The 72,089-nt window shown below is 37.1% G+C and overlaps 2 protein-coding genes and 1 pseudogene across 3 annotated transcripts; 1 reads left to right on the plus strand and 2 right to left on the minus strand.

Annotated features, from left to right (window-relative positions):
• Nucleotides 1-23,129: 23,129 nt before the first annotated feature.
• Nucleotides 23,130-25,725, plus strand: LOC143625943 (putative pectate lyase 18). The gene is made up of 5 exons (XM_077096154.1): nucleotides 23,130-23,342; nucleotides 23,701-24,430; nucleotides 24,524-24,712; nucleotides 24,792-25,000; nucleotides 25,096-25,725. Exons 1-5 carry the CDS (start codon nucleotides 23,209-23,211, stop codon nucleotides 25,613-25,615), a joined length of 1,782 nt encoding a protein of 593 aa, XP_076952269.1. The 5' UTR covers nucleotides 23,130-23,208; the 3' UTR covers nucleotides 25,616-25,725.
• Nucleotides 25,726-30,442: 4,717 nt separating this feature from the next.
• LOC143625954 (uncharacterized) lies at nucleotides 30,443-33,060 on the minus strand. Its single transcript, XM_077096164.1, has 9 exons — nucleotides 32,963-33,060; nucleotides 31,821-31,987; nucleotides 31,631-31,668; nucleotides 31,446-31,554; nucleotides 31,339-31,362; nucleotides 31,168-31,236; nucleotides 31,043-31,084; nucleotides 30,857-30,956; nucleotides 30,443-30,771 (listed from the first exon to the last, which is right to left on the minus strand). The coding sequence occupies exons 1-9, from the start codon at nucleotides 33,021-33,023 to the stop codon at nucleotides 30,443-30,445; spliced, it is 939 nt and encodes a 312-aa protein (XP_076952279.1). The 5' UTR covers nucleotides 33,024-33,060.
• A 31,796-nt stretch (nucleotides 33,061-64,856) lies between these two features.
• On the minus strand, nucleotides 64,857-67,177 carry LOC143625964 (protein NUCLEAR FUSION DEFECTIVE 4-like; annotated as a pseudogene). Its single transcript, XR_013152348.1, has 2 exons — nucleotides 66,732-67,177; nucleotides 64,857-66,320 (listed from the first exon to the last, which is right to left on the minus strand). The product of XR_013152348.1 is annotated as a protein NUCLEAR FUSION DEFECTIVE 4-like (transcript).
• Between the last annotated feature and the right edge of the window lie 4,912 nt (nucleotides 67,178-72,089).

Below are 72,089 nucleotides of genomic sequence, written 5' to 3' on the forward strand. Positions count from 1 at the left end.
ATGGTGCGTAAAAGTAGAAGTGATACAAACTAAATCTACTTGATTTTACGTGGAAACTCCTTACGAGTTTTGCATGTCTTCATATATATCTTTCCGAATGATAGGCAGAAAAGCGATTACCCAGTCATACACGAGCCCGTAAGTGTTCTGATTCCCTTGAAGATAGCGTTTCAAGAAACTGCAGTGATCCAGATTCGGGACTTGCAGTTGTTTACTACTCTGAAGTCTATGTAAATGTTTATCATAAAAAAAAAAAAAAAAAAAAAAAAAAAAAAAAACTTATGAGTTATTGAAACATTCTAGAGTTCAACATATCAAGACTTCTTAATCATGGAGTAAGAAAGAGAACGGGAAGCAGATGAAGAGTAATTACAAACTTAATCAGACACTAAGGGTCGAAGTCAATTCGGGGTGACTTGGGGAAAGCCAAATACGCTTTGAGAATAGATAGGAGGCATCATAATCTCTGAGTTGTTGCCCACTTAATTTTTGAGATTAATTGAACCTAACTCGTATCACAAGAAACGATGAAAACCATCTTAAGTTATTTACCTGCTTACAACCTGTTTCTTTATGTCATAATACAGCTAAACACAGATCTATGTGACAGTCACGTAATTAGTATGATTCCTGTTCGGATCTTCTCTACAACATAGTAGTCCCTATCGAGACTGAAATTTGATCCCTTATACTTTAATTTTTTAAAAAAGTTTCTTGTACTTAGTTAGTTTTATAATTTTGTATCTGGTTACTTGGACTTGATCGTGTCATTTAATTCTTAAAGGGAAGTTTTAGAACTTAATTGCAAAATTTTTGAATTATAAGGGTTGATCTTGTAAATATAGACGATGTTGTTAAACAGGCGAACTTGTGAATAACTTCGCCTAGGCGAAGTTAACCGTAACTTCGCCTGTATAACTCCGCCCCTATATAAAGAATACTTAAGGTCAACAGTTTCATTATTTTCAAACTCAGCGAACTTATCCTCCGTATTTATAGGCGAACTTATCCAGTTTTCCGGCGAACTTGTTGTTTATTCCGATTCTGTGTTCTTTTTTTCCAGATTCCGTTTCGATTTCAAGGTTCGTGGTGTCGGTACATCGTGTTGTCAATGCTTATCAAAGGTCGTTTTGACCTGTTTCGATACCTCGGACCGACGGATTTTTGAACCGGATTTTAAACCTTGTTTTTACGTGTTCATGAACAACCTAATCGTCTATATATCCTTAATATCTTGTGTTTGGGAGTTCTTAATCGTCAAAATTGACCGAAACACCAAATTTTCGATGTTGAATCGACCTTACTGTCGCCGTTTCAGATTCAGGCGAACTTAAGGTTTGGGCGAAGTTATCCGTAACTTCGCCTGAGTCTAAACTTCGCCTGAGGCGATGTTGTGGTGAGGAGAAGTTATCATTAACTTCGCCTGGACCTTTTAATTTTTTTTAATTAATTATTAGACGAACTTAAAGATGAAGCAAAGTTGTTCCCAGCTTCGCCCCAACTTTAACTTCGCCTATACAGATTTTATCACAACTTCGCACATGGTAACAAGCGAACTTGTGGTACGCCTTAACGTTTATCTAACTTGGTTCGTTTGTTGCAGATATGGCTGCAGTAGCAGGTGCTGGAGGTGCTGGAGGTGACGATGGAGATAATCAGAGGCAATTCTTCCCAGGTCACAACATGTTCATCACCTTAGACCCGGAAGCGAGTGGTGTGGAGGATTACCGCGAGATAATCACATTCCTCCTTCGCTCGAGGATATTCCACGCAATCACTACGACTCTGCCGATTTCCTTACCCAATATCGAGGATTTATGGCAGACCGTGGAATACGATTGCCGCGTTGAGCCCCCGGTTATGCGAGCAACCGTCAACAATCAAGAGGTTCAGTTTTCATCTGAACAAATACGGGTGGCTTTACGGTTCGGTGAGGAGACTAGGGATGACCCTACAGAGTTTGTGGCTCCGTTCCGTGATGGAGCGTTTCTCCGAATGGGCTATTCTGGTCCATTAGGTGATACTCAGAGGAGGAAGGGTTTCCTACTCGATCAGTGGCGCTTCCTCATGCACGTAATGATTGTCTGCATGTCAGGGAGGAAGGCGGGCACTGACGGGATGGGTGCGACCATGCAGTCCGCAATGACTGCTCTGACTTGTAACAAACGTTATAGCTTCAGTCAGATGGTCTTTTATGAGATCGATAGACAGAGGAGAGCGATGGCTCGTGAGAGGTTCATCATGTATCCAAGATTCATTTAGATGATCTTGAATCATGTTGCTCCCACGTTGCCTCAACGACGCCCAATACGATACGTGGAGAATGTGAGCAAACGTATCTTCGCTCAATGCCGCACATCCAGTGCGAGGAGCAAGCCTGAACTGCGTCCAAGGCATACTCCTCTCTTTGGGTACTTAATAAACCCGGGGTATGTGCCAGCTCGTGGGGATGAGTTCAGAGACCCTCAACCACGACAGGTAGGAGCACCTCGAGATGTACCTGCTGTGCCTGTTGTGTCGGCTGAGGAGGATGTAGACCTTGATGCTGCATTTGGCGGCCAAGGATTCTTCGACATGGACCGGTTTGATCTGCAAGAAGAGGTGCAGGTCTCTGCTGCACAGGTTCGGGAAGTGAATGTTACTAGAGCAGCTACGACGGTGGCTGACTCAGATCTTGATTATGTTATGGATGAGGCGAGAAGGATGTTGGTGAGACGAGAAAAGACGTTAGGGAAGAGGAAGAGGACAGTTGATGATACTGAGTCAAAAGAAGAAGAAGAGGATATTCACAAGTTGATTAGACGTTCAAGACGGGAAAGGACAGGTGCAGGTATGGGAGCTGGAGAGACTTCAAGAGTTGTACGTTTTGCTCCTTCCGCACTGTCAGGTATGTCGATTGTTCCTACGTCTGTACAGGTTACAGGTTTAAGCGCCGCGGAAGTTCCCGTGGTGGCTACATCAGCTGTCGGCATCCCATCAATCACTACTATCCAGCTGACGACTCCGGAGATTGTGTCTTTACCACCTCCAACGCTTACTCCTTCAGAGGTGGTGGCACAATTTGTAGAGTCGACAGTCGTTGCAACTGCAGGGTTGTCGGTCACGATACCACCTGCGGTTACGTCCACAACTGCTTCTGATGTCCCGGTTACATTCGAGATCCCTGCTGAGTATACTCAAGACACATCTAACATGAGGTTTGATTTCGATGCAACCCTCTCAGACTCGGAGAGAATAGCTGCACTTGAACGGGTCGTGGCAGAGCAATCGAGGATAAACTTTATCCAGACCCAGGCTATTCAGCGCCTTGTAGCAGAGAATCAACTACAGTCGTCCCTCCTGGTTGAACATGGGAGAATTATAGTTGCTATGAAGGAGTTCTTGGCATCTCAGGGGGAGACAGGCTGTAGAGGCGACGAGTTGAGGACAAAGAAGAGAAATGATAGAGACGATGATCCCAATGCATCGAAAGGTGCAGGTGGTGAGTTGCCAAGAACTACTCAAGCTCTTGGGACTTCCACAGCTCAGGGGGAGTCTGCAGGTGCAGTTGGTGGTGATGAGGTGGTGATGGTTGATGATGAAGATGATGTGATTGATGCTTTGAAAGAATTAGATGATGATATGCTAGATGATGATGTGATGTTTGATGATGATGTGCTGCCTACTGAGGAGATTGAGAAGATTGAGCTCAAATTGTGATTGAAGAAGATGTTGAAGAAGGTGAAATAGTAGAAGAGAATGTAGAGCATGACATTCCAGGTGTGGAGAAAGCAGATATGGGTAATGAGACGGTAATCGATGAGACTGAATGGGAAGAGCAGCCTAGGTGGAAGGAAGGCTATGCTCAGTGGTTCGTCAAAACGAAGAAACCAGCGGTCCCTACAATGTTTAAGAAGAGTTACAATATTAAAGGCTATGCTGAAGCGAAGAAAGGGATTATTTGCTGGATCTATGATGAGCAGTTGAAGCTCTTTGTGATTAAACGGTATGACGGCGTTCAGTACTTTAAAAGAATGTTAAGGTCGTTGAATACACTGCCGGAATGTGAAGTGAAAGACTTAGCCAGATTGGGGTTAATCAATCGAAATGACGATAATATGGCTAGAGTCATTGAGAAAATTGTATGGAGAGAGAGTATAAAAGAGAAGAAGTTTGAGCTGTTGAAACCACAGAAGGGAAAACTTGTTGAAGACAAGGATAGAGGGTTGAGAGCTGATGGAAAACCTTGGATGGTCATGAAGTATAAACCGATCCAGTGCCTTAAAGAAGTACCGATGAAGCTAATGCCCAAGGATGTGCTTAAAGACCTAAAGTGGTGGTATGTGGATTGTGAGACAGCAGAGGCGGTGATGGAAGACGAGGATGAACAGGAGCTCCTAAGAGTTTACGATCTGATGCATTTGGTAAACTTATCGCAAGCTGATCTGAAGGTGCTTAATGAGAAGAAAATCTTTTATATTCCTGCTTGGAAGGACGAAGCGAGGAAGTATCAAAGAGTTGTGTCAGTTTGTGTTAGAGAATGAGTGCATGCGTGAAGAGACAAGATTGAAAATTACGAGACAAGTGCTTAAAGATCAAGATATGAAGCTACTGCCAAGGGGGAGTCTGTTGGTGCATAGTGTCAGTAGTTCATAATCTAGTGTCTGTAATCGAGTCTGTAATGTTTAATTATGTTTTGTATGTTTAAGCGAAGTTACTGACAAGTTCGCTTAACAGGCGAACTTGTTAGTCAAGCGAAGTTATGGACAACTTCGCCTGAACATGCCAGGCGAAGTTGTCGTGTATTTATATACCAGCTTAAGGCTTGGTTTAGAATTAGTCGTTTAAGTTCGTGTCTGTGGTTCGAGTTCATTGTAACGTGAGGACGAGAGTCCGTAACAGTGATATTACGTCACGTGTTTGAGTTATAATATATAACGTGTGTTCGGTTATTCGTGTGTTTATTTGGTTTGTGTTCTATACTCGTAACGATCTACGCAGGGATTCCGCACCTGAGTAGACCGATATATCTCGTGCGATCCGTCCAGGGAACCTACACTCTAATATGTTCCTTCTAGGTTAGAGACTCGTTATCAGTCACCATACATTTAAGTAATTTTTCATTACAAATTTGGGACTGAGATTCAGTCGTCAATAAATTTTCACAACAACCTTATATTTCATAAACACATTTGGGACTGAAATTTAGTCTTAGATAAGGTGTCATAGTATTAGCTACTGATTATCAGCCACCAACATTAGGCACATAAAACTCAATCCCTAATATTATTAGTGACTGATAAATCAGTCCTAGATACTATGTATTCGAGACTGATATATTAGTCCCTTATAATTTAGTCTCTAATAATCACTTTTCTTGTAGTGATCTATCCTCATCTAGTATGAACATACATTTACCCAAGTACGTTGATTTCGTATCAATAAGAACGGGTCCACATCTATTTAGTTGTTTACATTTTCATAAGAATTGCAATACTCATCATTTACATATGAATTGTGATTTATCTCTATATATATATAAAACTAAAACTTAAGTATTCTCACCAACATTCGTGTTGACAAACTCTATTTTTATACATGCTACAGGTACAAGTAATTTATATTGATCAAGATTGAAGATATTAGTTTTTACCTTAGAATAAACAATAAATATGATGTAATTGTTTTGATTATTATAATTGTGTACTTGTTTTGATATTAATGAATTATATAATTATTGCCACTTTAATTAGTGTCTTTTGAGCTACTATCCAATCAATACGTTACGCCCCGGCATGTTCCGCCTTTGGTCGGGGTGTGACATTATACTCACATAGTTTGAACTTGATTATTTTTTAAACGTTTAAGGTTCGGAGATTCTTAGATTGAATGATACGAATAGATAATGAACATAAACGAACTTTAAGTTTTTGAATATGATATAAATTGATAACTTTCAAAAACAAGTACATTAAAATGACAAAACGGGAAGGTTCAATAAAAACAAATACAAATACGAATACGAAAATTTGACAAATGTCACAGGTGGTAAGGCACAAAATGACAGGATGGTAAAGGAAGCTCCTATAGGCTAAAATTTTTAATACTTTAAAGAGAGTATAGGACGTTGCGACCCGCGCAAGTGTAGGAAAGTTAAAAGTAAAAGCGGTGGAGGTATGTTTGTAACATCCCAAAATTTCTATGAATAAGTAATTAATATATTGTTTATTTAAGATGAAAAAGTTTACTTGAGTTAATAGAAAATTAGTAAAATAATAAAGATGGAAGGATAAGTAGACAAAGTAGATGTAATTAATTATGGACCAAAAAGGAAAGATGAGTCTAAGGTCCATGGGGTAAAGGGAGTATAAATACCCCTTAAAACCCAAATCCTTTCCATTTTCATACATCTCTACACCATAGCCTACATCATTAAAACACACACTTAACCCAATTCCCGTTTTTGAGAAAACCACCCACAAACACACAAAGATTCCCGGAGATCTGATCGTCGGATCGGTCTAAAATTGTAACTGAGTGTTCATGGTATATAAATGAAGATTTCCACCAAATAGATATTCGATCAGTGGTCGGGATGTTCGGTTTTTATCAGCAAAACCATAGCAGCTCAAAAGTGAAGATTCCGGTGAATGTTCAGCTGTTCCGGCAACTGTAGCGGCGGATTCCGGCAAAGGCAAGCTGATGAATTTGTAGATCGGGACGAGACGGTCCCGTGGCCTCTTGAATCACTCAAATCGGAGTTCATTTGATATGGTTTTGAGCCTCTCGAGTGATTTCAAACAAAAACTTCAAAGATACATTTTTGTTAAAAAGCATACATTTCGTGCACGGATTTGCATGAAACTTGGTAGGATGATAGATCGGGTCATGATTATTGATAAAGTAATAAACTTGATAGTAAACGGATTATTTGGTTCGTTCGGGTAAAACGAATAGCGTTCGGTTTGAGAAAAGAACGGGTAAACCAAGTCGGTTTTGCATGAAACTTAGTAGGGTAGTCAATCGAACCTTATTATGTAATAAAAATGCAAACTTGATGTTAAAATGAACTTAACGAACCTATGGTTATGAACGGTTCGTTTAAAGAAAACCCTAGATCTAGTTTTGAACGTCTAAGCTTAAAGGTTCAAACTTTATGACCTTACGAGTCAAACCTTGGCCAAAAGCGGTTATGTAAACGTTCATGGGGTAACACGGAACCTTAGTAAAGTATTAAAAGTCGCGAAATACGATAAGAATGGTGATAAATGGACCAGAGCTTTAGCTCGTTTGGTTATACTGTTTCCGTTCGGTTACAATCTAAATCGCATACAATCTATAAGTCGATCACATTATATGTTCGATTACTTTGAGAAATCGATCACTTTACGCTTGGCTACATGAGTTTCGATTACAATAAGGGGTCGATTACATGGATTAAAGTCGCATACAATATGATTTTCAATTACATTTCATAACTCGAATACATTCCTATGACTCGCTTACAACTGAGTTTGATTACAATCTGGATACTCGATCACATGGTGTATTTGAATACAATGGAATGCTCGATTACAATATATGTATTCGATTACATGCCCTTATCTGATTACAATGATCAAGTTCGATTACAATGGGTTAGTTCGCTTACATTGGAACTAGTCACATACATGGTCTAAGTTCGATTACAATGGGCTAGTTCGCTTACATTGGAACTAGTCGCATACATGGTCTAAGCTCGATTACAATGGACTAAGTTCGGATACATATGCAAATCGCATACGTCATAAGGACCCGATTATATTGTAAATTGGAATACGAGCTAAATTTTAAGTAAATGAATACAGGAAAAGAAAGGAAAGAATACATTACATCATAAAATAATCTAAGTATAAAGTAATCTATTACCATACCATAAGATTAGACCAGACTTAGCCAATTTTGGCTGAGATACAAATAGGACAAGTATTGATACGTGTAACTTATATACAGTTAGCAGAGCTCAATTAAAGAAGGGAATAACGATTAACGGAGAAAGAAACAGGATCAAGGTGAGTTTCTAGCCCCATTTCTTGTTATGTTTTCGGGGCTGTGTGCATACTCGATGTGTGTAACATTCGTTACTTTTCAAACCCATCCCATTTTAAATTTTTGGTTTTTATATGTATTAATGTAAATAAAGTTTGTTGTATATATTTATACGTTCGTCAACCGATTCATTTTGACGTTTCGATGTATTCGTATAATTCTTTTATATTATATATAATTATTGTTTATTTACTTAATAATATATACGACGCGTTATAGTTGTTATTCGTTGTTTATCTAATTCGTGTTATTCATTAACGAAACTCCAAGTTCAAATATGCATACTTAAACGAGCCCCGAACTATATGAGTATAATATGAAAATTAACCAAATATATAACTTTTATTAAGTATATATAACATTCTAAAGTCCAAGGTTCATGTTGTAAATTATATTTTAACTTCTATTTAAATATAACTTAAAAGATCAGGGGTTAAAGTGTAAATAAATCAAACTATATAATAATAATAATAATAATAATAATAATAATAATAATAATAAATATGTAGCAGCAGCTTGTCACCCTCGTTTTTCCGGCGACCGAAATCATTTTCCGGCGAAGCACCAAATCATTTAACATACGTTTTGATCCGTTAATCACATCAAATGTCATCTCCACTAATACTAAACATTACTATGTGATTTAATTCGTCATTTAACAACCTATTAAATCGTATTAATCTCTAAACCGCCGGAGATAATTAACACACATTAACGATCAATTAATCGATAAACACTCAAATTACTAGTATAAATAGGACACTAGGCATTAACTAAACTTGCACCAATGATCTTCTTAACCTCAAACACTCTCTATAATCTGTAATCTGTTCGTTTTATTTCGACTCCGGCCAACCATGGTTCTCCGTCAAATCGTAACTCTAGAAAAGGTAATTTTTATATCAAATGTTATAGTTTTTAGCCGATTAATAAAACCCCTAACGCATCTGGAGCAAACATGGATTCAATTTGATGAATGAGATCTAGGTTTACATGAGGAAGAAGATGAATAAGAATGTTGATATATTTAGTTCAAATTATATTTTCTTATCAAATTAATCAACTAGTCCAGTGGTTGAACCATCCTTGTGTGGTCCAAAGGACCCATGTTCGAACCTGGGTCATGGCAGTTTTTGGTTCTATTGTTTTTTTAGCTTTATTATATATAATGATTAAAAATTGTTAAAAATTAAATAAAAATCTTTTAAGTTAAATAATCATTGTTTCACTTAGTTTTTAACATTTGCATCCAACAAAAAAAACAAACTTTTACAAACTCGACATCGTTCGTTAAAACCCGTAACCTTCAATATAAATATATATATATATACTCTTGACGTACACCAATATAAATCCTAAACATGAACGTTATGCTAAAATAAAACATACTGTTAACGCTAAAAATCCCGCTATATTAAAATATTCAAACTTGATGGTAATATCGTAATTTAAATAATATTAAATTAATAAATCGTTAATAAAACATACGTTAAACACTTCAAATTCCCGACAAACCGATTTATTTACTTTTATAAGTTGTTAGTTAATATTCTATTTTTGTACTTTTAATTCTAGTTCGTGAGGTTCAATTGCATCGGTTTCATTTGCGTGCTTTTGGTTTGATTTCAAGTTTGTCTTCAACTTCAAGGTGAGTTTCTCACACCCCTTTTTACGCTTTTACTTTTGGGGGTAGCATATATATCCTATCCAAATTACAATTTCGTTTATTCATTATTTACAAACTACAATTCGTTGCATGGACTTGTGTGTTTATTTGCTTACTTGCTCAAAGATTACGTGCTCATGGTTTCCTCATTAAGTATGATCATATGCCCCCCTATGCACTCAGGACCTCGATGTTATGAGTGGAATAGGGACCCCTGATCCGAGTACGTTGGCTATTACCAACGGAGAAGACACTTACTTGCGCTATTATCCGAGTACGTTGGTGCACAATCCCAACTGGAAAGGACCTTACTTGCTCATTTACGCTTGTTCATGGAATTGTAGATTTTTATGTATTTATATCAAAACTTGTGTGAACTCACCAACTATTCATTTACTTGACATTATTTTATATATATGCTACAGGTACCTTATTTAGAGAACGCTGAAATGACGAAGACATTAGTACTTAGGTTATATTAATAAATGGACAAATTGTTAATTTTTCTTGTGTTTTCCTTGTATTTATTTGTGTACATGATGTTTAAATAAATTAATGATAATATTGTCACTTAATAGTGTCACATGTGTTTTGAGCAATCTGTACGTCGCACTCGGGCGTATTCCGCTTTAGCCGGGGTGTTACAATGTGTTTGTTAATACATTTATCCTAAGTGACAAATGTATATCCTATGTGATTATGTGAAAGGTATGAAAGATTGCTTGTCAATACATGAACGATCTTCGGATATTGCACGTACTATCAAGTTATAATGTTATGTTTGATGATGATATAATATGTATGATATATGAGGGACCGAGCCCTAATAATACTCGAGGAAGGAGGGACCGAGCCCTAATAATACTCGAGGAAGGAGGAACCGAGCCCTAATAATACTTGAGGAAAGAGGGACCGAACCCTAATAATACTCGAGGAAAGTAGGGCGTAATGCTCTTTATAATGTAAGAAATGAAGGTAAGTAAGAATGAGATAAAAGTATGAAAGTAAGAATGAAAGAATGTATGTATGTATTGTATGTTATGGGATAAACTAGAACTTACTCAGCGTAGCTGACTTTTAGTATGCACGCAGGCAAGTAGAATGAGACAGCTAGCTTGAGGGGAACACATGGCAAGCCAATAAGAGAATGGCATCGGAAGACTCAAGACATTTATCGTTTTATGTTTAATTACTTAGTTTTGAAAGACAAGGATGTTTGTTAAGTTATGTAATGTTTTAAGAAATTTTTTATATGCCGCGAATGTTTTTATTAACTCTGATGATTAGAACAATGTTAATGAGTAAATCCAACGTCCAAATGTGAGGTACCGGTAATGGGGCCTTACAATGTTCTTATATGTATTTATGAACAAAATGGTTTCGAGGACAAAACCTATTTAAGGGAGGAAGATTTGTAACGCCCCAAAAACCCCTATCTGTTTGAATGAAATTGTAACATCCCGAACATTTCAATCCAAAAATGACAAGTTAGTAAAACTAAAGGGGTTTAAAAATAAAAATCCTGATTTATTGACCCATCGCGATACGCAATGGGCATAGCCAAAGAGGCCATCGCGATACGCGATGGTCCTTGATGACACATCAACACGTGTCACCCGGAGGTGACACGTGGCAGAAGGTGTCTTAGATAATGGCACGTTTCCGCCACGTTTCAACACGTGGCAGAGGGTATTTAAGAAAGTGACACGTGTCTGCCACGTGGCAACACGTGGCACTCTCTGAGTAACACATGTCATCGCGATACGCGATGACCAAAATAAAGGTTCCATCGCGTATCGCGATGGGACCAATTTTCAGCTATAAATAGGAGGGATCATGACTCATTTTTTTCACACCACCTAACTCACTCTCTAGAAAATACTTTCTCTCTCTACCTCGGTTTTCGTGCCACCCACCCGACAATCATCACCTCGTAATCCGTATCATATACCGACGACACCTCGAAGTTCGTGCTGACAATCCCAACGCCGGCGCACCTCGTTTTGCGTGCCGACCTCGTAAACCGTGCCGACCCCTAGACGACCCGACGTCCTGCCTCGAAGTGCGTACCGATGAGTTTTGAAGACCGGCGTGCCTCGATTTGCATGCCGAAGGAGTTGTTGATCAATATTTTCAATATACGTGAAAACGTCGAAGTGCTGCCCGAGAGTCTAGAAAATAATAAGCCAAGAAAGGTAGGCATAATGCCCGAATAAAATATTAATAAAATAATAAAGGCTTAGTTAGGGGTATAGCCTAGATCTTGATAAAATTTAAAATAGTACAATTAAATAAGATTTATTTATTATTAAGAAATACAAAATTATATAAAAAAAGGTTATAGCCAAAAATATAGTTTCTTTAAGAAACCTAAGATTTTACTTACAAATTGATATAGTTGAAATATTATGAAAAGTAAAAGTTTACATATAAAGGTTATAGTCAAAATAGTATTTCTTTATGATTAAGAAACATAAGATTTTGTATACAAAGGTTATAGACAAATGACGTTTCTTTTTAAAGAAGAAACACATCATAGACATTTCTTCTTGAAGAAGAAACATAGTACATGATTGACAAATAAAGAGAAAGAATTCATGTCCAAATGTTTTATTCAAACAAACAATCAATCAAGGTTTAAGCTATCAAAACCAGACTAAAGGTATGTAGCCGGATTAAAAGACGATCCGGGTATTTATATAAATCTATTTACTATAGGTCAATCATTCAATCAATCATTCATTCATTCACAAAGGTTTTCAAATGAGATCACCACATTATTCAGAACAGACAGTCACAGGTGAACACGTTAAACCTTTAGTCAGTCAAGATAAACGGGCTGTTTATCTTAAGATAAACGGGTTGTTTATTTTAACAAAGACAGTCAAACAAAGATTTATGGGATTACTTGATCCCTATTAAAATACAAGATAGAAAATAAAAACAACTCAGACCGAGTACACATGTGTCTGGATCCAAACATAATCAATCTAATCTATCAGTCAAGGCTACGTGGCCGTAGACTAGAGGTCATAATAAAAGTTCTCCAATGGGCATCAGTTCCCAATGGGCATCAGGTCCCAATGGGCGTCAGTTCCCGGAAAACCGTAATTGTGTGTGTATGGGAAATGGTACAAATCCCAGAAATAATAGACATTTCTGCTGAGATTGTTTCATGAAAACTATCTTGTCAGTCAAAGAAAGATTTATAAAAATGTTTTTAGAGTCAACGATTCACCAGCATATCGCTAACGCATCCCCCCCCCCCCCCAATGTCACAGGAAATAAATTTAGCACGGGTAGCAAGAATTATAGCCATCCAAGAAGATAGATGCTCGCAAGGTAGAGATAACTCAGTTTTTAAATATTAAAATATTGTAAAAAATATTTAAACAAGTTTTATAAATCAAACAATGATTATAAATTAAACCCTCGAATTTTTTTATTATTCGAGAAGCTTTCTACTAAATCAAATATTTTATTATATTTTACAAATGAACTAATGTTTCAAAATATAAATTAATATTTTATAAACTAAAGACTTCCACTAAAACTCTGATATATTTTCAAAACATGTACCAACTATTGGTCACACGTCTAGGCCCTAAGTCGGGGTGTGACAGAAATGAATAATCCTATTTACTTGATGTTATGTTTTATCTCAACCTTTTTGGTCCTTATAACCTATATTAGCTCAAGTAAAAGTGTGATTTAGCAATCGGACCAAGATGAGGGATGTATTGTGTAAATGAAGGTTTTAATTGATAAATAGTCAAGAAGAAGAAGAAGAAGAAGAAGAAGAAGAAGAAGAAGAAGAAGAAGAAGAAGAAGAAGAAGAAGAAGGTGGCTTTGTTGTGATGTGCAACGCAGAGGAGAAAAGAGGGAGAAGAGAGAAGAAAATTTTTGGAGCAATTCAAAGAGAAATCAAGTTTATCATCTTCTTATACATTCACAATCTTGCTTCTATTCGGTTTACTTCAAATTGTGATCGAGCCATCAAGGACGAGCTGTGTCAAACATATTCTTTATTTTCTTCAAAAGGTACGCTCTTGCGAAGTTCAGTATAATGTTAGTTATTGTATTAATCTTGTACAACCGCGGGTAATTAGAAAGGAGTAATGTCAGGTATTGCAAACGTGGTGATGAAATACCAGTTGGTTGTTGAATCGCGTAATTTGTTTATTAATTATTTATGCCAGGTGAGTATGTGTTTCGGAAATTTAAGTTACGGACGCTGACTGCAAATTCTTATTTTTGTTTTATAAATCGCCTTTTTATCGATTAAGTGCCAAACATACATATTTGTTTGACTATTATAATGTAATGTTTTGCTAATATATTTGAGGTGTTTTTGGCACTAGGTAAGCTCAACAAAGTGGTGATCTAGGGTCGAGGTCTCGGGAAGTTAAACCTTTGTCTCAGAAGAAAAGAACCTTTTTGCATAACCATCATCGAAGTCTAATCGAAATGTTTAAAAACTCATTACTTAGATGACATTTTGTATTTGTTTAGTTAAATACGGATAACCAACCTACCTAGTTTGATTTGGTTACTCGTTGTCAAACGTTGTTGTAAACGTTTAATTTAAATTGTTAAGAGTTTTAATACAAAGCTTATGTGCATTTTAATGAAACCTTTAATTGGGAACAATTTTCCGTCGTGTTTTAAACTTAAGTTTTTTTAAAAGGATCTGGGTGTTTCAAGTTGGTATCGCGAAAGGATTAAAAATCCAAAGTTCTAATTTCAGTACCTAAACTTTATAATTTGGCATTTTTGGGCTTAATTCTATGATGAAAATTTACGTAATATTACACCTGAAACCCTTGTATACTTCATTTTCATCGCTGCAACAACAAGCAGTTGTCGCTCCTTCCCCATATTTGGGGCTAGTAGAAACAAGCTACTAGTGCCACCCTAAACGTTGCCCCCCACCACCAAACTACAGCAGCTTATTTTTTTGGCGAAGGTTATGCATCTCGTGAAAGCTATGGTGCTTTCGGGTCTTTTTGCGAGGGTTGCAACAATCCGATCCAAGAAACAAAGATCTCACATACGTAGTAAAGATATTAGAGGCATATGGTGGCAGCGGTACATAGTAGTCACACAAGAACTCGCAAATATAACTAGGATTTTGACGTCCTTGCATATGTGTATACCCCACACAATTGAGTTCTCAAAATTATACTGATACTCGCAAACCCCATTTACATTTTAGGGCCAAACATGTCTCTATGCCTTACTGATTCACACGAGCTTGCCTCAAGAGATTTTACATAGGCATGGACTACCATATCTAGTTTAGTATTATTCATCCTTTTTACATCTACAAACTTAGGGGCGATAGTCTTTTAATGGTAATTAAGAGGCTACCTCTGAATGATCCATCGAACAGCCCCTTAATCTCTCATGTGCTTAGTTTGCGGAGGAGTATTAGACCAATAGTGATAGTATATGGACTAGATATGTAACATGGTGTTCTATATAAATACCTACGATGTAACCCTATTCTACACAACAATCTAATACAAATCATATTTACAAGTAATTTTTTTATTCCAATGCCAATTAACAATGTTATCCATATACTCGTTGGCTCATCTTTTTATTACTGTGCGTCTATAGATGAAAACTTACTATCTAGGTTTTCCAAATATCAAGCAATTGTTAGTTGCTCTACTGCTAAAGCAATAATGTCACGGTGGATCTAAGATATCAAGGTGTAAATACAATAATGTTTGTAGTTAATAACAAACAAATATGTAGATTTGAAAGTAGGATAAGTGTTGGTTAGTATTTTATAAAAAAGGCATTATTACCCTTAAAACTATATTATATTTTCGTTAATCGAGATTGTATAGAAAATAAAGCGAAATAAAGGACGATATATATCATTTCTTTTCTTCTAATGTCAAAAGTGAGTCCCCTTGAAAGAGCCATAAATCAGGGGGAAATGTTTGTCAAAAAGATGGTATCAACTTTAATTTCGTGCTAGTGCTAGTATAAACCGCTTTAATTCTCTCATTTTAACTAATGATTTAATTAAATTCTCTATGAATAAAAAAAGTATATAAAAATACAATAAATAATAAAAAGAATATTTGAAATAAGAAACATACTTCTGTTCACTCAAAGAATCTTTAATCCGTAGCCGCCATAATCCACAAATTAGGAACCAGGAAAAAAATCCAAGGAGGATCCCTTCTTCACGTTCACATTTACATTTAAATATTCTTCTCATGAGTTTTAAAACCAAAAGTAATTAATATACGAATGTGGTTAGATTTTACATAATAAACTAGTAAATGATCTCATGTGTTGTAACGGAAGCGTCGATACACATTAAACCGTCTGTCGTAATAACGATGTTGATAAATATAAAGATTAGAGTTTGTTCACACATTACAGTGACTTGTTTTTAATAACTTTTTTACATCAAAACATATGTATGAAAAATGTTGATTTTCTAAAAAAAACTAAGTTGTGAAGAAAACAAGTATATATTATATTTGGCATACATGTTATGTCGTGCATTGCATAAGTTCGGTATTGAATCAAATTTATATTGAAGAATAAGTAGAAGCATATATTTTCGTTTGTATTCAAATTTAGAGTAACAATAAGTTGTAGAGAAAAGTTAAAAATATATAATATTTGACTTACGCCGATTTTAAACGAAACTTATGTTGAGACATAAATAACAATAAGTGTTCGGAATGCTATATATATTTGGAATCGAAACTTGTTTATTTTTTTATTAACCATATAATATATACATAGTATATTAGAATATGCATGAGAAAAATAAAAATATATTTATAGAAATTAAAAAAGAAAGCGACGTGTGAAGAAGTAAGTGGTTAATATATGTAATATTTCATGAATAGTTACCTAATGTGAGATAACTATCATATGCCTTTTAATATATATATATATATATATATATATATATATATATATTCAAATAAAAACAATTGTTTTATTAGAAGTGTGAGAATGCTTTAACATAAAGTACATCAGCTAAATAGGAAACTATATCATGTAAATAGAAAACTATACAACTTTTAAAAACTACCAATCTCAACCACTAGATCCTGGATCCAAGGGTCTACATCTATTCTTATGCTTATATATTTGTTAGGGAGAGAACTAGATAACTCTTAAGTAAAGGGTTATTTTTGTAAATTGCTCCAATATAGAACCTGCCCTGCGTCTTCTTTGTTTGACCCAAATTCCCCTGTACAACAATCACAATAGAAACCCTAGTTCAACATAAATTAGCACCTGCAAATCACAAATCACGACAACTCGGTTATCCTAATCCCTAATCAACGATTATTTCAATAGTTTAACATGTCAATTGCAGGTTTTGTAATCTGATTGTTTCACTACTAAATCGATTAGGTGTTGCTTCTCCTGAGTGTTCTACAAGCAAAATTGACGTTGTAATTCCAGAAATATGCGAATCTAGGTTAAAATCAATTGCTACTCGATGAAGGAATCTAATTTTGTTTGATATGAGTGTTCATCCAGTTTCATCTGTTGATATTGATTCATTATCTGTATATTCTCTTGCAATCTGGTGGATTTGATCAACAAGGTAACATTTTGTAATATGCTACATATATGTAATATAACGTTAAGTAGTACATATATGTAATATAATGTATTCAAGTAATATATATTACCTTCATACAGATGCAAACCCTTGGAATATATTATTGAACAAGTTTGCGATGAGACGTCACTTTGTGCTTATAAATTGTCTTCGTTCGTCTGATATTATGACTGTCAGTCACAACTTTGTTTCAGGTAAAGTAGTTTGATTTGTTTTTTCTTTCTGTCTTCCGTGAGTTCTTTATTTGTTGTAGTTGCAGAGGCATGTAATTAAATGGTTTAGAAGTTGTATTTTTCCTTTTGTGTATAGTTGTTTGTTGTTGTTGATGGTGGTTTACATATTGCATACCAGGTGTTCGAATAAATGTCCTTTTGGTTTTTTGTTATTGAAGCGTGAGTTTTGGAGTTGTTTTAATTGTCGTTGCCATTTTTTTAATGATTTTGCCAAAGCATGTTACAGATGCATGTATTTCATTGGCTTAGAAAATGTGTTTTTTCGTTTATGTATCGTTGTTTGTAATCGATGACGGTGGTTTACGAACTTCACACCAAGTGTGCGACTAAATGTATGGTATTTTTTTTGTTATTGAAGCGTGCGCTTTGGAGGTATTTTTGACTGCACGTACCCTTTTTAACTTATTTTGCAGATGCATGTTGCAAATGCAAAACTTTTTAATGCATTACAACCCGTGTTTTATACATATAACATCATAGATAGTGAGTTAGTTTATGGATTGCATACAAGATGTTAGCCAAGTCGTTTTTTTTTGTTATTTAAGCGTGTGTTTTGGAGTTTTTTTACTGGTCATACCTTTTTTTATTATTCGCAGATCCATGTTGCAAAAGCATGTATAACATCGTATATAATGAGTTGTTCTTTGTTGTTGTAGACCCTTGCTTTTACGATTATTTTTTTTACATTTTCACGGACCAGGTGTTCGAGTTGCAGCATTTTACAAGTCTTGGCTACGCAATAATCAGCATAGAAAACGAGAACATGTGCAGCGATGCGTGGGTAAAAACACTAGTTAATAGTTTATTACTTGAAGTGAATACCATGTTTAGTTTGATCGGAATGCCCCATTAAACTCCTATGTTGATGTTGCTTCAAGTTTCTATAAATTCAACCTGTAATCTCTTGCATTTTTTTTAGGCTGAACAAGGTAGCATCTTATATCTATTGAAATTAGCTAATGTTGAAGAACAATCCAACAAGCAAATCGTGTACTACACACGTGTAATACTGAGACTTTTGTACATCTATTGTCGTATGATTATTACAAAAATGTAATATTACTTTTATGTTTATTTCATAAATGTTGCATTTTGTTATATTAACTTTTTAGCCCAATTGATTTCATCTGTTTATATTACTAAAATAATTAACAATTCTAATGGTATCTTTGTTGCAAATTGATGGTGTCGATCAACAATGTAAAATCTTATTTTGTAAACTACATATGTGCAATATAATTTTACACATACTTAGTATATATGAAATTAACATGTATTTTGGTTAGAACAATTATTACTCCAGAAAAATACCATATTTTGATTGAACAGAATGACCAACGAGTCCAACATACATTACGCATATGCAATATAACTACGGTTGCCTTGTCGGGACGTATGTGTATGTCAACTTTGATGTGCCGACAAATACATGAATAAAAATGCGAGATTTTCAATATTTAATGGTGTAATCATGCCTGAATCATGATTATTAATCAAATCACAACCTACATTCAACCTTATATGTTTGTATTACACATACGTAGTGTATGCTTTAAATAGTCCATGTGCATTTTGACATTGTATATCAACACCTAGTTATAAGTTAAAGCAAACTAATAATTTTAATATGTGATACAGCAGTTATACGTGTATACAATAGTAATACATATGCGTAATTAGTGCTACATATATGTAATACACCATGACTATATATAATTAATACATTATTACTACATATATGCAATAGAATTATATAATCATATTTAATTGTTTAAAATAATATGCATAACGAAAGTACTGCATGTATGCGATCACAATACGACATACATGTAATGTAATCATAACTTATTTAAACCATACATTCAAATGTATTATATTACATGTATGTAGTATGCCAAAACAAATGTTGCATTAATATTATCATCAAAATAATTAACACCGCTATATGAAAGTACCATAATATTCTTATTGTCATAACACGTCCGATTCTAAATCCTAACCCTTTAACAACATCTAATGGTTTATTTGACATCACATTAACACCGTCATGCAGCTGACATAGAGGTGGAATAGTTCATATTTCAAATTAAGCATATATTTTTTCACGCCTTTGGTTTTTTAGACTCCAATTATTTTCTAACATCGGTTTCTTTTTATTGATGTCTCATTTGCTTTGTGTTCTCCATCACCTGTTTATAAATTAAAATCTATAAGTTAACATTAGTACAATAGGGTCGATTCGAAATTAACCAAAGAATTAACAACTTTACCTGCCTTATAGTGTACATGTTATTTGTCGGTCTTCAGTGCTAGGTAGTTCGGTCTCGAGCTTAATTCAGGTATCAACCCATGAAAATACACAAATAAAAACACATGCGCCTTCACTATCACAGTATTTGGTCTGAGAAAGATGACGTGGTTTAACATTATGAAGCAAAATTAACATGACAGGGTATTATGATTCAAGAACCAACAACACGAGTTCATTTAGGCATTTAATCAAACAGTTTGAGGGCATACCAAATCAAAAGATTAATTAAGCCTATAGTGCTAGGTTAAGCACCAAATTGAACAATCATAATGCAAGATAACTTAAATTAACGAGTTCATTTATAACAGACTCTATATTTAACTAATAGATTAGTGTTGCATATACGTAATAGATAACTATGTAATAGATCATACATGTGCTGCATATATGTGATATAATAGACCACATATTCATTTAATAAACAAGCATTGTATATATATGTAATACATCATACTACATATATGTGTATAATATACAACTGCTGCATATCTGTAATTTAAATGGCTGCATATGTTGATTAATAGATAGGTGATGCATAGGTTATGCACTGACTATGTGTAATACTTAACAAATCAAGTAAAATACACAAATTAACTGATATCAATACGTATATCATTCATAGCTTAATCAGTGTACAAATTAATGTTCGTCGACACCCTATTACTACATTCAACACAACATATATACAATATAACTAAATATATATAGTATTAGATTAAACATGTAAGACACCAAAATTGATATCAATATTTGATAATTCATATATGCTCGTTCATAACTTTTAGAAAAAAAAAACAGAGCATCCACACTATATGCATGTAATGCACCTATTTGACACTTATAACATGTGAATCTAACTACTACGAGCATGTGCCTTTTAGAATTCTTCAATTTTCTGCTTGATTTCGTGATTGATTGGACGAATTAGATGATCGAACGACCAACACCTAACTGATACTCATAATGTTTGAATTCAACGACAATATGAACTATGTATATGTAATGCATATATGCAGTACATCATAATTACATGTATGCACTGCATCAGCACTGCATATACGTGTAGTACATCAGTAATACATATATGTAATACTTGAAAAATCTTGTACAAATATATTAACCAGTCAATATGTGTATCGTTCTACAAGTTAATGTTCAACTATGCTATATTATTATTCTATTAAACAAAAAAGCAAAAACAGAGCCTACTAGATTGGTGTACAATAAAAACAATCAACACTTAAATTGGGAAATCGATGGTTGTGATCGTTTACCTGATTGTTTTCTTCAGATTCATGCCTGATTTTGCAGCCACTTTGGATGAACCAGACGATCAGTTGACGAAAATTTGAAACCCTAGATCTGGGAATAAGTTAATCGACGTGAGTGAGTTAGAAGAGGGAAAAAAGAAACACTTGTAATTTCTTAATACCAATATTACCCTCCCTCATTAAAAAAGACCCAACAGTTTGTATTTTTCCCTTTCCTTTTTTTAAGCCTTTGGTATAATAAAATCAATGGTGTTAAGAGAGTTCTCTAGTTCTCTCTAGATCTCACCCCTATATATATATATATATATATATATATATATATATATATATATATATATATAAGAGTTCAAATAAAAAACACGTGTTTTGTGAAAAGTGTGACAAGAGCTTTAAAATAAAACAAACCACCTAAATATGACACTATACAATGTAAATATGAAACAATACAAGTATATAGAAACTATCAATTTCAACCACTGGATCATAGATCCAAAGGCCTAGATCTATTTTTATTATTCTCACAAAAATATTGTTTTTTACATTAACCCTACCATATATATATATACACACATAATGTGAATCTATTTGGTTTTTACTTAAGTAGAAATTCAAGGTGAACAAAATGAACGACTAAATATGTAAACTAAAACAAGACCATTAAACACCTCAAATGTTAATAGAAGTCGTACGCTCTTTGCAATAGATGGATGAACCATCGTAGATCCTTTGGTGAAAGCGGGTCCCAACAACAACTCTAAGGTACGTCGAAAAACATAGAGTGGGTAAAGATTTTACAGACGTTTTTTGCATTAGGGTTTTACCGAGATATTACATGAAGAATTTCAACATTTATTATTATTATTTTGTTTATAATGGAATTCGTCAATGCTGTTTTGTGGACAACACTACTTTCTAGTAGTGTAAAAGTAAAAATCTTCGAGACACAAAAACTAAAGATGATCGGAGATTGGGATTTAATATGTAGAATATATGGGCATATATGGGTACCCTAATGGCTTAAAAGACTTTATGTACTGTGTTTGTATGTGTATACGCATACGTATAAGAATAATATATTTCAAGGATAAGCTAAAACTTCTATTGGGAAATGTGTATTTTCTGATGCTAAAGCCGTATTGACATTATTTAATTCCCCAAACAAACCATAAAATTAAAAATGATCATGGAAGATCTGAAGAGTGTTAAACCTTTATCACTTTATGTATCAGTATATGCATGCCTTAAAACAACTTTTATTTATTTTTAGTGAAAAAAGAAAAAGAAAAAGAAAAAGAAAAAAAGTAATACATATAGCACAATAAAGGATTGCTTTTTAAAAATGTTTTTTGCTTTTTGGATAAACAAAATGTCCAAAATGTTCATTCAAAAGCACCTAAAAGCACCAATTTGATGCTTTTAGAGGGGTATTTTAGACATTTTACCTCTCTAAAAAACAAAAAACATTTTTAAAAAGCAATCCCAAACACCCCTTAAATGTATTTAAGTTCCTTTTATTTCACTACCGCAAGTTCTAATAAAAAGAAAAAAAACTTGGTTCCACTACTGAAAACAACAAATTGTTGTGATTTAATCTTTTTGTTTTTTTTTGTTCAAAGGGTCAGTAGATCTATGACCAGGAAAACAATGCTTATCAAAACATTACTATTCTTCTAGCTAAGAAACTTGTTTTAGTCAATTCAAATATGCTTTATTTCTTTTCCTTACCATTATTGTTTTATTTCCTCTAAATAAGGATAACTAATTAGCAAGATAAGAATGTTACTAATTATGAACAAAAATTGCATGCGGCAATAATATTTATCTCTTAATTAACTTTTCATGCCAAATTAAATCTTTACTTTACTTGCAATTCAATTAATCAATAACTTCATGCGTAAATATAAACCCTAATATATATGAACCCCATATATGTTTCACTATCTCCCCAAAAAATAAAATATACTTTCACTTTTCTTTTTCATTTATATAAATACGTGTTCTTATCAAATGCAAATTTATCCATCCCACAAAACATTGGTCAAGAGATGTCTCCAAGTACATGCATTTGTCTCTTGACATTCATGCTTTATGTAACTTGTTGCATATCCAACACTTTTATTAGAACCACCCTCCCTCATCAACACCCTGACCCTGAAGCCATTGTTCTACAACTACAAAGGTATGTATGTCTCACCTTAAGCTTATAACACCCCCTCACACACACATATCCACCCATTTTTTATTCACATTCATATATAGTTTATCAAGAAAACCATCTGGGGTTCTTTTATTTTCTCAAGATTTTCAAAAAACCTTAAAAAAAATAAAATAAAATAAAAATAAAAACCCTCTATTTCTACCCAAAAAAAACCTAAATAATTAGATTGTTAGCAAGTTCCCATCTTGGTAATGCTTATTAGGAGATTATATAAAATCTAGGTTTCTTTCTTTTCTATGAATGTTACAAAAACTTTATACATATATGTTTTTTTTTCTAACTTTGCTTTGATAACTTCTCATATTTTCCCAAATGTCAGGAAAGTAAATACTTCAATAGCCTCAAGAAGGCGAATACTTGAAACGAACCCGTTATACTTTCAATCAAAAGATCAAACTCCTTGCCAGACCGGTAACCCAGTCGACGATTGTTGGCGGTGTGACCCAAACTGGGCCAATGACCGCCAACGTCTCGCTGACTGCGCTATCGGTTTTGGTCAGGGTGCAATGGGAGGCAAAGGAGGCCAAATATATGTGGTCTCCGATCCGTCTGATAATGACCCCGAAAACCCTCCACCAGGGACACTAAGACACGCGGTCATACAACCCGAGCCATTATGGATCATATTTGCCAATGACATGCACATAAATCTAAAAACCGAGCTTGTGGTCAGCAGCTCGAAAACCATTGACGGGCGTGGGGCTATCGTACATGTAACCGGGAAAGGGTGCATTGTGATTGAAAATGTGGGAAACATAATCATTCATGGGCTTTACATACATGATTGTGAGCCATCAGGGAAGAGTAAGATAAGGGTGAGTCCAACTGATATTGTGAACAGAGGGAAATCGGACGGTGATGGATTAACAATCAAGGGGGTACGGAATATGTGGATTGACCATTGTTCTTTTGCTAGGTGTACCGATGGCTTGGTTGATATCACACATGGATCCACCGCGGTCACAGTGACCAATTCTTATTTTACCGATCATGATAAGGTCATGTTATTAGGTCATTCTGATGATTTTTTGGCCGATGCCGGTATGCAGGTAGCCTATAATAATTAGAGTTAAAAATATAACTAACATAATACGCGCTATGAATATAATAATACATTAAACTGATAGCGAGTGCTTGTATAGGTGACGGTCGCTTTCAATCACTTTGGAGAAGGGCTCGTGGAGAGAATGCCAAGATGCAGACACGGGTATTTCCATGTTGTAAATAATGACTACACTGAATGGAAACTGTATGCCATTGGTGGGAGTGCGGCTCCCACCATTAACAGTCAGGGCAACAGATTTGTTGCCCTGCCTGATTCACATAAAGAGGTACATAAGTACATAACTATATTATATAGTGTTTAGTATTATTATATGCATTTAGTTGCAAATGTATATATATGCATAGGTGACGAAGCGAATGGAAGCGAAGGACGATGAATGGAAGGGGTGGAATTGGAGGTCGGAAGGGGACTTGATGGTTAATGGTGCATTCTTTGTGCCCTCAGGTGCGGAGATCAGTATTCAATACGACAGGGCATCCAGTGTCCCGCCAATGTCGGCTTACCTTATAAACCAACTTACTATGCACGCGGGTGTCCTCGTTGGTGTCCCAAGGTGATTTAGTGGTTAACTTTTTTGGTCTTGTTTTTTAACTTTTAACAATTTAATGTTCAAATTCCTAAGTTATTTGATATGTTATTGTTATGCAGCAATGTAGGTGGCAATCCACCACCTGGCGGTGATGGTGGTCCTCCTATTATTAATCCACCGGTTGATGGTCAACCAAGTGGTGGCAACCCTCCAGGCACAATACCAATACCGCCTGATGGTGGTGATTATGGCTACCCTCCAGGCACAATACCACCAGGTGGCAACCGCTATGGGACCACACCACCAGGTTGCTACGCAACTGGACAAACACAAGACAGTTGTGTTCCTGGGAACATACTAGGTGGCGGTAATCCTGTGATGGTCTCTGGTGGTGGGTACAGCCCTGTACCAGGATCACCACCAGGATCGCCACCATTTGGGGTGCTACAAGGTTGTGGGCCCGGGATAATACCCTACTGTGGTGGTCCAGGCGGCAGAAGGGTTTCAGGTGCATCTAGCAGCATTCACGCAATGGCATGCTCGTCAATACCGACTACCATACTATTGTCTTCACTAGTTGTAGTATCACTATTGACTGCGCATGCCCATGACTACGGTGTGCTATTCGCGTTATTGTAACTACTAAGATGGAAAATGGCATTCTGTGTATATAATGATTCATATGCCTATGATGAGTATGATGTTAATATAGTGACCATTTTCATAGAAAGTACTATAAACATTTAAAAGGAAAAAAAAAAGATAACATGTATGTCTAAAACCACTGTGAAAACTAGCAAATAACTTCTTAGAACAAATATTTTCAACATGAACATCCAATTGCTACAAGCCTAAAAAAGCTTAACAACTGAACTGAAATACATAAGATCCACAAAGCCGCAGATGTTATAAAGTAACGAACTCTCAAAATATAAATGTCTACTAACACAAAAAAAAAATCTAAAAAAAGTATTATACAACACATCAAAACTTACCGCTCTGAGCCTCTCATGTATGGAGAATCACATGATCCGGTTGATTGTACATCTCATCAATCACTTCATGATAAGTTTTGAAATTACGGTAAAATAATTCGTTGAAAGGATTTTCTTGCAATGAACCCTCTCCAAGAGTTGATCAATCTGACTTCAAAATCCATTTAAGATTATAGTCCATCATAAGTATCGATCGCCTATTTTAGAGATTTGGGGATACGCTTGTTAACAAACCGAATGGACACAAACAAACCATGTTCTTGTTTGTTCATTTAACTTAAACCACAAATCTGATCGAACACAAACACTTAAACGTAGGTTTTCTTGTTCGTGTTCGTTCGCTAAGAAAATAAAAATGTTTGTGTTCGTTTATGTTTGTTCATTAACAGTAAAACGAACATAACCAAACATATATAACTGAGCTAAAACCACTTATAAATGATGCGAAGAAAAATGTGTTAGGCCTAAAAAGTTCGTAAAATAAAGAACATTAATGAATGTAAACGAACAAGCATATATAAATGAACGAACATGAATGAAAGAACGAGACATGTGCTCATGTCCGTTCATTTAACTAAATGAACAAAAATTTTTGTAATTGTTCATTCATTTATTAAATATATAAACATAAACAAACTTCATGCTGAACGATTCACGAACTGTTCACTTAACATACGGTTTATATACAAGCCCAGAGATGTGTGACAAAACTAAAAAAACAATCATCTAAGATTTTGAACACTATTAAACCATAGCCGAATTAGAAGCCTAATGAATCAAAATAGATCATAACTATGATACCTGATGACGGAATTCGAACCGAAGATCGAACAACTTGTGGAATTAACGGCAAAAAGATTGGAGAATTGCAGTTAGACCCTTGCACTATGGTTTTTGTTTTGCAAGACCCACTACATTTAACTCCATTAAATATTTAGTAGAATAGGCTTTGCGATCCAAAAGGGGATAGCGGCGCAGCTTGTTGCTCGCTTACCCGTTATTCAAATATAGTTTGGGTTGTGTTAAATGTTAATAAAAAATTAATCACTCCATTAAATCTTATCTTGTACTTTGATGAAGATATCTTCTACTTTTTATCATTTGAAGTAGAAATAAAAACAAATAAAAAATAAAATTAGGCACATCAAGAAGTAATTAAGTTTAACATATTGGGGTGAACAACTTTTTGAATCTTGGTGACCCGAAGAAACTCATAGCCAACTACTAAATCGTGTTTTTTTGACACATATTATTACATTTACAGTTAATCTTGATGAAGGTATATTGGACGAGTGGTGGTTGATGATAGTGGTGGTATGCAAGTAGTCGTAGGAATCTTGATTGCATTACGTTTTGGTGGTGCATTTTGCCATCAAAGAGAAGGTTTTGGAGTAGAGCACCTGCATCCATCACTGCTTGCAAAAACTTCCCTTTCTCTGGCAATCTTTTAGTTAGTAGAGCGTTATCAAGTTTTATGATGAATTTGTCTTCTATATAACTAGTCTGAGTGGTTCTCACAATGGAAGCGCCGTCTTCAATTTTTTTAGTTTCATGTTGACGGATGAGGTCTTTTGAAAGTACACGACATTTGAATTGAAAATTATCTCTGTCATTGATGGTTTTTGTTAAGAGATGTTTGTAATGCAACATTTCATCACTCTTTCTAGCAGTCTCTTTGTAAACAAATGCAATTCTTGTTTCCAATTCCAAAATCGAGTGGAATTGAGCAAGCTTCCATTGATCCTAATAGTGATCAAAATGAATATAATATAATTTATAACCCAACTGCCAACATTAAAGAAAAAATAAGTTATGAGGATAGAACTAATTAAAATGTCATTTTTCATAGGCATTTTAAGCCACGTGTTCCTAACTCGGATAAGAGAAATCACAATAAACTATCATGTATAAGAGAATCCGAAAACAACTTAAACCTAGAAGCTAACTTCATAAACTAAAATGAGATCACCAATATGCATATACCTACCTCTTCTTGGTAGTCCCACTCCCAATTTAATTGTTTATATGCCTCCTCCATATGTTACCAAACAAAAGAGAGAGATATGGTGTGGTGAATATTAAGAGGGTTTTGAGTGTAAATAAAATGCTTTACTTATATATAGCATTTTAGCTTTCTTTCAAATTATTGTCAAAAGGGACAGAGGTTGGGATATCCAAAGCTAGCCAAAAGTCAAAAGCAAGTAAAATAGATAAATAAAGATAAAAGTGTTTATAATAGGCCATTAGGGTATCATTTTTAACATATCTTAAGTCATTATAGCTACCATATCGTTTGAAGATAAAATTCTATTTATTTTCGAAAAAGAATGAAACTTTATTCACTAAAAGAACCGTCAAAGATTAATCGACACTGATACATCAGTCCACAATACATGATATTCGAGACTAACTAACCAATTACTAATAATATTGGAGACCGATTTTCATGTGGTTGAAGTTAGTGACCAACAATCAATCCCTAATATTATGGCGTCTTATTTGAGTCTAATTTTAGTCTCATTAAGTCGTTATTTTATCATTTTTTTTCGGTTTTATGTGTGCTTGACTAGGGCACTCCTTTTCGTTTACATATGAACTTCTTTTAAGGTTCGATAGATATGTTTTTGGTAAACATAAAACCACGAAGAAAGGAAAGCAAGAGATGTCAAATTGCCATATGAAATAGCTGATTTATACTTGCTTGCATGATGATCATGATCACATTAGTGTTGTACACAATGAATAGACTGGTCCAGTTTGGTCAAATCTTATCCATCACACGCAAATAGAAACCAAGAAAAAAATCTCTGTTAACAAAACATCGCACATCCGATGAATCTTTGACCACAAATCCCACATACGAATAAGACTTCCGGTTCAGTGATGTAGTATTTTATAAGTTTGTCAAAGCCATCCGAAGATGTTTTGTTTTTTGTTTTGTCATAAAACTAATCATCATTAATAATGATACTAGTGTAGTTTAAACTTAATTGCAATATATTCATAATAGTTTTAACGCAACTAAATAAAATAAAGCAATGATAATATAAAAATGCCTATATCTTAGTATCTTAGGTTATTATTTCATCAACTTTTTGTTTAGCATGTACTTGAACAGTGCATTCCTTTTCATATGCACGTTTTTAAGGTTTAGTAGAACCACAAACAAATCCAAGCAAAACATGGAAAGCAACAAATAGTCAAATGTAATGGCTACTTTAGTGTGTAAATAATAATTAGTTGATATATGTTTGCATAGTGATCATGTAACACCTTTATGCTTCATATCGAGATATCAACATCCTATAACCTTTTTTACTTTGTGGGTTATCAATGTGAAAAGCATGAACAATGTCATCCTCGTCTATTATGTAAGTTAATAACATAAAAAATCAACATAAGTAATATTTAAAATATAAAAAATCTCATATATCAAGTCTCTAAAGCTCTTTAATATACTAATCAAAGTTAGTTAATGAAGTAACTTTCAAGTGTGCAAAGATGTGTTACAATTTTTTTTATATAAAACAGTTAAAAGAACCGATGAAATAGACTTTCACGTCAACAAAAGAATCTATATGATATCCGCGTGAACAAAAGAATCTACATGACATCCACATCAACAAGAAAAAACACCTACATAGCCTATATATGCGTAATGATTATGCGAGTAACCAATGTTAACCGATGATTTCATATGTACGTGTATTTTTGATACAAGGAATATATCAACTTGGGTTAAAGGAGTTTTTTTAATCTGTATATTATATAGAGCTAGAATAAATTTTATTTACTTTTAAAGCACATTAATTTCTTTCTTATGTGATTATTACATTTTTTATGTTACTAGTACCTTATTTAGTTGCTCAACTTATCTTAGTTAAAATTCTTGTAAATTATAAGAATCTTCCTTTCAATATATTGAACCTTATGAAGTGGGATGACTACAACGAAGACTACAAGGACGATTGCGCAAAAACATAGTCGATTGCCCAAAGACGACGATCACTGGATGCTATTCTTTGTTGGTTATTTTCCTCTAGATGTGATAAAAAAAATCTTTTAGTGTTTTAAAGTAGGGAAATTAATTGCCCACAGTGATACAAGTTTAACTAGTCAATTTCGTCCTTTATATGTGGAGCACAAGCCTACAAGGTAGTGATTGAAAATATCATTATTCTTGAGTAAGTTTTTATTCCAAAACCAAACTGCATAAACCTGAAACTGATTGAAATAGCTGATTAGGTGCAGACAGTTCGATCGGTTGCTAACAGTTTATAAACATCTTAATTTCCTACTTATAACCAAATACAGCAAATGCAGTCAGACAAAGATTTAGCTATATCATATATTTTGTACCACCCATCTTTATGATATAAAAGGGGCTCTAAATTGTTGGAGGTCAAAGTCAAACTGATGAACCACATGAATGTACAAAGAACTGTCACATATCAAAAAGTTTGAAATAGACTCACTCTCTTCTCATCTTCGCATTAACATTAATTTCTTTGTAAGACTGAACTTTCTTGGCTGATACACGTACCGGCCTCGAAAGAGATGTTTTTCTTGATTCTTGAGAAGAATCACCTTTATCTTCCGTTTTAGATGACAATGAAGTCCCTGAATCATAATCATTCACTTTCATTTTACCATCATCATGATCATGACCATCAACAGGTAATGAACATGGTGTAACATCATCGATATCGGTCATCTTCAGTGAGTCTTCAACGTTAAACTTTGCAGATTGCCTTCTTTTTTGGAGCCTTTTGGATTTACCCTTGTCATTATTATCTTGAACTGTTGAAACGTTTATTAGTAAAATCAACAATCAACATGTTAAAAAAGTAGATGAGAAAAGAATCAAAGATAAATAAACACACACCTTTGAATATCTCTCTGCTGCTGTTAGTATCGTTTTTGTCATCATCGCCTTCTGCTACGGTACCAACTTCTGTCTCCACTGGTTCAGTCACCTTATTGTGCTACAAGTGAAAATATAAAATATTGACCATGTTAAGATATTATAAGATTATACAACAATTTAATTAATAACCGTTTATGTACTTACATCACTATAATTTGATTCACACATTCTGGTTTTATTTTTTTCCTGAAATAAAATGCACAAATGTACCGTGTATCATGTTTGCCATCAACTAAGTGATAAAGATATCAAGTTATTAACTAACTGACCTCCAACTCCAAGTTTTTTGCAATAATCATGCCATTTTTGCATGCAAGCTCATGACTCAGAACTTTTTGCTGAGTCAAACAACAAAACAAGCGGTATGAATATGAGTATATGACCCCTGTTAAAAGTAAAACAGAACAAGAAGTTACTTAATATTTTGCTGGATTACTAACCTTTTCCTTGATCGCGCGCAGTTCCTACAGCATAGACATTCAAATGCATATCACAAAAAAGAAAAAAAAAAGTATATAGAAGTTTAACTAATTATGGGAAAACTGACTGTTTGCATTTGACTGTTAGACTGAGCAAGTTGCAAATTCTGCTCCTTCATCTTCTGTAAAGTGACCCTCAGTTTCTGCATCTCATAACCACTTAGTTCAATCACTTTACTGCAATAAAATTATAAGAATAAACAACAATGATTTAAAAATTCCACAGCAGCATGAAATGGAGAAAGGAAGATACTTTTTCTCTGTTAAGTGCTTCATAAGTACTGCTTTTTCCTGGATCATATAAAAAAGAAACTTTAACCACTAATTAAACATACATTGACAAATATTAGCTAAATAGATGCTGATGTGGAAACTAATTAGTAATTACACCATAGATTAATACTCCAACAAAAGCATGGGATGTCACCATAAACAAGATGTACCTGTTGAAGCTGCTCAATGTGTTTTCTTAAAGCATCTAAACTTGGCCCTGAATTGTAATCCTGGTTTAAACCTGTAGATCCTCGTGACATGTTGCTGATGTCAGCAAGAGCTTTTTTTCCTCGAGTTTTCGCCTTACCCTTTGTCTTTTCTGCTACTTTGGGCTCATCTGTTTCAGCAGAAATTATTATAATCAACAAAGAAGATAGATTAAGTTATAGTTATCACTGCTAAAGCAATAGCAACTCATTAACGAAGTGATGATAAACTATGAACATGTTATTGGAATCTTCAGTGTACCAGCCTTTAGCATGTATCCTAGTTTGAGCCTCAAAGTTAAAATTCAGAACACAAACAAAATAATAAGCTTGTTATCGTCTTCTTTAACCGACTAAAACCTGGTTTCTCATTGCAAAATGTAGCAATATACGGCTCTAAATGTCAAGAGCCCAGTAACAAACCCTAAAACTCTACATCTTCTCAGCCAAGATTTAATGTAAAATTTTGTCATATATATAATTGTATTGATCCATCATTACAAATCTATTTTGTTTAAAACATTTAACTCTAATAATACAATAATCTCTATTATTCTAGCTCATAACATCAAATCAGTTATACTGTCGTCTTTCCTCCACCTAGGGTTTATCTATCCCCAATTAAAATTTACAATAACACAAGCAATTACAACAAGTGTAACAAAAACCTGAAGTATTAACAGACTCATAGCTGAAAACTCAAATTCAAGCTTCGATTATCAAACCGATTGTGTTTAACTATCTATAACAGCTACCGTCAGTTAAACTACAAGTCGTCGTTACACAATACGAAAACCACACGAACGATTTGCAATCACACAGATGCAAATTCTGATTCTTAGAGATAAATCCATAGCTAGTACTAAAAAACCACACGAACAATTACATAAACAGCTATCAAATTCAAACTCAAGCTTCCATTTCGTTGCACAATACGAAAACCACACGAACAAATCACAATCCAGTCCGTAACTACTATTAGTAGAGAATCAGCTACTTATTCGTCAATCTAACCACAAATAATAATTAATAATAATAATAATATCGGTGAAATCGTAATGATTGAGAGAATTAGGTAAACAATTAAGGTAGCAGATAGATGATACCTTGAGTGATGAAATTGAAGGTAGATTCGTACACAGATAGATCTTCCATGATCTTCGGCATTTGTATAAACCCTAATAATTTTTAGCGATCAAACTCTCGGATCATATTATTAATATTATTTTCGCTTCAGACACACACTGGAATTGATAAATGGGATGGATTTCAGGAGGGAAATGGTGGTTGATTGATAAGTTTTAAATAGTGGGCCTTTTGGGCTTTAGTGTAGGCCCATTGTTAATATGAAATTAATCCTAATTTGTTTTCTCATTTGTGTTTTGGGTTTTAGTGAAAGACTATTGGTTAAATGATAAAAAAAATATATTAAAATAGTAATTAATTTTCATGAATTCAGCCATATAAAGAAATTCAATATTAGCTTTGTCACCCGATTAAAGATGTGATGAATTTAGCCAGTAGTTTGTATATTTAGAGAATTCGGTGGTTATAAAAAATATAAAGAAATTCAATATTAGCTTTGTCAATAGTAGAAAATTTGTATACGTAAAAAAAGTCTTTACAAAGAAATTTAATCAAATAATTTTTCATCTCCTTATTTCTTGCTACAACCGTCACCGTTTGACACCTAAGACTGTGTGTTGCCGTTGAAACCGGACTCCGAATTCATCCAATAATATTGTGTGATGCAATGCTGACTGGACACTCACTAAAGTCACTTCTGAAGTCGCCTGAGGCTGTTGTGGTTCAGGCGAACAGTGGCTTCAACGAATTCTCTGATTTTTTTTAAACTTTAAAGAAGAATATAAATTAAAAGATAATATTTTGTAATAAAAGATAAAAATTATATACTAGTACTAGAAAAAAAACCAAAACTTAATAAATTATAGATTATATAAATAAAAGCCCAAATTTTATTAAATAATAACTCAAAATAAAAAAAAATAAAAATAAAAAAACTGACCAAAGTTTAAGCCCAGTAAAGATTATGCTAAAAAAAACCACTCTTCCTTCTTCACCATCTTCTTCTTCTCCACTTCACCAATTTTACAAACATACACACTAAAAAAATAAAAAAGAAAAAAAAATAAAGGAAAGAAGACCAGCTTCCCTTCTGCCGCCACTACCCTGCTCGCCCGGGCTCGCAGAAGCCCCTTTACGCCGTCCATCGCGCCACCTTGTTGCGGTGTTCGTGGGCGACGTTGCTCGTGCCAGGCCGCTCGTGGCTATGGTGGCGGCTCCACAACGCACACTTTAAGATTTTTTTGATATAGGGTAAAGGAATGGATGAGAACCTTATTAAAATAGTAATGATTTTTATGAATTCAGTCATATAATGAAATTCAATATTAGCTTTGTCACTAGAAGAAAATTCGTAAACGTAAAAGCAGTGTGTAACTGTGATATTGAAGAAACACTAATGGACCCCGGGCAGATTACGGGTAACCTGGGGGTTAGATAGATGTTTCCCACGAGGGGTTAGACCCAGAGAATATGGTTCTTCTGATAACCTGCAAAACAGACACCGTGAGCTTGTCACTGAGAAGGGGGGTTTCCTCCTTGTGACCACCCTCCGGCGTGAGAATCAGACTAGGTTGCTCTTTAAATATATATGTATATTAAGAGATTGCTAGAGCAGATATCAGGCATAATATGATGAGATATGTTAAGATATGATAAGATGAGATGGTCATACCATTTGTGGTATTTATAGCCGAATGTATGTTTCCAAGGAGGTGTGGCCTGCTGAATAGTATTCCTGTTCAACCAACAGTGGCCTACGCACGTGCCCTGCTGGTAGTTGGTGGGTAGGCAGCGGCTGATAGTGACCAGGCCTGCTGTGTACTATTCCTTTTCCACCAACTGCCGGCTATGCACGTGGTATGGCAGTAGTTGGTGAGTAGGCAGCGGCTAATAGTGACATACAGTACAGGAGCATGCTGCTCACCATACTGTTGTCAATAAGCTGTCGTATCTTTAGTCAGATCTTTTGCCCATACCTCGTCAGGTACAGTACAGAAGATCTTCTCGTATCGTACGGACTGGCTTATTTGGGCGGGAGTATTCCCCCTCCCGCCCTTGTGCGGGATTGTTCCCGGCTTTGCTCATTCCTTCAGGTGACACTGAGTGATTGAGAGCTAAGTGCCTTGTGCGTGTAGCCTTGCTGCGCGGGTGGCCTTCCCTGATGGCTTGTATCCGAAGCTGCGGGAACAGGCGGAGTCCTTCACCATTGGGAGGCATTTCCTGCGGGAACAGCTTGCGTACTGCGCGTAAGGACGTCACGTCTCTGAGCATGGTGGGTCCTGCGGATCCAGTTGGTTTCTGCGCAGACGTCCCTCTTCAAGGTGAGTCTTGCGGGTCCAACTGGGCTCTGCTGGGACCTACCTCTTCAAGTCCCCCCAGTCCAATGTTCTTCTCATGAGTGTTTAATAAAGTGAGGTGAACTTTTGGACTTAAGCAAAGGGTTTTGAAAAGGGTTTTTTAAGGTTTTCCATGGGGATTCTTCCCGCGGAAGTCCTTGTCACTTGCAGAAATTCCCGACTTTCCTGCTTGATCTTTGGGTATGATGCGGGTAGGTCTGTAACCTCCCCGCAAGTCAGGAGCGTTGAGTCCCACTTGTGTGGATTCTCCATGAGGTTTTGGTAGTTTTGAACATAGTGATCAATTATGTTAAAACCACCAATTCCATCCTGGAGCTTCAAACAACGTAGTTCTCGACGTTCCCGCTATGCGGGGATGTTATTTCCGTTTCCGCAAGCATTGCCCAGAAAATCCTTCTTGATTTCAATTCCCAGCGGAGCGCTAGGTATGTGAAGGGTTTTGCCTTAACACTGTACCCGCGCTCGTCTTACGGTTACTTTACTTCCAAGGTATTCCTGGCGTCAATTCCCTGCGGGTGCTAGGTATGTGAAGGGTTTTGCCTTAACACTGTACCCGCACCCGTCTTATAGTTACTTGGTTGCCGAGGTATACTTGGCTTCACTTCCCTGCGGGTGCTAGGTATGTGAAGGGTTTTGCCTTAACACTGTACCCGCATCCGTCTTACGGTTACTTGGTTGCCAAGGTATTCTTGGCTTCAATTCCCTGCGGGGTGCTAGGTATGTGAAGGGTTTTGCCTTAACACTGTACCCGCATCCGTCTTACGGTTACTTGGTTGCCAAGTAATTCTTGGCTTCAATTCCCTGCGGGTGCTAGGTATGTGAAGGGTTTTGCCTTAACACTGTACCCGCATCCGTCTTACGGTTACTTGGTTGCCAAGGTAAGGGGTATTTTCCCGCTTACTTTTGAATCTTTTTGAATTTTGAAATTCGAAGAGTTGGTGAAAGGATAAGAACAGTCCAAACCTCTGAAACGTCGTGCGACGGTTTCTTCTGACTGTGTCAGGACGTGCAGGAAGTTATGGTGACGTGACAGTACATGGTCATTCCAGACGCTTTTTCAGGCGCGTGGGCGCGATTTTTTCGGGCGCGTGGCCGCGAAATTAATGGTATGCGTCCTGTCAAGAGCTGTTGCCAGCTTGCTCTTTGCCACGTGTCATAGTTTCATTGCACCTTCGATTTCTCTCTCCTCCGCATTAAATTCATCGCATTAATTGCGATTAGTATATAAAGGGGGAGAGGGTTCTTTGTAATTCACACCTTTCACTTTTCTCTTCATCTTTAGAACGATTTCCGGCGAATACTCATCTTTCAGTCGAGCATTCTCTTGAAATCGTTTTATTCTCTCTTTCTGCAAGATGTCGTCTCGTGATCTCGAATATACAGCCGATGACAAGAGTACTGCTGGCGAGTGCCAGTGTGCTCTGCCTGGCGATCTGTATCAGTACATCGTCAGGAAGTTCATGCTCGAGTCTCTCGAGCCTGAGTTTCCTGAACCCCACCAGACGGTGTATGATGCCCCCAGAGGCAAGATCGGGGTTTATGCTGCATTCTTTGTTTATGGGAATCTTAGGTTCCCATTGACAAAGTTTGTTTACCGTGTCCTTGAGAGGCACGGTGTGCACCTGACCGAGGTGCACCCGATGGCGATTGCCAAGATTCGGCACTTCGAGTGGGTGTGCCGGATTCTGGGCATTGAGCCCTATGTTGACCGCCTGATGACCTTCTACACTTGGAGGTGCATCCAGGGGTGGTACACGTTGATAACCCGGATTAAGGGTTTGAAGATTTGCGCAACCGAGCGCAGTCTTCGCGCGTGGAAGCGGGAGTTCTTCTTCATATCCGCTCGCGCCATCCCCCTTGCCATGAAGTTTAAGAACGGGCAAGCTCTTCCCAGCCTTCACGCCTCCAACTACGAGGAGGCGGAATGGTTTGCGAAGATATCCCGAGTCCAATCTCCGGTTTACCGGTTTGCGGAGTCCGGGATGGTGATGCTGGGGATGAGCCGGGTTTGGAAGGATGCGGATGCGCATAAGATCCCAATCGTCCTCGAATACGGTTCGAACTCTGTTCCTTACGGTATGCTTTGTTTCTTTTTGTTGATTCTGAATTTCTTCTAACTTCTTTCCTGTTTATTTCAGAGAGGAACGACTTGCAGTCGCTCCTGAACCCGCGGGAGGCTGACGGTCCCGCTCGGATGGGTACTCGCGCTCTAGACGAGAACGAGTTGCCCATCCTAGAACAAACGTCGGATCGGTTCGTGGAGGTCTACCCGCTAGGCCACGAGATCCTGAGCGCCAGGCGGCCAGGTAAGGCGCTCTTCGACCCTCGACCCCTCAATGTTGAAACCTCTGCTGGAATTCCTCTAATCGTATGTTCTGATGAGGAATCCGCAGATGGTCCTCCGTTGGTGCGGAAGAAGAAGGCTGCCGGCGGGAAGGGGAAGGAGAAGGTGGCCTCCACTGCCGATCCAGTGCCTCGGTCTGAATCGGAGACCGAGAGCGAAGAGGTGGCGGGGAATCTCGGTGGTGATAAGACCACCGCTCCGGAGGCTGCGACTGTCACCTCCGAAGAGCCCAAGAAGACGACGGTGAGCGGCGCAAAGAGGCCGGCTCCATCGGGTTCGTCCCCGCCTCTCCGTACCTTTAGGCTCAAGAAAACCCGTAAGTACAAACTTCCTTTATCTTTTAACTTCATAGTTCTTATCATTAACACTTATCTTCTTTACGCAGGCGTGGATGTTGACGCATTCCAGGGTGGAGCGCAGAGGAGTACCTCTCCGCCAATGACGGTAGGCTTGGTCAGCCTACCTGAGGCGTCGACCCAGGCGCCTGCGCCTGCTTCCGCTGGTTCAGTTGCTCACTCCTTTGAGCCGACTGTTCCAGCTGAGATGACGTCACCGCCGGCTGTGAGTGCTATTTTTACAGCATCTTTCACCAACTGCCGGCTATGAGAATCAGACTAGATTGCTCTTTAAATATAAATGTATATTAAGAGATTGCTAGAGCAGATATCAGGCATAATATTATGAGATATGTTAAGATATGATAAGATGAGATGGTCATACCATTTGTGGTATTTATAGCCGAATGTAGGTTTCCAAGGAGGTGTGGCCTGCTGAATAGTATTCCTGTTCAACCAACAGTGGCCTACGCACGTGCCCTGCTGGTAGTTGGTGGGTAGGCAGCGGCTGATAGTGACCAGGCCTGCTGTGTGCTATTCCTTTTCCACCAACTGCCGGCTATGCACGTGGTATGGCAGTAGTTGGTGAGTAGGCAGCGGCTAATAGTGACATACAGTACAGGAGCATGCTGCTCGCCATACTGTTGTCAATAAGCTGTCGTATCTTTAGTCAGATCTTTTGCCCATACCTCGTCAGGTACAGTACAGAAGATCTTCCCGTATCGTACGGACTGGCTTATTTGGGCGGGAGTATTCCCCCTCCCGCCCTTGTGCGGGATTGTTCCCGGCTTTGCTCATTCCTTCAGGTGACACTAAGTGATTGAGAGCTAAGTGCCTTGTGCGTGTAGCCTTGCTGCGCGGGTGGCCTTCCCTGATGGCTTGTATCCGAAGCTGCGGGAACAGGCGGAGTCCTTCACCATTGGGAGGCATTTCCTGCGGGAACAGCTTGCGTACTGCGCGTAAGGACGTCACGTCTCTGAGCAGGGTGGGTCCTGCGGATCCAGTTGGTTTCTGCGCAGACGTCCCTCTTCAAGGTGAGTCTTGCGGGTCCAACTGGGCTCTGCTGGGACCTACCTCTTCAGATATGATAAAGAACTTTAATCAAACAATTTGTAATCTCGTTATTTCTTGCTACCACCATCGTCGTCGCCACCACCTTCCTTTGGTTTCACAATTGTCATTGTATGATATCTAAGGTATGTTTGATATGAGGTAAAATGAGTGAAAACATGAAATGGACGATATAATGGAATAAAATAGATCATTACAGTTCCATTGTCTTGTTTGAATAACTTATAGGACTGAAATGAATCGTTATTTTGTGTTGTTTGGTAGACAGGATAAAACAAAGAAATGGAATACAAACGACAATAAAACCTTTGCCTCATTATACCAAAATAAAAAAATGGTAATGGCAACGATAGTGGTGGTCACGATGGGGTGACAATGGTGGTTAGGTGGCGATGGTAGTTATTAGGTGGCGGTGGTGGTGGTCATGTGGCAGTGTCGAGAAAGTAAGGTGAAGTGAGAATGAAATGGAAAAAAGAGTGTTATGGTAATTCAGGGTTTTAGATACCGGTTCGTACATGCCGGTCGAACCGGTTATACCGGGTTTCGAATAAGTAGCTGGTATTTAGAGCCCGGTATTTTTTGACGGTTTGCTAGAGCATCGAACCGTCGGTTTATTTAAATACCGGTTTTAAGCCCAATAGATTTTTGATATTTTTTTACAGCCCATATTTTTGAAAAATGACTTTAACCTAGTAGATAAAATTAAAATGAGTTAACTATTAAACGATTCCATAAACCTATTGCACATTTTTATTTTTTTAAAAAAATCTTTGTTTGAAAATCTATTATTTTTAAGCTTTTGGATTAGTTTTATTGTTGAGTCATGTACATTTGGTCTATTTTTTGAGTTGACAGTTGCATTTATATAAACTTAAAATTATTTAACCCGGTTGAACTCCCCAGTACAACTCGGTTCAACAAGTTGTATCAATTTTAACCAATCCGATATAAGTAAAATATTGGTTTTTAAAATATTGTCTGGTATGTAACATCTTTAAATACTTAAACCGTTGGTGAAACCACGTCAAAAAACACAATATGGGGAAAGAAGTGTTTTTGCTGACGGGTTTTATCAGAAGATCATCCACAAATAATTCTATATTTTCTTTCTTGTCTTTCATGGGATTCCCTCACATCCGTAGATATCATCTTCAATACGATGCTCACTTACTAGCCAGTTGTGTGAAAGTGATATCCCATGAAATCGGAACTGTAAAATATGATTGTGTGGTCGCCCTTCGAAACATTTTTTTATTGAGAACACCTGTTTTTCATCCATAAATCGGTATCACATTAAATCATATGCATATCCAATCAACTGAAAACCGTAAATTCGAGGCCCTTTGGTAAAATCGGAACATGTGGTGTAGTTATTCAATTATCAAGTATTGAATTTACTATAAAACGATTACAACAAAGTGGCAGGCAAATGGGCAACAAGCTGCGCCGCAACCCCCTTTTGAATAGCAAAACCAATCCTGCTAAAAACGAAGCTTTGGGACCTAGAAGCTGAAGAGGTTTCATGTACGACACGCTGAACCCTACTCAAAAATTTCACAGCCTCTGGGCCAGAAACTCAAATGTATCAAAGGCAAATGGTAGAAAGACAGACAGACAACATGTTGCGCTGATAGCCCTTTTTAAATAGCTAAGCGAAGTTGTTTAAAAATAACATTCATCAATAGTGAACATGGTTATCGACAAAGGAGGGGGAGTGGAATGGCGAATTGATCTCGTGGGCCAACGTTATGGTGTTGAGTGGCTGAGTTCGTGAATGGGGGATGGTTTGTTGGTTGGAATTGAAGGACTGAAATTGATTAGCAAATGAAGTTGTCGGAGGAGGAACATCTAGTTACTACAAGTGATGGTGGTATTCTTTGTGCCAACAGAGATTGTGTGTCAATATATTGTATCCAAATCCTAAACCTTAAACCTGCCTCACACCCATGAAAAATTTCAAATGTAATCACATACCTCGTCACATATTAGATTAACGACCCTATACATGTCCGGATATTTCAGGTTTCAGGTATTCTCATTGTGTTGGGGTTTAGTTATTATCCCAATGTTTGTGAGAAATGAATTATTATATTCTTACTCAAAACCTATATGTATTCATATTAAACAATACTCGTGTTGTCTTGAGAGATTGTATCCCTACAAAAATCAAAGAAAGTGAGAGGAAATTAATACCCAATTTGTGATAGGGTTGTGCACGGCTCAGTTCGGTTTGGATTTTAGGTAAAACCGAATCCGATGTCATCGGTTCTTGAATATACAAACCGTTCGGTTTCGGGTTTTTTCGGTTTTCGGTTATTTTTTGTTTCGGTTCGGTTATAGTCGGTTTTTTTCAATTATGTGTTGACATTGCAAAAAAAAAAATGAAGATGATAATTTTTAAGTTTGTAAGAGTGTACTAGAGTACTGATGTGCTAAAAACAGTCAATAAATATTAACTAAATTAAACAAGTAATAAAAACAAGATCTAAGACTCAACTAAACAAAACACCGGCAAGTGAACCGGTCAATTGTACTAAGCTAAGTAAGTCCGGAATATCGAACCCACAGGACTCTATAAATTACGTTAATTAACTAATTAGACTCGACTTACGACATGACTATTTATTATTAATGTTTTAAGGGGGATTTTTAAACTAATAATAAACTAAGATTAAACTAAGAAAGCAAATAAACAAGTAAACGAGAAACAAGCAATTAATCACGAGATCGAAACCAATCAGAGAAGGAATCTACCTAGGTAAGAATCCCATATATCAACAATCATCAAGCAATGGACATATAACATGATTATGGAAACCGATTTCTAAAACATATTCATCTAACAAAACCCTATTGACCCTTGACTGAATCAAGTGAAATCCCAAAGAACAACTATTAGATTATTAAGCAATCAGTATTATTGATTTCCGCAAAGTCATCAATTAGGGTTAATTAATAGTATCTATAGCAAGCAATCTTACGAAACACTAAACCTTAGATAAGTTGATAAACTAACATGACATCATGAACATGGATCAACACAATAAGCAAGAATATTGTCACAATCTATCCTAGCATGCAATTGACCAAGACACACGAACAACTCCTCACCTTACAGCTATTGGAATTTAGCAAAACATTTAAAACCCTAACCAACTATCAACAAGCTTCTATGATCTAATAGGCATATTCAACCATAATAATCAAAACACCAAGTAAAGATTAAACATGAACCCTGAATCTAAGAACACAATCAAAAGATCCATGTGAAGCAATAGTTAACAATCAATCAAGATAACAAATACTTATACGCATCATGAAAACAAAATCAATTCTTTACTATTAAATAACGAAATCCATAATCAAACAATAGTCCAAAGCAAGAATCAAGTCTCAAACATGTTCATCAAACCTAGGTAGACATGAAGTCTAGCCTAGAATCATTATTAAAAACAATCCTAAACAAGTCTTAAAAACAAAGAGGAAAGACATCAAGAATAATTAACAAGGAACGAAAGTTAGAGTGATAAATCTCTTTGCGATTGATCCTCGAACACCCGGATGAAAGCTCTCTCAATCCTCCTTGGTTCCTAGCTTCAAATCACCTTCAAACCCTTGGTTTTTGACTTAAAATCGGCTGCCAAAAGTTGTAGAATCGGATTGGTTATAAAGATGTATATATAGAACGCATGATGGGCTTGGACTTGCAAAAACAAGTGACCAGAAAGGCCTAGGCGCCCACGACGGCAAACTGCCTTTTGCCTAGGCGCGGCGCGGCGCCCCCGGGGTGAATTTTCGTTTTTTTGCACTTATTTCTTGTTTATTCATGTTAGGCCCCTTTCTTGAACTCCAAGTAACGATGAGAAACTTCTAGAACTTCTTTTCCTTGACTCCAAAGCCACCATCTACATGAAAACAAATCTAAACTCTAAGTGAACTAATCATGTAGTCATTGACGAGTAAAACGAACATAAACTTCGCATGAAATGATAGAAAGAATTAAGTTTAACATGCAAGACATCAAAAGAGTTAAAACACGATAAATATATAAAACTTGACTCAAAACCTTAAATAATAAAAGATAAACGAAACTCGAACTAAAACGAACTCAAAACATTAAATAAACAAAACTTTACACGGGATTCAAGATGTATAAATAGACGTATATCAAGTACCACAAATATATTGAATACAAAAAACAATAACAGACGCATGTTACGTGAAACCACAAGAATACATATTTGCTAGAGTAATAGAGTTTAGAATTCAACAAAATTCTTAATAAAAAAACATTAAAAAGTTTAGCTCTAAATTTCATTCATCATTTTGTTTATCTTCAAAGTTTAGTCTAAGTCTTCATAATCTTCATCACCATTAATCGCTTTGGTTCGGTTTTTCAAAAAAAAAAAAAAAGTTAACCGGGTTAATGCTTCGGTTCCTTGTTTTTAACTCGGTTTTTTCGGTTAATTCGTTTCCGATTTGATTAATTCGGTTTTCTACTCACCCCTAGTTTGTGAGTCAATTATGATAAATCTTTCCACATTATTATAAGGAAGAAGTTGTGGTGATCTCCTTGCTTAGTGAGAAAATTGTTAATTATAATAAACTCTTGGTGAATCTTAGTGAGTTAATGTAAGGAAGGTTAGTTAGCATCCCCCGAACGACTATAAGATGTATCTTGTATACTGATTGCTCTATTCTTTTAAAACCAAACACGCTTGATCTTCAACTATCAAAATGTGTCTACAAAGGTGTTCTACAAACAAGCAATGTGTTTAAAAGATGGTCATTGATTTTAAATAAATATTCACCCTAGGATTCTACAATTTCCTTCAACTTTCTTCTCTCCACCAACACCCTCTTCTATTCTATCATCTTTGCCATAAGGTTTTTGTTGAGGTTTTATGGCAGTTTTCAAAGGTGATGGACAGGTAAGGAGAACAAAGATGGTTTTGGTAGATGATTAATGGTCAATGGGTTCACGTAACAAAGTCTTGTATCCAAAAATTAGGATACATTCTCTTAGAGGTGGCAATTTGTATGTGTTGGGTTGGATTGAGTTGATGGGTCAGGATGAGTTTGGGTCAGGATGGGTACATGTTAGGATGGATTTAAAAAAAAAGGTTAGGATGAATAAAAGTCAAGATAGGTTAAGTTAATCCATCATGACCCATGTAAAGGTTAAAATACAAATGGTTTCAAAAACTCTCTTCAAAAATTTAAAAAAAATAATAACTCAAAATATAAATAAAAAACGAAAAATGTAAAACAACTAAAATGTTTCCCCGTCATCCTGGCACATTAAAAACACACCGAGAAACTTCTGTTTAGCTTTAAGGTTTAGTTTAGCTCTTAGGTTTCGGTCTTTTTAGTTACTTTGTTTTGTTTTGGTCGGTTATTTCTTTTTCATTACGGTTCGGTTTGGTTAATATTATCCGTTTGGGTCGGTTTTTGGTTTCAGTGTTTTTTCGTTTTAGTCAGTTTTTTCGGTTTCATTTCGTTTTTTTGTTTGGTTTTGATTCATTTGTTTTGTTTTGGTCGGCTAAGTTTCATTTTGGTAAGCTTTTCGATTGCATTCCGTTTTTTTCCCGTTTTGGTCAGTTTTCTGGTTTCATATCGGTTTTTTGTATCGTTTTTCTATTTCAGTTAAGTTTCCTTTCAGTTTTTTTGTTTCGTTTTGGTCGGTTCGGTGTTTTTGAATTCCTTTTGGTCAGCGTGTCGATTTAATTTAGCTTTTCTTTTCGTTCCTTTTGGTCAGTTTTTCAGTTTCATTTCGGTTTTTTTGTTTCGTTTTGTTCGTTTTTCTATTTCGGTTCAATGTTGTTTTGTTTTTTTTTGTTTCGGTCAGTTCGGTGTTTTTGATTCGTTCAGTTTTTCAGTTTCATTTGGGTTTTTTTGTTTCCTTTTATTCGTTTTTCTACATCAGTTCAATTTCGTTTTGGTTTTTCTGTTTTGTTTCGGTCGGTTCGGTGTTTTTGATTCATTTTGTCAACTTTTCGATTGCATTTGGCTTTTTTTTTCTTTTGATCAGTTTTTCAGTTTCATTTTGTTTTTTTTTGTTTCGTTTTGGTCGTTTTTCTATTTCGGTTTAGTTTCGTTTCGGTTTTTTTTTTTCGTTTTGGTCGGTTCGGTGTTTTTGTTTTGTTTTGGTAAGCTTTTCAGTTGCATTTCGTTTCTTTTTGTTTCGTTTTGGTTAACTTTTCGGTTTCATATCGGTTTTTTTCTTGTTTTTTTTGGTCGTTTTTCTATTTCGATTTAGTTTCGTTTATGTTTTTTTTGTTTCGTTTTGGTCGATTCAGTGTTTCTGTTTAGTTTTGGTCAATTTTTTGGTTGCATTTCGCTTTTTTTTTGTTTCGTTTTGGTCAGTTTTCGGTTTCATTTCGGTTTTTTTGTTTTGTTTTGGTCGTTTTTCTATTTCGGATAAGTTTCGTTTTAGTTTTTTGTTTCGTTTTAGTCTTTTCTGGGTTTTTATTTCGTTTGGTCGTTTTTTTGGGTTTCGGATGAGCTTTGTTTCGCACATGATAGTTTGGGTATTTTGAATTAGATAAATTTTGAATAACTTGGGTATTTTTATTCTGGGATAATCTAACTTCCATCAAAGAAAAGTTAATGAAGGACTTTCATAAAAATTCTCATAGAATTAAGAATGAAGTTTTCATTATGTACATGCTAGCTTATGTTGATCATACAATTAGTCTTTATCTAATTTATGATTTAGAGTCATGCTATCGATATATAATTGCGCATGTAATCATTTAACGTTTTTCACCAAGTACGTGTCATGTTTGGTTACATATTGTGGTCTCATACAAAAATAGCCCAATCCATGAGGCTCAATACTTATAATTTCCCTAGAGGGAAATAGCCCCTTCTAAAAGGCTCAGAATTTACATTCCCTCGAGTGAGATATGGCCCCTAATAGAGGACTCACGACTTATATATCTCCTACTAAAGGGGATACCATACATATATGTCCGCTTACACTTTTAACTCGATTGTTTATGTTAACCGGCAAGACCTTGCAGAAGAAACATATAGAAAGAATTTGAATCATCATACTTAATGTCAGGGGAATGATATATGTTCAACATATATCATCACACTGAAATTGTTTATATCATCGTTTCTATGTCCAATCCTAATAAAGTAAGATCAACATGAGCATTGTTAGAGTTTGTTAATTGGCTACTAACAACCTTTGCAGGGTTATTCAATAAGAAAAAAGAGATCATGTACAACCAACATAGCTACCCCATAAACAAAAGTTAACATTTTATTGGTTATGTTAAAGAAACTGGGGCCTAAAGTCCTTTATCCCAATCATAAATAATCGGCATAAGGGATTAGGGGACTTGAAGAGATAATTCCAAGACTGGGCCCATTACATGGTGATGAATTTAGATATGCTCGATCCTTATTTCATCCCATGACTTAGCTATCTCAACCTTATTGGGTCCAAATTTGATAAGTTTAAACAGAAAAATGACCGCGTATTTCTATCGTGGTAGATTTAAATTGTCAAGAGAATCAAGTCAAGAAGAGGTTTGGAAACTAAATATCATCTACCTCAACAAATTAATAAAAAGAGAACCTCAACCGAAACGGCCCAAGTAATGGGTCTGAAAGGAGTAAAAGGAATGAGCATATCCTGTATGCGATAAGAAAGATGGCCATGGCTACATTTGTCTCTTGTGCTTAACATAAAGTATAAGGACTAGGGGTCTTGTAAAGAATTCTATGAAAATGGGTCTCCGTCCCATGATAGAGACTAAGTCAGGAAAGCCCAGGAGAAACCAAGATACTTAGAGAGTACTAGATACTCCAACCAAACATCCTACCAACCAGATAAGAAGAAGATAGGAAATGTAAATCTGAAAGTGAGAAAAGGAAGCCAACAGTTAAGAGAAAAGAAGACGATTCGGAAGGTATCATGACATCTTGCGGGAAGCAGGCGAGGCATTTTCAGAAATGCTGTCGGTTCAAGTGTAGGCCAGTAATGGGCTGAAAAGATGAAATGAGATTGAATAATATAAAACAAAGAAAGGTAAGGATGAGCCGGGCGGAGTTTAGTCCATAACCTTTATCATGAGTTATAAGGATAATAGACGGGGAAGACTTGAAGAGGTTACCCTTGAAATGGGTTCCCCAAATGGGGTCAATAGTTACGGTGCACCTGACTTGGGGGAGGTCCCAAGGCACGCATACTCCAGGAGGCGAGACAATATACATCGGATAAAAGGAGGCCAACTACAGCCCTAGGGGGAAGAGAAGAAAGGGAGTACTGGAGAGGAAGTGAAAGACGGGTTTGGACTAAGTCCATTATCTTTGTCATAAATAACAAGAATAATAGACTGGGGGACTTGAAGAGACTACCCCGGATTTGGCCCAATAAAGCCCAAAAGGCACCATCAAGACAGACGAGCCCAAGATAAAAGGCCCAGTCCAGGGATACCCAATGCACACCAAGACAAAGACTGATGTCAACGAGGACCAGTCACTGTTGGTCTGGCACCCGGCAGAGCTGGAGCTTACGTATTCCTGGAGCAAAGGACATACCCAGCGGACAAAAGCAAGCCTCCTGTGGAAGTTAGAGAGGGAGGGAAATAATCAGTGGATAATAGGCTAGACCCTAGGGTATCGGTCCCAGAAAAGATTCCTCCGGGACTCTATATATGTAAACATTCCTATTGTAATATGGCATACTCAATGAATATAATAAAAAACAACCATCCACCGGCATACGGTCATCGTCTCCTGAAACGAGTAAACAAGACTTCACACTCACACACGTTCAATCCTAACATAATTCATTTGAGGTCTCAACATAACCAAATATATCTTTTGTATCATTTAACAAGCGAATTGGCTATGTGCTTGAATTTGTGAACTTTTTTTTTTTTTTACAATTGAGCATGTTTAGATGTCTAGTGTTATTTGTTCATTGGATTTCTAGGGATGAAAAAAAAGATAAAAAAAAGTTGGTCAAAATATTAAGGTTGCTACAATTATGGTCGAAGAAATAGGTTATTTATTGCAGAGTGAAGATAACAATTTTTTTTTCTTTGAACAACATGAGGATAACAATTATGAAAAAACTTTTCAAATAGGAATTATTTAAATATACTGTCTTGTGATTTATATTATGTTATGGTTTTCATCACTAATTACTATACAAATATGCTCTTAAATCGCCACAATTGTGGTCCATATAATGTATACATGTTAAAAAGGAAAACATTTATTAGATCTAGTTACGTGACGTGCACACCTAAGTAAAAGGTCTTCTGTATTATCTTATGTTTTTGTTAGGTCTCACGTGTTTTATTAGAAACCAAAACCTATTAGCTACACGATTCATGTAAATGTAACTTCCTCATTTATCGCTTCTTGCTGTCCATAAAAACATTATCGCTACGTGTTTCTTTTGCTCGTCTTCTACGGGTATCAAAATTTTTAAAACAATAAACCATAATATGCTCTCACCAGTTGATTGATTGAAATCCCAAATGCATTATATTATATACTTTTATCTGGATCTCATAAGAACTTATTATTGATAATTGATCTTGAATATCCTAAGATCATTCAATCTAAATAAAATTAATAAAGAAATAAAATTAACTTAAGTGTCCATTGGCCAAGTTGGTATGCATAATATGATTTTTATTTATTTTTATTTTTATTTTTTACTTTTACAGCCAAAACACATATAAATTTAATTGTAGAAGACAAGTTTAACGTAAAACACACATAATAATATATTTTTCTTTAATACAATACATTTTCAAATTTCCTTTTGAATGGTCATTTAATCATTGACAGGTCACTAACCCATCTGATGATTTTCATTTCACCCTTAAAATGAAGCCTGTTGTATGTGAGAAAACCTTTGTCCTAAACTAAAAGTATCCCGTACAAATTATAAATATTAAAATATTTTTCATAAACATATATAAAAAAAAGTGTTATTTGGATTGAAACAATCTTTATTTGGTTTTGATGACATTAGTTGGTCAGAAAAATGTATGTATCTATTTAACAAATACAATAATACATATATTATATAAAATATAACCTAAAAGTATGATTAGAATAAATCCAAGACTTTTGAGTCTATAGTATCTTAAAACAACTTATAAGATCAAACACCTTTTTGTTGGTCGCTAACTTCAGCATTGACTATTTCGAACTAATTTCTAATATTTAAACCCCACATGAGTCATGATGATTGGGATGAATCAGTTTTAGATCTATGACAAGTAATGAAGTGTGATTCAAACTTAGTTGCATGGAGCTTAATATGTGTGCGTGAAGCTGAAGTAGTTTATTAATTCCGTTGAGTCATGTTGCACGTGCTTGTTGCATGTGTGTGTCTTTGAATATTTTCAAAGTAGTGGGTCCATAATAATAGGCTAGTGGGTTACAGGATAGTCCACTAAGTTAGTAGGTGGTTGAGTCTTTTGTGGTTACTTTTTCCCTATTTAAAGCTTTGTAATTCTCAGTTTCATGTACACCTTGAAATTATCCTTATTAAAAAACAAGTTGAGCTCTTTCATTTTGTGTTTACTGTTTAAATTCTGCCTCTAATACCAACATTTGTGGTATCAAAGCACAGCTCTTTACGATCCAATTCATCAAACTCTCACTCCTCACTTCCATGGCTGAAAACTCTGTCCTTCCTACCTCCTACCCCAACCCAATCATTCCTGTGTTTAAGGGTGAAGGCTATGAACATTGGAGCCTTCGCATGAAAACCATCCTCCGATCCCGTGAACTGTGGAATGTTGTGTATCTTGGAGTCACCGCTGTCAATGATGTCTCCCAAGATCGTAGGGAATCAAGAAAAAAGGATGCACTAGCCATGTCTCTGATTCAACAAGGGGTGCATGATCACCTCTTCTCTCGTATTGCTGCTGCTGAATCTGCTAAAGACACGTGAGAGATCTTGCAGGTGGAATTTCAAGGTGACTCGCAAGTGCAATCGGTGAAACTTCAAAGTCTCAGGCGAGATTTTGAAAACTTGGGCATGAAAGACGACGAGGCTATCGGCGATTACTTTTCCCGGGTTATGGACAACGTAGGGCGTCAAAGGTCCTACGGAGAAGAGGTTACTGATCAAAAAATTGTTGAAAAAATTCTCAGAAGCCTATCACCAAAGTATGACTATGTTATACCATCAATTGAAGTTGCGTTCGATCTGTTTGAAGTTACACCCGTGAAGCTAATGGGTCTACTTCAGTCACAAGAGGAACGAATTAATAGCCGATCACCGACTAAGAAAGAAACCAAAACGTCGGAGGTAAAAGATGAACAAGCCCTTCAAGCTTTCAAGATTTGTCCTTGTCCAAAGCTGCTCGTGGACGAGGCCGTGGTCGGGGAGCCTTCCGTGGTAGAGGGGCTGATCGTGGGAGAGGTACTTTGGATCGAAGCAAAGTGCCTCAATGTCACGTTTGCAAAAAATTCGGCCATCTTAAAAGGGATTGTTGGTTCAACGATGAGGCTCAGGTTAATGTTGCTGAAAATGAAGATCAGAATGATCCCGAGGAAACCGAATCTCAACACCTGCTGATTGCTTGTCATGCACTACCTGATGAGATGACCCATGATGTTTTTACGTTGATGTCAAACACTGAAGATTTTGGTGCTAAGTCTCACATGTGGTTCGTTGATTCAGGCTGTTCGAATCACATAACAGGTTCAAAAACAAGTTTTACCATTCTTGATGAAACCTTCAAGTTGGGGGTAAAACTAGGAAACAAGAAGAAGCTAGCTGTCGAAGGGAAAGGTACTGTGAAGATCCATACGGGACATAACACATTCAAGCTACTTGAAAATGTGTACTATGCACCAGAACTTGAACACAACCTATTGAGTGTTGGCCAGTTGATGAATAAGGGATATTCACTTTACTTCAATGATGATAAGTTCTTAATCAAGAACAAAGCCACAGGCAAGACCATCATGGAGATCATAGTTGCAACAAACAACATGTTCCTATTTGATGCAACAAGTCTTATTACCATTGAAGACAAGTCGGCCCATAACAAGAAAGACGAGGAATCACTTAAATGGCCTCAAAGGTTCTGTCACCTTAACTTTGATGCTCTCAAACAATTGCATGATAAAGAGATGGTACTTGACCTACCAAAAATACATTCAACAGTCATGTGTGAGACATGCATTGTTGCCAAGCAAACAAGGAAGCCATTTCAATCTACCTCTTGGCGTGCTACCACAAAACTAGGTCTGGTCCACACTGATTTATGTGGGCCCATGCAAACTCCAAGCCTTGGTAACAGTCTTTACTACTTGCTCTTTATTGATGATCTACCCGTATGTGTTGGGTATATTTCTTGAAGCATAAAAATGAGGCATTTACAAAGTTTAAGTTGTTCAAAAGCATGGTGGAAAATGAAAGCAACTGCATGATCAAAGTACTTCGCTCAGATCGCGGTGGTGAGTTTTGCTCAACAGAATTCAACACCTTTTGTGATGAAGCTGGGATTCGAAGAGAAGTCACTGTGCCATACACCCCTCAACACAATGGTGTCGTTGAGAGAAAAAATAGAACTATTATGAACCTGACTCGAAGTATGCTAAAGGGAAAAGAATTGCCAAACTTTATGTGGGCTGAAGCTGTGTCAACTGCAATTTACACAATCAATCGATCACCAACTAAAGCTCTTGTGTACCAAACACCCCTGCATGCCTGGTCAGGTATTAAGCCATCTGTTTCTCGTATGAAGTTGTTTGGTAGCATTGCTTATGGTCTAATTCCTTCCCAGTTAACTAGGAAACTAGACAGTAGAGCAATTAGATATATCCTTATTGGATATTCTAGTCAAAGTCATGGGTATAGACTTTATAACCCAGACACCAAACAGTTTAGTACCAAAAGATATGAGGAGGTTGAAGTATTTGAAAACCAAAAATGGTCTTGGAAAAGTATTGAACATGCTAAAGGTACTGATAGTACTTTTACTTTTGTAGACCCATTTCCCTATGACTATGACAACTCTCCACATGAGGCTAATAGTAGTGATACTATTCATGAAAATACCATACCTTTGCCTACAACTAATGCTCCTGATATTACTCATACCCTCACACAAAACTCATATAATACCAATGATGAATCATCCACATCCACCCATACCAACGAAAATATGCCTACCCCACCTTTAAACCCTACATCCGCTAGTTCAAAAAGAGTTTCTAAACCTCCATCCTGGCTGAATGAGTACCAAAGTGGAGAAGGTCTTTCAGATAGTGATACTGAATTAACTACATGCCACTTTGCTCTCAATATCACTGACCCTATCCACTACTCTCAAGCTGTTAAATGCAGTGATTGGGTCAAGGCTATTCATTGTGAGTTGCAAGCCATCGAGAAGAACAATACCTAGGAGTTGGTTAGTTTGCCTTCCGAAAAAAATGTAGTTGGTGTTAAATGGTTGTACAAGACTAAAGTGGGCTCGAATGGTCAAGTAGTAAATCATAAGGCAGGGTTGGTGGCCAAGGGGTATTCTCAACTTCCTGGCATTAATTACCAGGAGACATTTGCACATGTGGCACGTTTTGAAACCATCAGGGTCATACTTGCAGTAGCAGCGCATATGGGTTGGTATGTGCACCAACTCGATGTCAAAACAGCCTTTTTAAATGGTGATCTTACTGAGGAAATCTATGTCAAGAAACCAGAGGGTTATGTGTCAAAAACCAATCCAAAGAAGGTGTACAAGCTTAAGAAGGCACTGTATGGATTAAAACAGGCTCCGAGAGCCTGGTATTCCAAGATCGACAGGTATTTTGCTGAACAAGGGTATAAACGAAGTCAAAATGAACCCACCTTGTATGTCAAAAAGACTCTCACAGGAGATATTATCTACGTTTGCTTACATGTAGATGATATTATCTATACCTCCTCAAGTGATGAACTAGTTAATGAATTTAAACAGGGAATGCAACATGCATTCGAAATGACAGACATGGGTTTATTACAGCTGTTCTTAGGTCTGGAGGTCAAACAGACTCAAGAGGGAATTTTTCTCAACCAACAAAAGTATGCCAAAGACTTGCTTCACAGGTTTGGTATTTCAGGTAATCTTGAATCTACCCCCATGTACTATAATGAGAAGTTGTCCATTCAAGATGGTGCAGACAAAGCAAATGAAGAGGTTTTTCGAAGCATGGTGGGGGGGGGGGCTTATTTATTTAACTCACTCACGGCCAGACTTGGCCCATGCAGTGAGTGTGATTTCGAGGTTTATGCAAAGACCTTCACGAATTCATCTTTAAGCTGCTCGAAGAATTCTCAAGTATGTTGCTGGCACTAGTGACTTTGGTATATGGTATACAAAGAGAAAAGGTCTTGTTCTGAAGGGTTATAGTAACAGTGATTGGGCTTGTGACACCCGGTAAATTCCCAATCCCTTAAACCAAGTAATCAACCTAAATATTAGGTAATTATGTTATATGCGCCTTGCGCGAGCGCGCCATATTAGAATCAGCGCGTGCATTTGTTATGTGCGCCCTGCGCGAGCGCGCCATGTTAGTCAGCGAGTGCATTTGTTATGTGCGCCCTGCGCGAGCGCGCCATGTTAATCAGCGCGTGCATTTGTTATGTGCGCCCTGCGCGAGCGCGCCATGTTAAGAACCAGCGTGGGCATATGTTATATGCGCCATGCGCGAATGTTTTGGCTTTATGTTTTCATGTACCTTAACGTTATGTTGTCTAATGGGTTGACCATCCCGCATGATGCTAAGGCGGGTGCATCCTAAATCGTTTATGCGCGTGCGGAAGGGAACTAACCTCCCCGCATGGCGGGAACATTGAGAGCTAGTTTGTCTGAAGCTCCAAGATGGAATTGACTTCAACATAACTGATCACTATGTTGAAATACCAAGACCACCTGGAGAATCTACAAATGAAACTCAACGTCCCTAACTGCGAGAAGGTTACGCACCTACCCGCAGCAAAGAAATGTCCTTCACGCAGAAAGCTATGCGCACAAAGTGATACGCACAGAACACTTAGTCTATTCTCCAGACGTAAGGAGATTACTCCCGCCCAAAAGGAAACAGTAGCGTGTTTCAGAGATTTTCCACTTTTTACTGTACACTGACAAAAGTACCTGAAAAAGCACACTGTAACATGAAAAGTCAACTGTCAGCCACCCTATTCTCACCAACCCCAGACCTGCATGTCCTGACCAAATCAAATCAAAATCTTTTATCCACTACTCCACTTTTTTTAAAAAAAAATAATAATTTCCATACCTTATCATCATTACACCTAGATATGAAAAGATTACAATCCCCTAAAGCAAGGGATTGTGTTCCCTTGAGTTTGCCTATAAATATGTAACCTAAATTATCACCCAAAACACACTTCAAACTTCTCTCTTAAGAACTGCAACTTGCACTAATCATCTCCCAAGCATCCGTTGTTTTCGTTTCCGATCCTGTTACCAGGTAAGCCAAGAATATAACCTTGAAATCAGCTTTCCAACCCTTATATTCTCCTAATTCTTGATCTTAATATATATACTTCTTGTTATTTAATCGCATTCTAGACCTTCAATTCCGAGGCCAACACCAAGAAAACCCGAATCTCGATTAATCCCTTAACAAGAACCACAGGTGAGTCTCACAGCCCCTATTTTCACTGTTTTCACTGTTTTTAAACTGTTTTCGGGGCGAGGGACACGTACTTAAATAATGTTTTATCATGGTATACTTACAAGCTATGCAAGCGATTATGTGTTTAAATTATATTTCATGATGAGCAATGCGAACGGTTATCTAAGGTTTTCGATGTATGTGCGCTAGAACTCGAGTAAGTGATCACTTTACCATTGGAACTCTAAGGGTAGGGACTGCTGGTTTGATCCACCCACTCGTAGGGGTCGCACCTCTTTGCATGGACAAGTGCCTAGTATGGTCATGGGGCAGTACTATGGGTTTGAGCCCGCTCGTAGGGGTCGCACCTCTTTGCATGGACGAGCGCCTTGTTTTCCGGCACAACGTCCGCGCGTAACCCGCGGGACGGAATTATTGATTAGCTCGTAGGGGCAGCGCCTCTTTGCATAGACGAGCACGGTTTTTCAGAAATGTCCACGCGTAAACCGCGGGACGGCATTATATTATTTAGCTCGTAGTGGCAGCGCCACTTTGCATGGACGAGCACACTTCCGGTAATGATCGCGCGTAGCCCGCGGAACGACTTTTATCAGAAATATGTGTCAGATCTATGTTTTCATACGGATTATCAAGTATATGTTTAGACATGAAATCAGAAATGTGTTTCAATATGATTTTATCAAGACTATGATGCAATGCGATTTATATAGTTACTAAAACTTGTGAACTCACTCAGTTTATACTGATTCAAATGTTTTTACGTGTCTTTCAGGAGATAACTAGGTAGCGCATGGAGTCACACTTAGAGCACCTCACGCTGAACATCTAAAATTAGCTTTTTGGAAGATTTTAGTTCTATCCCTTCGATGCGCGTAGTTGTTCCCGCCGCGCAAGGGGATAGGGCGTGGAAATCTTCAACAGTTTTATACTTGGATGTTTTTATGTAATTTTTTTTAAACAATGTAATGTATTTGTATTAAACATTTCATGCGCAATGAAAATCTTACTATAAATGTTTGCAATGGCCCGTGCTTAATTATCAATCCCCACTCGCGCGCGCCCAGCTGTTTCCGCCGCTCAGGGCCGGGTGTGACAGATTGGTATCAGAGCACTGGTTATAGCGAACTAGGAAAAGAAGTTTTAACCTAGACTATAACCGTTGGGGGAAATCGCATGAAATATTTTCAAAAGAAACTATACACACACTTAGGAACACGGGTCACACAGTGTCTAGTAAATAATGATAATATTATGTGCTCAGAATACATGCGCTAAGATTGATATGTTTTCACTCTTTTAAAGCGAGAATGCCTCCAACTAAAGCCAAGGGAATTACCATGACACCCGAGGAACTCGCGGAAATAATCGCGCAAGCAATCGCAACACATGAGGCCAGCAAGGCCGAATCAAGTCAGGGTCGTCAGAATGAGACCCCAGAACCCGAATCAGGAGCCTTGGACAAAGGATGCTCCTACAAGACATTCATGGCCTGTAAGCCTTGGCCATTCAAGGGTACCGAAGGGGCCATTGGGCTCTACAACTGGATTGACAAGATGGAGACAGTTCTCTCCATTAGCGGATGTAGTGAGAACCAGAAGGTCCTTTACGCGACCTGCATGTTCCAAGAGGCAGCTTCGTCTTGGTGGAAGCTTCAAACGAAAACATTGGGGCGAGAAGTTGCTCTCCACAAGACCTGGGAGGAACTGAAGGAAATGTTGATGAGAAAGTTCTGCTCTCGCGCAGAAATTCAGAACCTACAACAGGAATTCTGGAACCACACCATGGTAGGAACGGATATCGACGCCTACAACAACCGGTTCAACGAGCTTTGCCAGTTGGTGCCAGACATGGCAAACACGGAGGAAAAGAAGATCGAGAGGTATATCTTTGGGTTACCTCCTGTTGTTAGGGTTCCGCTCAACGCCGCAGCGCCTCCAACCTTTGATGAGGCGGTAGCGCGGGCCATCACCCTTACAAGGGATACGGTCCGTGCGGGTATGTTAACTACGCGCGGAATCGACCAGCGAACCTCTGATCCCAAGAGGAAGTGGAACTCTCACCACCGAGGGTCCGACTCCAAGCAACCACCGTTCAAGAAGCAGGAGAGCGTAAGGGCTTACGCGATCCAAGCCGCGGAGCCATCAAGGAAAGAATACAGCGGGCCTCGCCCATGGTGCAACAAATGCAAGTATCACCACGAGGGTGAATGCGCAAGAATCGAATGTGCCAAATGTGGCAGACCAGGGCACAAGACGATGAATTGCCGTGTCAGAGAAGCTGGAGCGAGCGACAACTGCTACGCATGCGGGAAGCCAGGGCATTTTAGTCGGGATTGCCCGCAAAAGGGAAACCAAGCTCGCGGGAGAGCTTTTGTGATCGGCGCGGGTGAAGCTAAAGAAGAGCCGAATGTGGTAACCGGTACGTTTTTGCTTAACGGCCATTTTGCATCTGTCTTATTTGATACTGGCGCTGACCTAAGTTTTATATCTGCTGAGTTTAAAAACTCCCTAGGCTTAGCAACCAGTAGGCTAGACACGCCTTATACTATAGAACTAGCCAATGGTAGGCAGTTATGCGCGAACGAAAGAACTGAACAATGTGTTATAGTCATGGGAGGTCACGGGTTCAATATTAACTTGTTACCAATAGACTTAGGAAGTTTTGACATTGTGATAGGTATGGATTGGTTAGTCGAGAACCACGCGGAAGTTATTTGCCATGAGAAGCAGGTTCGGGTCCCACTGTTGAACGGAGAAACCTTGGTGATTCAAGGGGAAAGAAGGGGAGTTGCGACGAAACTAATTTCGTGCCTAAAAGCGCGCAAGTGCCTAAGGAAAGGGTGCTACGCCTTCCTGGCGCATGTAGTAGAGAAGAAAAGAGATGAGCGAAGAATTGAAGACTTACCAGTAGTGCGCGAATTTCCAGAAGTTTTTCCTGAAGATTTGCCCGGATTACCGCCGCCGCGACAAGTCGAATTTCGTATTGATTTAGTCCCAGGAGCTGCGCCAGTAGCTCGAGCGCCTTATCGACTAGCTCCATCTGAGATGCAAGAGCTATCCAATCAGTTACAGGAACTATTGGATAAGGGTTTCATACGCCCAAGCTTTTCACCTTGGGGAGCTCCAGTACTGTTTGTTAAGAAGAATGATGGTTCGTTCAGAATGTGTATTGACTACAGGGAGCTGAATAAGCTGACAATCAAAAATCGGTACCCCTTACCGAGGATTGAAGACTTATTTGACCAGTTGCAAGGATCCAGTTATTATTCAAAGATAGATCTACGGTCCGGATACCACCAACTTAGGGTCCATGAGGAAGATGTGCCGAAAACAGCCTTCCGAACTAGATACGGCCATTATGAGTTCTTAGTAATGCCTTTCGGGCTAACTAATGCGCCGGCTGTATTCATGGATCTGATGAACCGCGTGTGCAAACCATACTTGGACAAGTTTGTGATTGTATTTATAGATGATATTCTGATTTATTCTCGGACCAAGGCCGAGCATCAGCAACACCTGAGATTGATGTTGGAATTGTTGAGGAAAGAAAAGTTGTATGCGAAGTTTTCCAAGTGCGAGTTTTGGCTTAGAGAAGTTCACTTTCTCGGTCACGTTGTAAACAAGAAAGGAATACACGTTGATCCTTCCAAAGTCAAGGCCATCGAAAACTGGGAAGCGCCAAAAACCCCAACTGAGGTGAGGCAATTCCTAGGACTAGCTGGCTACTATCGACGCTTCATTGAGAACTTCTCCAAGATAGCTCTACCTCTGACCGCGCTAACTCAGAAAGACAAGAAGTTTGTTTGGGGCGAAAATCAGGAAACAGCATTTCAAATGTTAAAACAGAAGTTATGTAGTGCGCCAATTCTGTCTCTGCCCGAGGGGACGGATGACATCGTCGTTTACTGCGACGCTTCACATCAGGGACTCGGATGTGTCCTTATGCAGCGAGACAAAGTCATAGCGTATGCCTCGCGCCAACTCAAGACCAATGAAAAGAACTACACAACGCATGATCTGGAACTTGGAGCGGTTGTCTTCGCGCTAAAGATTTGGCGCCATTACCTCTATGGTACAAAGTGTATAATCTTTACGGATCACAAGAGCCTTCAACATATATTTGATCAAAAGGATTTAAACATGAGGCAACGAAGATGGGTGGAGTTGTTGAATGATTATGATTGTGAAATTAAGTACCACCCTGGAAAGGCGAATGTGGTAGCAGACGCGCTAAGTAGGAAGGAGCGAATAAAAACGCTACGAGTCAAGGCTCTAAGGTTGACCATTCACACAGATCTCTCTACCCGCATCCGAGACGCTCAGCAAGAAGCCTTGAAACCAGAGTTTGCTAAAAACGAATCCCTTGGGGGTATGATTAAGGATTTGGAGCTCAAAGAGAACGACACTCGATATTTCGCTAACCGCATATGGGTCCCTCTCAAGGGAGGATTGCGCGAGCGAGTATTAAACGAGGCTCACAAGACGCGGTATTCCGTACATCCTGGCGCAGACAAGATGTACCAAGATGTTAAAGCGCTGTATTGGTGGCCCAATCTTAAAGGCGCCATCGCGACGTATGTCAGTAAGTGCCTGACGTGTTCAAAAGTAAAAGCTGAATATCAGAAGCCGTCGGGGTTACTTCAGCAGCCAGAAATTCCCATGTGGAAGTGGGAACAAATCTCTATGGACTTCATCACCAAACTGCCAAGGACACCTGGGGGTTATGACACGATCTGGGTTATTGTAGATCGACTAACTAAATCAGCGCACTTCCTGCCGATCAAGGAAATCGATAAGATGGAAAAGTTAGCCCGATTGTATATTCGAGAAGTAGTTTCAAAACATGGAGTCCCAGTGTCCATCATTTCTGATAGAGATAGTCGGTTCACCTCAAGATTTTGGAGATCGTTACAAGGGGCTTTAGGTACTCGTCTTGACATGAGTACGGCATATCATCCCCAAACGGATGGGCAAAGCGAGCGAACAATCCAGACATTGGAAGATATGCTGCGCGCGTGCGCAATCGATTTCGGTGGTAGCTGGGATACTCATCTCCCATTGGTTGAATTTTCTTACAACAACAGTTATCACACAAGCATCAAGGCTGCGCCGTTCGAAGCTTTGTATGGGCGCAAGTGTAGATCCCTACTGTGCTGGGCTGAAGTGGGTGACAAGCAAATGACTGGTCCAGAATTGATCCAAGAAACAACAGACAAGATTTTTCAGTTAAGGGATCGCCTTAAGACAGCGCGCGATAGACAGAAGAGCTACGCAGATGTGCGAAGGAAACCATTGGAATTTCAAGTAGGGGATAAAGTACTTTTGAAAGTCTCTCCATGGAAAGGAGTCCCCCGTTTCGGCAAGCGAGGAAAGTTGAATCCGCGCTTCATCGGACCATTTGAGATCCTGGAAAGGATCGGTCCGGTTGCTTATAAACTCCGTTTACCCGCCGAAATCAGTGGAGTTCATGATACGTTTCATGTGTCCAACCTCAAAAAGTGTTTATCTGATGAAACGTTGATTTTACCGTTGGAAGAGATTCACATCGACAAACAGCTGCACTTCGTAGAAGAACCTATAGCAGTAACCGATTGGAAAGAACAAAAGTTACGCAGAAGCAGAATCAGGTTAGTAAAGGTTCAATGGAACTCGAGGCGTGGGCCTGAATTCACTTGGGAAAGAGAAGACCAGATGCGCATGAATTACCCACACCTCTTTCAGAGCATGGCTTCTGCCAGCAACGTCTCCTAAATTTCGGGACGAAATTCGCTTAACAGGGAGAGAATGTGACACCCGGTAAATTCCCAATCCCTTAAACCAAGTAATCAACCTAAATATTAGGTAATTATGTTATATGCGCCTTGCGCGAGCGCGCCATATTAGAATCAGCGCGTGCATTTGTTATGTGCGCCCTGCGCGAGCGCGCCATGTTAGTCAGCGCGTGCATTTGTTATGTGCGCCCTGCACGAGCGCGCCATGTTAGTCAGCGCGTGCATTTGTTATGTGCGCCCTGCGCGAGCGCGCCATGTTAATCAGCGCGTGCATTTGTTATGTGCGCCCTGCGCGAGCGCGCCATGTTAAGAACCAGCGTGGGCATATGTTATATGCGCCATGCGCGAATGTTTTGGCTTTATGTTTTCATGTACCTTAACGTTATGTTGTCTAATGGGTTGACCATCCCGCATGATGCTAAGGCGGGTGCATCCTAAATCGTTTATGCGCGTGCGGAAGGGAACTAACCTCCCCGCATGGCGGGAACATTGAGAGCTAGTTTGTCTGAAGCTCCAAGATGGAATTGACTTCAACATAACTGATCACTATGTTGAAATACCAAGACCACCTGGAGAATCTACAAATGAAACTCAATGTCCCTAACTGCGAGAAGGTTACGCACCTACCCGCAGCAAAGAAATGTCCTTCACGCAGAAAGCTATGCGCACAAAGTGATACGCACAGAACACTTAGTCTATTCTCCAGACGTAAGGAGATTACTCCCGCCCAAAAGGAAACAGTAGCGTGTTTCAGAGATTTTCCACTTTTTACTGTACACTGACAAAAGTACCTGAAAAAGCAAACTGTAACATGAAAAGTCAACTGTCAGCCACCCTATTCTCACCAACCCCAGACCTGCATGTCCTGACCAAATCAAATCAAAATCTTTTATCCACTACTCCACTTTTAAAAAAAAATAATAATAATTTCCATACCTTATCATCATTACACCTAGATATGAAAAGATTACAATCCCCTAAAGCAAGGGATTGTGTTCCCTTGAGTTTGCCTATAAATATGTAACCTAAATTATCACCCAAAACACACTTCAAACTTCTCTCTTAAGAACTGCAACTTGCACTAATCATCTCCCAAGCATCCGTTGTTTTCGTTTCCGATCCTGTTACCAGGTAAGCCAAGAATATAACCTTGAAATCTGCTTTCCAACCCTTATATTCTCCTAATTCTTGATCTTAATATATATACTTCTTGTTATTTAATCGCATTCTAGACCTTCAATTCCGAGGCCAACACCAAGAAAACCTGAATCTCGATTAATCCCTTAACAAGAACCACAGGTGAGTCTCACAGCCCCTATTTTCACTGTTTTCACTGTTTTTAAACTGTTTTCGGGGCGAGGGACACGTACTTAAATAATGTTTTATCATGGTATACTTACAAGCTATGCAAGCGATTATGTGTTTAAATTATATTTCATGATGAGCAATGCGAACGGTTATCTAAGGTTTTCGATGTATGTGCGCTAGAACTCGAGTAAGTGATCACTTTACCATTGGAACTCTAAGGGTAGGGACTGCTGGTTTGATCCACCCACTCGTAGGGGTCGCACCTCTTTGCATGGACGAGTGCCTAGTATGGTCATGGGGCAGTACTATGGGTTTGAGCCCGCTCGTAGGGGTCGCGCCTCTTTGCATGGACGAGCGCCTTGTTTTCCGGCACAACGTCCGCGCGTAACCCGCGGGACGGAATTATTGATTAGCTCGTAGGGGCAGCGCCTCTTTGCATAGACGAGCACGGTTTTTCAGAAATGTCCACGCGTAAACCGCGGGACGGCATTATATTATTTAGCTCGTAGTGGCAGCGCCACTTTGCATGGACGAGCACACTTCCGGTAATGATCGCGCGTAGCCCGCGGAACGACTTTTATCAGAAATATGTGTCAGATCTATGTTTTCATACGGATTATCAAGTATATGTTTAGACATGAAATCAGAAATGTGTTTCAATATGATTTTATCAAGACTATGATGCAATGCGATTTATATAGTTACTAAAACTTGTGAACTCACTCAGTTTATACTGATTCAAATGTTTTTACGTGTCTTTCAGGAGATAACTAGGTAGCGCATGGAGTCACACTTAGAGCACCTCACGCTGAACATCTAAAATTAGCTTTTTGGAAGATTTTAGTTCTATCCCTTCGATGCGCGTAGTTGTTCCCGCCGCGCAAGGGGATAGGGCGTGGAAATCTTCAACAGTTTTATACTTGGATGTTTTTATGTAATTTTTTTTAAACAATGTAATGTATTTGTATTAAACATTTCATGCGCAATGAAAATCTTACTATAAATGTTTGCAATGGCCCGTGCTTAATTATCAATCCCCACTCGCGCGCGCCCGGCTGTTTCCGCCGCTCAGGGCCGGGTGTGACAGGGCTAGCAATGTTGATGATCGCAAAAGCGTGTCAGCCTACATGTTTTCATTGGGGAGCGGGGCTGTCTCATGGAGCTCCAAGAAGCAAACTACAGTGGCTTTATCAAGTACAGAAGCGGAATACATAGCCGCAACTCGAGCAACATGTCAAGCTGTGTGGCTTCGAAGAATTTTGGCAGATCTTAGTTTGGAACAAGTGGGTCCCACCTGATTTTATGTGACAACAAATCAACTATCAGCTTGTCAAAAAATCCAAGTCATCATAGCAGAGCTAAGCATATAGAGTTGAAGTATCATTTTATTCGTGAAATGGTTGAGCAAGAGCAGGTGATTTTAGAATTTTGTAGTACCCATGAACAAGTGGCAGATGTTCTTACCAAGTCAGTGACTAAAGAAAAGTTTGTGTTCTTTCGGTGGAAGCTAGGGGTGATACAGTTTGAATCAAGGGGGCGTAATGAAGTGTGATTCAAACGTAGTTGCATGGAGCTCAGTATGTTTGCATGAAGCTGAAGTAGTTTATTAATTTTGTTGAGTCATATTGCACGTGCTTGTTGCATGTGTGTGTCTTTGAATATTTCCAAAGTAGTGGGTCCATAATAATAGGCTAGTGGGTTACAGGATAGTCCACTAAGTTAGTAGGTGGTTGAGTCTTTTATGGTTACTTTTTCCCTATTTAAAGCTTTGTAATTCTCAGTTTCATGTACACCTTGAAATTATCCTTATTAAAAAACAAGTTGAGCTCTTTCATTTTGTGTTTTCTATTTAAATTCTGCCTCTAATACCAACAAGTATCATACTTTAAATAAATTTTGTAATAATATTTTTTTAAGATATTAAAAGTAAACATTGATTTCAATTTTTTTACTATAAACCGAGTAATATTTCAATTATATATTTCCGTTTTAAACATGGCTCTATTTGTTTATTCCAACGACGAATTCAATAATAAACCCGTTACTTTCGTAGTTTCATTTATATATTTAGTGTTAACGGTTTTTCAAATCTTGTAGATTGGGTGGCTCTAGTAAGTATGTCCGTTATGACTAGCGAACAAGATGAATTGAGGGATGAATTCAATCACCTGGCTCGCGCACATCACAACGGCCACGTTTTACCGGTTGCCGTGAACGGATGAATTCAGCCGGCTCCCCCAAGCGAATGACGAAAAATTGATGGTTTCGCTCGTGAATGGATAAATTCATCGACACGAACGACAACATGGTGAATTCAACACGCGGTGTGAACGACAAGGGGTTCAGTCAGCACCTTGTGACGTAATATGATAGGCAGAATTCATCTCCGTTGAATGCCTACAACACACAACCTAAGGGGTAGCCCAAAGGAGGGGCAATGTGGACATTCGGCCGAGACAAGCTTTCCTTGGGGCAAAAAGAAAATTAAAAAAATTCTTAATATTTTATAAATATTTTTAGAATAGCTGAACACTTATAAACCTATTGCAATGATAAACTTATATTCTAATATCATGATTTTGCTAATTGTTATATTTATTGCTATAATTTTAATTATCGTTTAAAAAAACTAGTTTACATTATGTAGTTCATTCGCTTAAATGATATATTTTTTTCCAACTTAATCGAGACAAATGAATTCTTAAAGACGTCACTAGGTCTGGTCAGCCTTGGTGTACGTTCTTGGTTAGGTGATCACATCTCACCATAAATGAAACTTTAAAGCAAATATATTAAATTAAATAATTTCTAAAATGATCGTCGTTCCCGAAAAATGAGTAACTTAGTCAAGTGTCAATAAAATATGACCCACACTCTATAATGAATACAAATAAACTATTAGACAGTAGATAAGATTCGGTGTGACAATAAAAGTTCTAAAACTTTAATTAGTTTAAGGTTTAAACTGTATTATGAAGGCTTAATTTGTCTTTAATACTTTTAAAGCATTTTAAAGCTTTAATAAACACAATGTTATTAAACTTATATAAGAATTATTATTATTTCTCAAACTAAGTATATGCTGCAAATATTTTTGGCTAAAAAGTAACAATCCATTCTTTAGTTGACTAATTGTGTAGTCTAGAGATGTATCATAACATCATATACAAACACCATCAAGTTCCTCTTCCACCACCACCACCACAACTACGCCACGGCCATCTCCATCTCGGTCCTCTCGGCCTCCTCCCGGAACTTCTTATATATATCACTCGCGTAAAACTTTCTAGTCCTAGCCACCAAAATAAGTGAAACAAACGTACCAAAAACAGTAACCGCGGTTATAATCAGAAATGACACCTTGTAACAATTAACCCCGACACAATCGAGTGACTCACCGGCACGTCTAATGATCCCCGACGCCTCCATCTGCCTCTTCGCCTCCCTGTCGTATAAGTGTCCCGCTACTTTCACGTTTAAAATATACAACCCTATAGGGCTAGCCACTGACCCAAATTTATACAAAGTTGAGTAGTATTTCAAACCAAAAATCTCGGATATGATTGCGAAAAGCAAAGGCCATTGCGCACCGAAGCAAAATCCGATGATTACCGAGGCAAAATGAGCGAATTCTTGACCCCGAACGCAATCAAAACGTGGCCAACGCAAGATAGAATTAGGGTTAAGGTTAGCAACAAAGGCCGCGGGACTTTGTACTTTTTTAAAAGATGTTCGGACCCGAACCCGGCGGTTACACGCCCAAGGTAGTTCCATATGCTTACAAGTGACACAAATGTGCTAATGCTCTTTTTAGGGTACCAGAGAGACTCGCCGATTTGACCTAAGTTGTCAATCGCGGTCAACGTGCCACCAACGCCGCAAATTGTGGCTAAAAATAAAGTCAACATGTCGACGGAGAAGAGGGCTTGGAGGATTGTGTAGTCCTCGCCTCTTTCCGGTGGTTGGAAGGCGGTCCGGAAGCATGACGGTTCTTTTTCCGGCTTTGGTGGCGTGGGTGGTGGTATGACGCTGAGGGTTGACGGTGGTGTGGGTTTATCCGTCACCACTTTTATTGGTGACGGATCATCAATCAGTAACCTTTTGTTTTTCAACTATTGTACTCTTCTCTTATTACCACTGCAAGTGGCAAAAAGAGAAGAAAAATGACCCCAGCGGCACTGCCACCGTAGGCCCCTCGAGGAAAGGTGAAAGTCTATTCAACTATAATCATTATCATTAAGAAGCCGGCGAGGCCGAGTGATATGTAGAGGAGGTCATAGAACACTTTGAGCTCGTTCGCTTGTCGTATGACCCTCATGATACGGATTGTGCGTACAAACAAGATGGAAATAACCGCCGGGAGCCAACCGATGAGTAAAATAAGAGACGGTTTATCATCACCGTAGATTGCAAGATAAACTTGAGTGATGATGGCTCCACTTAGGCCGACGAATCCCTTCAGAAGTCCTAGCACGACACCTCGACTCTCTGGGAAGTTTTTTACACATGTCATTGGCGCTCCTGTGTTAGCAAAAGATTGCGAATTTGCTCCTACACACATAAGCACAATATTAGTACCAATTGAAAACTCCATCTTCAAAGAGGTTTTCTTTAAACATGGATGACAAGTTGACGGTATTCAAGTCTTATATTAGACTTAATACTTCTCGGATATACTTGGTTAGTTTGTTAAAATATCTGTTGGATTTCAAAACCCGTATCTTGCTATTTAAATTTCTATATAACTTTATAATCTACGTAAATTAAAAATAATGAAAAGACTAAAATAATGAATTAGTAAATTATTATATTATCCAAAAAAAAAGTAAACAAAAATTAAAAAAAAAATGGTTACAACTATGGTTCTAGCAACGGCTATGAGAATTAATCACATACCCGAATACTCGTACATATATGTTAAGTTTCGTTTTTAAGGAATAGATATTTAGAAACGAATCTCACCTATACAGATGTATAAACACATTTGCCAAACTGTTGGTTTGGCGATTCTTTTAGTAACACCCAACCAAATCATAAAATACCCAAAAAAGTTGAGTACTGATCCGATGGAGAGAACGAAACATGGTGGTGTAACCTCCGCGATAAGCCCCGAAAGCACTCCCACATTGCTGCCAACGTCTTTAAAGAAAGAAAGCAAGTTGAGGGTACTCCGGTCGTATCCTAGGGAAGTTTTGATCTCGGACGAGTAAAGTCCGAACATGTACTGTGGCGCCTGCGGCCGACATGATAAGGAACGAGGCGAACACCATGAACCATCGCCCGTTTAGGATCTGGACCGCTAAGGAGGCCATCTCCGGCCTGGTGCCGATGTTAGCCGTGACCATAATATTATCTAGGAGATATAGTGTTCAACGTGACCGGTTGTATGAAACAATTAAGATATGGTAGCTCTATTGGTGCGGTCTGGTTTCCAAACAATTGGTGGGGACAATTTATAGAAAAACGGAGCGTGTGAAACTAATAATCTAGACCATATATATAGACTCACTAAACTTGCTCTTCAAGACAAATCTAATTTGGAAAACAAGACAAATTTATTCTAGAACAATCTATAATATTCTTACCATACTAAACAAATATTAATATAAAACTTAACAAAATAAATCCTTAACTTTACTAATAATTCAAGATGAATCCTTCATATGTGATGTATATACCTAATTATAAATTTAGTTTTGGCGTTCTTAGTAAATGAATAATTAGATAATTATTATATTATTATTAATAGTTAATATTACTCGTATTTAAATTTGTCGGCTGATGGTTGATGTAACATGTAAAAGAGCATAGGAGTGTAGTGGATGGATTTAAATCTCATATTCTCATGTCGATCATATCCCTCTCATGCAGACAATTGTATCAATTTTCACACCCAAACATGTTGAAAATTTAAATATTTCTCATCATATATATATATATATATATAAGGGTTTAAATAAAAAGAAGTAGTTTTCTAGGAGTGGTAAGAACAAATAAAATTTTGACATTTGGCATTAAAATCTAAGGTGAAAGAATAATTCTAGGAAACTATGTCGGTTATAATGATAAAAGAGTAATTCTAGGAAACTATGACGGTTTTTGGTAATTTTATATCTCAATCATTGATTGATATGATCCAATGGCTATGATTTATTCTTAGTCTTCCTAGGAAACCACTTGTTTTTAGGATAACCCTCCCCTATATATATATATATATACATATATATATATATATAAGTTCAAGAAAGAAATAAAATTATTGCAAGAAATGAGAGAAATGAATATGAGCCACTAGTTTTATTTTAGGTATTAATTATATAAAAATAAATAAAAAAGATGTAAATGCAACAATAAATGCACTCTCTCTCTCCAATTAATATAACTAATATAACCATAATAAATATTTCTAATTAATATATCTAACTAATTTAACTATAATAATTAAAAAGATAAAAACACTACATTATTTTTATTTTTTATTTGCACATTCTTCATTTTATTCAACATAAATACAATTTATTCATATAATATTATATTTTTAACTATTAAAAAAATAATTTCCACTTAATATATTAGCATATATCAACGTATTTAAATTCAATAAATATACAACCTACACAAAGTTATATGACCTACACTTGTTTTGAGCAATAAAAACGTACAACATACAAAACGCATATAACTTACATATGTAATTCGACATCAACAATTATACAAATTACACAAAGATACACATACCCTACACATGCGTTGGTCATATGTTTTTCGTATGTAGCTATATGTTTCCTTATTCTTAGAACAAGTGTATGTTATATGTTTTTGTGTAGGTTGTAAATTTTTTATTGAAATTTAATGCAACCATGTGTAAGATAGTTTTTTGTATTATTCATCACAGTGTAACTACGTGTTGATGGATATTGATATGTTGAATTTAAAGAAATTGGTTTTTAAAAGAAATTAATGTATGAATAAATTGTATTTGTGTAAGATAAAATTTTCGTGTGTAGGTTATATATTTTTTGTGTGTAGGTTATATGTTTTCGTGTGCGAGTGTATTTTATTGATGATGAATTTTGTGTGTAGGTTAAATGTTTTTCGTGTGTAAGTTATATGTTGTCGTATTCTTGGAACAAGTGTAGATTATACACTTTTGTGTAGGTTGTATGTTTTTTGTTGATATCTAATGCAAATACATGTAAAATTGTTTTTTTGTTATTATTCATCATAATGTAAGTATGTGTTGATGGATATTAATATATTGAGTTGAAAGAAATTAGTTTTGGATAGAAAGAAATTTTAATGTATGAATAAATTATACTTGTGTAGGATAAAAATTCAAGAAACAAAAAGTATGTTATAAAAATAAATGAGTTCTTAATATTTTCTAATTATAATAATTTAATTAGTTACATTAATTAAATAAATAAATATTATGGTTTATTAGTTATATTAATTAAAGAAATAGAATAATTAATAGTTTCTTTATTTAGCTTTAAGCATTTAAAACTTAAAACAAAACTAGTGGTCCATATTCATTTCTTAAATCTCTGACAATAATATCATTTCTCTCTTGAACCATCCCCTATATATATATAGGTATTGGATCATTTCAGAAGTTTTTTTACAGCGAGAAATACGAGAAGTGAAGGTGTAACTCCATTAATCCCTAATTTCACTTTATTTCTTATGATGCTACCTGAAACAAAAAAAAAATATGAACATAACTCTCAATATAGATTTCCAAACTCAAAACAACAATCATATTGAACTCTTGTTTAGTTGATACTACCTCAAGAACCTAATGAATATAAAATCAAGGAAAACAACAATGTAAATGGAAGAAAAGCAAGCTAAAAACCATACCTGTTAGTGCTAAAGCATGGCCGATCACCAAATCCTCAAATCGATCTGATAGTCGCTATTTGGTTGGAAAACTTGCGTTTAATAATTAAAGCAGTAAATTGTATGAAAAAGAAGAGATATTATTGTACATCCCAAAAACTTTCGTTTAAAAACTTTTAACAGTATGAAGTTTATAGTATTTTGTAATTGAACATAATCTATCTATAAGAAATTCAAAAATTAGTATACCACTCATCTCTAGGGTGTAGCCTATAAACATCAGAGTATAGAAATCTAACTTTGACTATCTGAATCAGTGGTTAAGGCATACCTGAAAATGATGCTAACGATATCATTGTTGGAGCTGAGTCGATCATTTTTAGTGTTTTTGCAAAAAAAGATAGATTTTATGAAGAATAAAAGGTATATTAGTAGTTACCTATCAGGTAAGGGATATTTGGAAACCTTACAAATAATCAATTTTTCTACCTACTTGTTTAAGCAACTTCAAGTAAAAAAATAAATTAACAAAATAGAGATTTGTTCAATCTTTTATTTTAGCCTTTGTAAGTGGTAGGAAGTGAATAGAATGTACAAACTACAAAGCAAACCATGTGACAGTAAGCCATTAGCAACATAATCCTACTTCCAACACTCCATTTGGATCACAGGCGTAATTGTGCATAAAAATACCCAGTCTATACATGTAAAAGAAAACATCTTGCACACATTTAGATATATTTTTACATCATTTTTGCTATGAATAATGATATCATAGTCAGTTGAATTAGATTCATACGTTCCATGTTGACTTCGATTGTATAATCTGATTTTAAAATCTAGCAACCAATTGAATCCAATTATGAAAGAACCATAATTTGAAATCAGATGAAGATACCGGCAAAGGTTCAAAACAGGGAACGGAAACACATCCAGTTTACCTTTCCGATTGATAAGAACGATTCAATTTATTGTTCATATAGTTGACAAAAATGTACTCATAATCTAATTGACTGTCCAATACTCCAACTCAACCTAGGGTTCATGAGGTAGGTGCTTATTTTACCTCTTTATCTAAGTTTTTTTTTCTATTGACAACTAAAAATTCAGTCATCGAAGAACATAGAATTGAGATACGAATTAGTCGGCGTTGATCGATTAATCCAGAGAGGGCGACATGTACGGAAACTAAAATCAAAGCATCATAATATTGCGATTCGTCGTAACAATCATCATCATCACAAAAACAAAATAGTAGTTACCTGAATGAGGACTGTCACCGACAATAAGATGTAACATCACCCTAGATTGGTAAATAATTACAATAAGAAGACGAAGAATCGATGTGTGATGGATATGTAGTAACAATCGTTTGCTTTCCGTCAGCGAATGAAGAAGATGAAACAGATGAATGATGATTTGCCAGAAAGAGAGACAAGGTTTAACGTGTGTGGTCAAGATTCATTTGTAACTAGCAATATTTATTTGTACCTTATGTAGGAGAAGAACAGTATAGAAATGTGAGATGCCAGAAATCTCTAAATTAATATATATATATATATATATATATATATATATAATATGAGAGTTAAATTGTTGTAACATCCCGAAATTTCTAAGAATAATATTTAATGTATTATTTATTTATGGTGGAAAAGTTTACTTAAGTTAGTAGATGAATAATAAACTAATAATGATGGAAGGATTAGTAGACTAATTAGATGGAATTAATTATGGACCAAAAAGGAAAGATTGGTCTAAGTTTTATGGGCTTAAGGGGGTATAAATACCCCTTAAAACCCTAATCCTTTCCATTTTCACACATCTCTACACCATAGCCTACACCATAAAAAACACACACTTCTCCAATTTCCGTTTTTGAGAAAACCACCCACAAAGACACAAAGATTCCCGGAGATCTGACCGTCGGATCGATATAAAATTTTAACTGAGTGTTCATGGTATATAAATAAAGATTTCCACCGATTAGATCTTTGATCAGAGGTTGGGAAGTCCGGTTTTTATCAGCAAAACTGTAGCAGCTCAAAAGTGAAGATTCCGACAACTGTTCAGCTGTTCCGGCAACTGTAGCGGCGGTTTCCGGGGAAGGAGAGCTGATGGTTTGTATATCGAGGCTAGACGGATCCGTGGACGCTTGAATCACTCAATTCCAAGTTCGTTTGATATGGTTTTGGTCTATTCGAGTGATTTTGATTATAAACATCAAATGTACGTTTTTGTTAAAACGGTTTACTTTCGTGTACGGATTTACATGAAAATTGGTAGGATAGATCGGGTCTGATTATTAATAAGGTAATGAACTTGATAGTAAACAGGTTAGTTGGTTCGTTTAGGGTAACGAGTAGTGTTCGGTTCATGAAAAGGATAGGTAAACGAAGTCGGTTTTGCATGAAACTTGGTAGGATAGTAAATCGGGTATTTTTATACCCTAAAAATGTAAACTTGATGTTAAAAGTG

The sequence above is a fragment of the Bidens hawaiensis genome, unplaced genomic scaffold (genome assembly GCF_021521415.1).
Source record: "Bidens hawaiensis isolate Kalapana, Puna unplaced genomic scaffold, B.hawaiensis_p1.1 tig00004269_1, whole genome shotgun sequence".
NCBI classification, from domain to species: Eukaryota; Viridiplantae; Streptophyta; class Magnoliopsida; order Asterales; family Asteraceae; genus Bidens; species Bidens hawaiensis.

What these genes read in the sequence shown, in the direction of transcription:
- LOC143625943 (XM_077096154.1), top strand. Translation starts at nt 23,209, where the DNA reads ATGTCTCCAAGTACATGCATTTGTCTCTTGACATTCATGCTTTATGTA. An exon ending in ATTGTTCTACAACTACAAAG is followed by an intron (nt 23,343 to 23,700) that starts GTATGTATGTCT and finishes CCCAAATGTCAG; the next exon opens with GAAAGTAAATACTTCAATAG. An exon ending in TGCCTGATTCACATAAAGAG is followed by an intron (nt 24,713 to 24,791) that starts GTACATAAGTAC and finishes ATATATGCATAG; the next exon opens with GTGACGAAGCGAATGGAAGC.
- LOC143625954 (XM_077096164.1), bottom strand. Translation starts at nt 33,023, where the DNA reads ATGCCGAAGATCATGGAAGATCTATCTGTGTACGAATCTACCTTCAAT. An exon ending in CTTCAATTTCATCACTCAAG is followed by an intron (nt 31,988 to 32,962) that starts GTATCATCTATC and finishes CTGCTGAAACAG; the next exon opens with ATGAGCCCAAAGTAGCAGAA. An exon ending in ACATTGAGCAGCTTCAACAG is followed by an intron (nt 31,669 to 31,820) that starts GTACATCTTGTT and finishes TATATGATCCAG; the next exon opens with GAAAAAGCAGTACTTATGAA.